The 69,410-nt window shown below is 52.1% G+C and overlaps 2 protein-coding genes and 3 long non-coding RNA genes across 12 annotated transcripts in view; 2 read left to right on the forward strand and 3 right to left on the reverse strand.

Moving 5' to 3' along the window:
• The first annotated feature begins 6,440 nt into the window (after positions 1 to 6,440).
• Positions 6,441 to 25,922, forward strand: LOC134471860 (uncharacterized). The gene is made up of 5 exons (XR_010041568.1): positions 6,441 to 6,809; positions 6,901 to 7,008; positions 15,840 to 22,503; positions 22,597 to 23,478; positions 23,707 to 25,922. It is a non-coding gene; the product is annotated as an uncharacterized LOC134471860 (long non-coding RNA).
• A 2,312-nt stretch (positions 25,923 to 28,234) lies between these two features.
• Rhob (ras homolog family member B) lies at positions 28,235 to 30,472 on the reverse strand. The gene has a single exon (XM_005008523.4). The coding sequence runs from the start codon at positions 30,156 to 30,158 to the stop codon at positions 29,568 to 29,570; it is 591 nt and encodes a 196-aa protein (XP_005008580.2). The 5' UTR covers positions 30,159 to 30,472; the 3' UTR covers positions 28,235 to 29,567.
• Positions 30,473 to 39,133: 8,661 nt separating this feature from the next.
• On the reverse strand, positions 39,134 to 45,231 carry LOC134471861 (uncharacterized). Its single transcript, XR_010041569.1, has 2 exons — positions 45,082 to 45,231; positions 39,134 to 41,445 (listed from the first exon to the last, which is right to left on the reverse strand). It is a non-coding gene; the product is annotated as an uncharacterized LOC134471861 (long non-coding RNA).
• Positions 45,232 to 53,947: 8,716 nt separating this feature from the next.
• On the reverse strand, positions 53,948 to 68,475 carry LOC100724861 (b(0,+)-type amino acid transporter 1-like). Of its 8 annotated transcripts, none has more exons than XM_063232098.1 (9): positions 67,738 to 68,475; positions 65,034 to 65,167; positions 64,762 to 64,891; positions 63,832 to 63,956; positions 62,558 to 62,645; positions 58,497 to 62,083; positions 58,136 to 58,386; positions 55,589 to 55,752; positions 53,948 to 54,916 (listed from the first exon to the last, which is right to left on the reverse strand). In XM_063232098.1, the coding sequence occupies exons 1-6, from the start codon at positions 68,473 to 68,475 to the stop codon at positions 61,856 to 61,858; spliced, it is 1,443 nt and encodes a 480-aa protein (XP_063088168.1). In that variant the 3' UTR covers positions 53,948 to 54,916; positions 55,589 to 55,752; positions 58,136 to 58,386; positions 58,497 to 61,855. The 8 variants fall into 8 exon arrangements, with proteins under 8 accessions (XP_063088168.1, XP_063088176.1, XP_063088187.1 ...); XM_063232106.1 differs by having other exon boundaries at positions 55,577 to 55,848; XM_063232117.1 differs by lacking the exon at positions 55,589 to 55,752 and having other exon boundaries at positions 53,948 to 54,962; positions 65,034 to 65,164.
• The window catches only part of LOC106028356 (uncharacterized), a 7,936-nt gene continuing 475 nt past the window's right edge, over positions 61,950 to 69,410 (forward strand). Inside the window, exons 1-4 of the long non-coding RNA XR_001201962.3 lie at positions 61,950 to 62,075; positions 64,782 to 65,092; positions 66,751 to 66,886; positions 67,021 to 69,410. The exon at positions 67,021 to 69,410 is cut by the window's right edge and continues 475 nt beyond it. This is a non-coding gene — a long non-coding RNA (uncharacterized LOC106028356). The remainder of the gene's footprint in view (positions 62,076 to 64,781; positions 65,093 to 66,750; positions 66,887 to 67,020) is intronic.

The following is a 69,410-nucleotide window of genomic DNA, read 5'->3' on the forward strand; positions in this document are numbered from 1 at the left end:
TTTTGTTTTGTTTTTAGTTTTTTGAGTGGAGGCTAACTATGCAGTTCAAGTCTTGAACTCATAGTGATCCTCCTGCCTCAGCCTCCCGTGCACTGGGATTACAGATGTACACTGCCGTGTCCTGCTACCCACATTAAATGGTCAAGAACAGCAAAGAGTCTTTGATGAGTACAACTCTCTACCCACAGACTAGACCAGAAGCTGATGAGGAAAATCAGCTTGCCGCTTCCAAGACACTAGAAGCTGTGGAAGGGAGGTGACCAGAGTCTGCTGGAAACTGTGACATCAGATACAGAGGTCTGTGGCTCATGTAACTGACAGGACTTGGGTGGCCACTGGGTGTGGCCGCGTGTGTTGTGCCTCTGTGGTGTTGGTTCGGACAGTGCTGTGAGTGGGCAGTCCTATCTAGGGCACCCTCTGTACTGCTCCCAGACTTCCTGGAATAAAGCGCAAAGCCCACAGAGCACAGGAGGTCTTCTTCTGAGTCCCAGGAGTCCACAGGGACACTCTTCCGGTCACTACATTGACCTTTCTAAATAAGCCCTCAACCAGGAGAAAGGAATTGGCCCTCGAGAGAGCCCCATTCAGTAAGGATCAGGGCAGAAGCCAGGAGGCGAGGGACGCGTGGCTTGCTTGGTGTGACTTCCTGCCCATCCACATCTCCTGGGGTTCTCTTGGTCTCTGAGCTTCTCAAACTGCAGCGAGGGTGCAGCCTGAGCTGGAGGAGCTGCTCCTCCACGCTTCCGTGGGTTCTTGCTTCCCGTGAAGTCCTGCGTGACCGGTGGCCTCAACCCAGCTTCAAGCCCTTCGTGACCAGCAGCTAACACTCCTGCCCCTACACAGACCTGGAGGCCCAGCTGCACCCAGGGGAGGAGGCCTGGCAGAGGGACACCTCAGCCACCCCGTCTGCCTCGGGAGAGTTTGCAACCTCAGGCAAATTAATTTACTTTCTCTTTTCTTATCTGTAGTATGAGGATAATAACAGCGTTTTCTTCACAGAGTGGTTATAAAGATTAAATGTCATTTTGTACTTACTTGGATAGCTACAATTTAAAAAAAAATCACAAATACTGCTGAAGTGGTAGTGAAATTAGAGCCTCAGTGTGTTGTTGGCAGATATGGAAAGCGGCTGGGGCACCGTGGAAACCGTCTGGAAGCTTCTCCAAGAAGTTAAACATGGAGTATCGTATGATCCAGTGTCCCCATCTGAGTGCAACCCCGAGAGAACTGAAGACATAAGCTCACCCCAAACCACTGATGTTCATAATACCATCGGCAACAATGGTCCCAAGGAGATGACCCCAACGTGTTTTGATCAATGAGGGATCAACAGGTGTGTATCCGTGCAGGGGAGTATTTTCCAGCCACAAAGAGAACTGAAGTATGATAGTCACTACAAAGGGAATGCATCCCGAAAACACTTTGCTAGCTAAAGTGTAATTGTGTGGAACACAAAGGACTCCATCTCTATGACACTATTTGTATGAAAGACCAGAACAGGCCATTTGAGAGACCCAGGGTAGATCAGTGCTCCCCAGAGGCGGGGGAGGGAGGAATAGGGAGTGACCTCCCGGAGGATGGAAATGTAGTGGGATTAGCTCTTTAAGGAGTGGCTTTTATGGTCGGTGAGTTATATCTTAATAACAACTTTTAAAAAGAACAAACTGTCACAGAGGTCCACAGATCACATGTGCCTTCCCTGATCCAGAGTAAGTGCTCAGGATATGACAGTCAAGATGAGAAAGTTGGACCCCCACACTCAGGCACTGTACTGGGGTTTTTCTTTGAAGGCCCAGCCATCCATGTCAGCCCTTCAAGATTTAAATTGTGTCTTGTAACCTGAGCAAGAAGCAAGAAGTGTATTTGAAAGTGTCTACCCAGCCTCGGGAACGACGGGTCACTTGAATGCTGAGTATTTCCAGCCCCCGCACCTGCTGGCCAAGACCTAAATATGGACAGTGGGCCCTAGAGAGGGGGCAGGAGGACGAAAAGGGGCTCTGGTCCCTGGGGCTCCAGCACCCAGGCCAGTGGCAGTCTGCAGGTGTCACGACTGGGGGCCTTGGAAGGGCCACTGTGGTTGCCTTGGGGACACGATGATCCATGGCTGGAGGGGAGCCGATCTGGTCTTTAGGACCAGGAGACCTCGCTCAGGCTGATGCTCCACCATCCTCTCTTTGGGGAGCCTGAAGGAGGAACCCCTACTTTTCCTTACTCGAGGGATGCACCCCCCAGCCCAGCCCACCCCCACCTCCCTGCTGTGGTAGAACATCACCTGCGTTCTCTGGGCGCAAGGGGGCCCTCTGAGCTCCTGACAGGGGGCTGACCCTCTGTCCAGGCACTGGCTTCACTGTTCACTGTTGTTCCCGCTCCCTGTGGCCCCCAGGGCACCGTGCGCAGCCGCGTTCGGTGCCGCCCTCCCCGGCTCAGCGCTCACTCTCCAGGTCTCCTCAGCACCACTGCCGTGGCTGCTGCACCCCACCCCATTCCAGTGACGTCCCCTTAGCAAGGAGTTCGGCTTAAGTGTGAATGCATCAAAATAACCAGTGTGCCTCCTTTCACTTCCCTGTAACGCCAGGCACAAGGCCACCTCTGTTCCGTCCCTGTGATTCTTCCCATCCTAAGTGACGCTGCTCAAACCTCGCAGCAGGGAGGGCTGAGTGCCCAGCCCCGGCCAGTGACAGCAGGACATTGCGGGAGCAGCAGGAGGCTGCCCGCCCAGCCCAAGGAGGGAAAGAACACACAGGCCCATCCCGGGTCACAGCTGCCACCCTCGCAGCTGTGCGGAGTGCCTGCCGGCCAAGGAATGTCCTCAGAAGCTGGCCCCACCCCGGCCTCCTCCCCGGAGGGTGGCTTCTGGGCACCTGCCACCACCCCACAGACGCTGCCCTGCCGCCAGACGCCTATCCGTCGTACCCTGGTTCACCTTCGGCCAAATTTAGGAATTGCTTGTCTGGAGTTCATGCAGTCCCAGAAGGCCAAGGAAAACATCTTGCTGCAGAAAAAGTGTTCTTTGTGCGGAAACTGACAGACACTATTCCCACTTCTCAGAGCACTCCTGTGCTTTCTGAAGCCTGGGCTCCATCGCAGGGAGAGCAGCACCCGGGTCAGGTGTGAACTCACTCTCACTGAGTCCACACACAAAAGGCGATGACACCAGCTCACGGGTTTGTGAGATGTGGATTCTGGTTCTGCGCCTCTGGGGCTGTGTGGCTTTGTGAATCAGATGCTCTGCACCTCTGTTTTCCCATCTGTAAAAAGGGATGACACTAGTGGTTACTGGATTAGACTCATCAGTGCTTGCAAAGCACTTTGAACAATGCCTGGCACTATTTTAATTATTATTATTATTATTATTATTATTAATTATTATCAGGCAAGTGCCTCTCAATCGTGACCGCCGGAGAGGAGCAATCCTAGGGCTCTCATTTTGCAGACCGGAAGCTGCCATAGCTAAGGATCAGGGGCCAGAGCTGGGCTGGGGCCAGGCCAACAGTGGTTCCGCTGGGCATCCTCACTTTCCCTCTGCTCAGGGCAAAGGCCAGCCAGCCCTCCACAGAACGCTGGCACCCTGAGAAGGGCGACTCGGGCCCTCATCATCCTCATGCAAAGATGGGTTGTGAACCTGACCTTGCCTCCCCCAGCCTGCGGCGTGGGCACCTCTGCACTCCAGCTCTGGGATTCCTGCCACCCCAGTCCAGTGCCAGCACGGGCGGTCAGGTCCCTTTCTCCCTGGCCCTCCCTGGCCTCTTTCACCCTGAAGTTGAGGCCCGGGATGGAAGGCGTACTTCACTTCCTCTCCCTCGCACTAAGGGCTGCAGCCGAGAGCTCACGTGACTAACCTGCAGCTCTGTGAGGCTCAACTCCAGGCCCGTGCTGGGACTCAGGGCATCTGCTGGCGGCGCTGTGGGTTTAGGGTTTTTGTTTATGTTTAACACATGAATGCACACACACATGCTAATAAGAATGCCAACAGCACAGGAGCATTTGAGGAAGAAGTAAAAGTCCTATTTTCCAATCTCTTCTCTCCTCTGTTCCCTCACAGGAACACCACCCTTTCAGGGTATCTGTAAACCCATCCAAACGTTACTCTGTCTCTACGGATCCTACTGTATCTATCATTCGAAGATGTCTTTCTTTTGCTTAACATGTATTCAAGACTTTTTCTCCCCCTCCGTGATATTAGGGATTAAACCCAGAGCTTGACTGCTAAGCTGGATTCTCAGCCTTTTTTTTTTTTCCCTAGTACCGGGGATTAAACTCACGACTGCACACTTGCAAGGCAGGCGCTTATGCTGCTGAGCAATCCCCGGCCCTTCTCAGCCTCTTTTATATTTTTCTGTAAGTCACTAAATTGTTCGTAAGATGGAATTTGTGATCCTCCTGCCTCTGCCTCCCAGAGTGCTGGGATTACAGGTGTGCACCACCATACCTGGCAAAGACCTTTCCTGTTGACACCTGACAAACTGTTGCATTCTTTACAGATTATCCACTTGTACAAATGGACAAACCACTTGCTATCTCTGCCGTTGTTAAGCAATCAAGGTGGTCACAGTTTTCCTCCTCCGAATTCTTTCCTGTGTGTCTATGCACCTATAAATATTTTCTGTAAAAAACATGGGATTTCTACGCCAAAGGATTGCAAGACTCACAACGTACCCTACACTCTATTTCTTTGTTCTGTTTTATTTCTACTCATAGCATTTGTTATAAATTACAGCATACATTTATGGTCTAAAATAAAATTTTTACCAGAGCAGATACCATATCCATTGGAGGCTGTCTCTCTAATACCTACAACAGTGTCTGGTGTGTAGTAACGAGCCAGTGCTTATTGAATGAAAAAAATAATTGAAAAACAGACATCTTGAATAGCGATAATGTTTCCCATTTATTATCCCAAAGTCTGGCTAGTTTGTGCTCTTCCAAGAGAGCAAGACACGGTCTCCTTGCATCCTTGAAAACGTAAGATATTATCACCTTCTGAATTATGTTCCCCACCGACAGAGGGGAAGTCACCTTCTATTTACACCACGCTCGACACTTTCTTCCAGCGCCCGGCCTGAGAGTCAGACTGAGAAGTTCTGTCTGCACGTCTTGTGCCCAGAGCCGCAGGCTGGAAACCAGCTCAGGCAGGGGGCGAGGCTGAAGGGAGAGCAAGGCAGAGCCCCAGCCAGAGCCACAGCCCCTGGGAGCTGGGGAGGGTCGGGGTGCAGAGCCAGCCAAGGACAGCAGCTGTGCTCGGAAGGCAGAACAGGATCCGCCACATGGAGGGGTGGGCCAGCAGCCCATCTGAGGGGCGGTGAGTGGGCAGCCAGCTCCACAGCAGCCAGGCCCAGCTCCCGCAGAGGGAGGAGACCAACCGGACGCCTGACAGCCTCTGAGCATTGACCTTCACCTTCAAAGTCCTCCCCGAGATAAGTGCGAGTCCTTGCTCCCTGAGGGCGCTGCAGCTGCTCTGTGCCACGGTCCCCTCCCTTGCAGAGGGCACTGTGGCTGCCCCAGGGGGCAGCTTCCCAGGAGTGCTGACTCCAAGGGAAACCATGAGTGACCCCACACCTCCTCCGTGTGAGGTCTGCAGAAGACACCACAGCCTGGGAAACACGGAAATGGGGTGCCTCTCCCTGCACCTCACCAGGGAACACTGGGCCCTGCATGATTGGCCTGTACTAGGGCAGACACAAGCAGAAGAACTTTCTAGAATGAAAAAGAGCTGTAACAGCCTGACACAACATGGAGGTCCTATTTGGATTCTGTTTTGAGAAAAACCAGTGACAGAGACTATTTTATAAGAACCAAAGAAACATAACTATAGATGATTAGGTGACGTTAAGGAATAGTGTTGATTTTGGGGGACTGTGTCTTAGATTATATTCATAATAACTCCTCTTCAGAGGTTCACCCTGAAGTATGTAGGATAAAACATATTCAATAATTTGCTTTAAAAGATATACTTAGGTTATTTTTAAAAATAAATGAAGCAAATACAGCAAAATGCTAAAACTGTTGAATCCAGGTAATGGGTATGTGGAGTGATGCCAGTCTCTCAAGGGTTCTGTGTGTTTAACCTTTTCATAATAAAATTTATAAACATGCAAACAAAGCAGTCAAGGAGGACCAACAGAGGTGAGAAAGTGAGGGGCAGGGACGGGCGACCCAGAGATGCCCCCCTCACCAGGCTGCCCAGCCCGGTCACAACTGCCCCGCTCTGAGGCTGCAGCCTCGGCAAGGATGAAATCACAATGCATCGTGGCATCCGGGAGGCGGCTGTGAGCTCAGCTGGGCACAGGCTACAGGAGGCCGTGTCTGCAGACGGAACCCGTCCATTGCAGGCAGCAAAGCCGGGAAAAGCTGAGGCCAGGCCCAGCAGACCCCCCAGGAAGCTGGAGCCCCGCCATCTGCAGTGCAGCCAAGCATGAGCTGGCCTGTCTGTGCTTGCAAAACTTGAGACAGCACAGACCTTCCCAGAAGTCAGAGCTGGCCCGTATGAGGCGGGAGACGCCGTCCACAGCCCCCTGACAGGAGCAGGACAGCTGGCCTTTACTCAACAGCCAGGGTGCTCCTCCACCTCGCCCCCCGCCCTGGGGCTGCCATCGGGCCTGGAACCTACCGAGGGCCAGTGGGGCCAGGAGTTTTCAGGGGTGACAACAAGGCTCTCCTCTTAACGCACATTGACTGACACCTACTTACAGCTCATCAGCCTGGTATCAGGCCGAGGACCCTGCACGCAGCGGCTCACAGCCCATGGAGGATCAGAGCCAGAGCCAGCTTAGCCCGGCTGTACTAGGCAGGGTGCTCCTGGAGCCTGCCAGGTTGGTGTGCCTCTCCAGGTCCGAGTCCTGCTCCTAACCTACTGTCTTCTTTTTGTTTCTGTGGATGTGACAAAATATTTATTTCTGACAGTTCCAGGACCTGGAAGTCCGAGACCAGGTGCCAGGATGGCTGATTCTGGGGAGTCTTCTCTTCCTGTTTGCAACTGCCGATTCCCACTGTGTCCACCCATGGCAGGAGGTGAGGGAGCTCTTGGGAGCCCTGTTTAAGAGGGCACTAATCCCATGGAGGGGGTTCCACCGTCATGACTCCTGATAATATCAAGCTGGGTGTCAGGATTTGAGCATAGGAATTTGGGGACACATGTTTAACACACACTGAGTCAAAAACTGAGGCCAGTGCCCAGCACTGTGTTCACAGCTCTCCAGGTCATGAGGACTGAATTATCAGCCCAAGGGCTGGGGATTTAGCCCAGCAGCATAAGCGCCTGCCTGGCAAGTGGGAGGTCGTGAGTTGGATCCCCGGTTCTGCAAAAAGAAAAAAGAATTATCAGCCCAGAGCAATGTCCCTCTGAACTTCGCCTCCCAGAGTGAGAGGCAGGGAGTGTAAGGAAACAGATGTCTGCAGACAGGCAGGGAAAATGAGCTCTTCACCTACCTGTGCTCAGCAGGCAGCCCAGCAGCCTCCGCCTGGGGGAACGAGGTTCCTACAAATCTGTCCAGGATGGGAACATTCTCCAGACCAGATCAAGTTATGCTGTGATAACAACAAGCCCCTAAGTCCTGACAAGTTGTGGCTCGCCCTCCCTTCCTGTCTGTCTGTCTGTCTTTCTTTCATTTTTGCTTCAGGGATTGAACTCATGACCTCGCATTTGCCTAGTAGGAGTCCTGACAAATTGATCTCTGGTCTTGGGGAGATTCTGTGGCCTGGGGTTCTCCCCAGTGCCCTTTCCTCTCTGCCATGCCCTGTGATCCGAGCTTCACCATCTTGGCAAATTCATGGTGAGGGATTTGTAAGGGATGAGGACACTAGGGAAGGACACTCCAGTCAGGAAGGTGACATGTGTAACTTCTTGTGGTCACAGGCCAGAAATGCTACTCATCCCGTCCTCACTGCCGGAGTATGAGCTGTCAGAGGCCCCGGAGGACAGGAGCAGCCCAGGGAGAGCCCACCACAGGGACTCGATTCCTTTCCTGTGCTGCGTGCTAGGTAGAAGGCAGATAGCTTAGCAAACTTTTCTAAATGTGAGATACTATTTTTCTGTAATTCTCCAGTTCTTGCAATGCTTTATGTTGCCAAGTGATGACGGGTCTCTAAGGAGCTCTGTGGTTCGGTCACCACTTCTGCTACATGCCCTACGGCTCCTGGCCTAGCCTCTGGCAGGCAGAGCCCAAGGCCAAGCAGAGGGATATGCGCTGCCATGGTGGGAGACCAATGCTCAGGCCCCCGGGGGCTGGGAAACCAGGCCTGGCCCAAGTGAGGGCTGCGGTTGTGAGAATCCCAAGTCCAGGAAAAGAATCAGTGCTTCTCCAGGCTGTGTTGAGGAAGAGAAATATGGCCATTTCCTCCAGAAAAAAAGGACGGAAGGAAGGAAGGAAGGAAGGATGGAAGAAAGAAAGAAAGAAAGGAAGAAAGAAAGAAAGAAAGAAAAGTGAGTCCAAGCCACATTCCTGGCCTTGTTTTGGCTCTGATTCAGCTTTTTTGTTTGTCTTGGGCTTTCACTATGCAGTTCAGGCTGGCCTTCAGCTCACTTTGTAGCTCAGGCTGGTCTTGAGCTTGCAACAACCCTCCTGCCTCAGCCTCCCGAGTGCTGGGATTACAGACATGTGCCACTATGCCCGGCTTCTGATTCAGTTTTATAGGGCAGCAACTGCTATGGGGCCAGTTAGTAACCCCAAGAATATGACCTCCCCACCTTTGAGCACCTCCAGGGCAGAGCCTTAGCAGACTCCCCCTGAGCCCAGGAGCATCCTCCCCTGTGTAGTGCCTGGAGTGACTCGAAACAAGTACCAAGACTCTTCGCTGTGCTAAGGCTGCCAGCCCTGCGGCCTCCAGGAAAAGGAGAGGTCACGGGGCCCACCCCTCCTGGCCCCGAGCACTTTGGGCCCCTCCCCTGCTCCATTTCAGTTAAGATGTCACCACCCGGGACTCCAGCAGAGAACACTCTAATGGGGTCAGCGCCCAGGGCACTAACATGGAATGCGGCTGCCTTCTCATGGGACAGATGAGACTAATGGCCATTGTCCTGAGCCCCTTGAATTAAGTCGCCATGCCCTTTGCTGAAAGATAAATTGCGTATCTGCCCCGAGGGAGGATGAATCACTATGGTAATTCCCTTGATTAAAGCCCATTTATTAAGGATCCTGCTGGAGGTTGTTTTTTAAATAGAGTAGGGAAGGGAAAAGGGTGCAGTAATTGGGTTTCCCTTTGGCCTACAAGTTTTATCCTCAGAGAAAGCAGTAAAAAAGACTCAGTTTGCTCAAATTCTTGCCTGGGAATCCTACAGTGGAGAGAGAGAGACAGACAGACTGAGACAGAAAGAGTACTGTCCCAAAGCCTTTAGGCATCCATCTGACCCTTCACCAAGCAAATGGGACATCCTGGGGCTTGGGGGCCACTGAGGAGCCACAGGGCCAAGACCAGCAGAAAGAGGGTAGGGCCTGTCATCCACTTGCGGGGCTCCCCCTGTTGCATTTCAGCAGAAGTATTTTACCTGCTATCTGAGCCCCCATGTGAGAAACTCAACCCTCACTCAACTCTGAGCGTCCGGGGCTGCAGAGTCCATGCCACCTCCACAGCAGGCAGAGGCCTTCCACAAACAGAACTGGGCTGAGAAGCAGCTGTAAATACTGGCCTCTGTCCCACCTACCCAAAGAGCTAGACAGCCAGGCACTGCAGAGGAGCCCCCGAGACAAAATGCCTCACAGCCACAGCCTGCATCCCGCTCAAGAGCCCAGGACCACGGTACACCTGCACCAAGCATCTTAAAATATAGGCGAATCTGCTGAAGTGTCCTAGGAGCTCAGAGGAGCAGCTCTCAGATCTGAATTGCAATCTGGAGAAGGAAATGCACGCTTTGGGGGAGGTTGAACTCACAGCAGAGGCACAGAAGAGAATGCCTAGGCCAAATGCCTGAATTCTTAAATGTCTTTTGTTTCCTAGGGCCTCCAAATTGCCACCCTGGACAGGCAGCCCTGGGTCCAGAGCCCTAGGATTGGGCCGGATCCTTCTCCGGGCCACTACCCTAGTTCAGTGTAACCCACATCCTCCATTACCACCTTCTCTCCCCTTCTCGGTCCCCTTCCCTGCTCCCCACTCAGTGGCTCACAGGCTGGCCGCTCTGAGTGGGCTATTCACACTTCCACAGCCTGCGGAGCAGAAGCTGAAGGTCGTGCAGGCCTCCTTAGAAGAGCAAGCTCAGAAAATAGAGGCCCCGGCTGCACTGTCTGCACTTCGGTCAGAAAGTCCACTGTGTCCTCCCAGGGAGCTCGTTTGCTCCCCTGGCCCTAGGCTCAGCTGCCCACCCAGGAACCTTGCCAGGTGGCCCTGCCACAAAATGCTTCCTGCTATAGCCCCACGGTGGCATCATCTCTTCAGGGAGGGCAGGCCCCTGCATGCCAGGCCAGCCAGGCCAGCGGCCCTGGCCACAGACAGAGCCGAGTGCCAGGCTCCCCGCGGCCCAGCCACCCGCCGTGCGTGCTGTAATTACATAGAGGGAGCTAAACTGCACGTCTGGCCAGAAATCAGCGTGCTTCCCAGGCAGGTTGTCTGTGCCAGTTACCTGTCCCACATAGGCCAGGGAGAGATAGATCAGAGTCGGTGCGCTCTGACTCCTCCTCCAGCGTCAGCTCCTCTGCTTTACACCACCCTCCTCTCCGCGCGCCGTCCGTCCCCTTCCAGCTGGGCTGCTGGGTCCCCAGGATAGCCTCAGGCGCCCCGGGGGTCAGGTTACATGAACGCCACACTGGTGATTCTGCTGCAGGCCCTACCTGGTTTCCTTTCCACCAACCCCACTCAACAGCTGTCCCTGTGTCACGCCAGTCTCTACCTTCCTGCCATGAGTGGAGGCGTGATCCTCATAAATGTCAATGTGTGTTCATCAGAGAGCAGAGGCCTCTGGTCCCTCGGACACTTACCTCTCCAGCCTAGCTCAGTCGGCTACAGAACGGCCTGCATGCTCTGCGTCGTGGCAGTTAGGTGGGAGGGTGCACAGCGCTCAGGCCGCCCTCAGCAGGCCAACTTAGCTCCTACCTCTGGAAGCCCAGCGGTTTGAAAAAAATCTGAGAATCTCCCTGCACCCATCTCTGCCTGCCTGCCCCACAAGACTCAGCTCCGCAGGGCCTGGGACTGGCAGGGGCCAAATGGGGTTTTCCTCAGCCTGAGCAGGGCTTGACAGAGGACACCTCTCAAGCCCAAGTGTCCACAGCTAGCAGGACTGGGGTGCCAAAGTCAGGAAGGCCCCGCAAGTCCCTCTCCCGCTCTGAGCCCTGAGTCATCAGCAGAAGGCTGGTAGGTGTTTTCGGGAGAAAACCCCAGGAGACACTGCGGCGATGGGACAGGGGCTTCCTGTGTTCTGGGAAGGTGAGGAACCAACAGGAGAAGAAAGTGGTGGCCCCAGAAAACAGTGCGCCTCCTTCAGGGTTGAGTGTGCAGACAGAAAGGCAGGAGGCCTTTCCAGAAGGAGCTGGAGCCAGCCTCAGCGTTGGGGCAGCGGTAGGGTTTCCACTTGTGCTGAAGTATCGGGGACCGTGAATTCATTTGGATCAGAGCCCTTCCCGAGGCCGGAGGTGGCCTAGTATGCTGGTCCCCCTGTGCCAGGGCGCACCCTTAATGGTGTGTCTCCATTTCTACAAGAATGAGTTGAGGACCAGACTCAGTGGTGCGTCCCATAATCCAGCTATCTAGGAGCCTCAGGCTAAAGGTCCAAACGTTTGAGGCCAGCCTGGCAACTCAGCGAGACCCTGTCTCAAAATAAAACTGGTGGTTTAGTGGAAGCGAGGCCTGGCTCCAATCCTGAGTACCAACACCCCACCCACCCATGGGGTGCGGCTAAGCCTATGCCACCTAGGAAGTCCCACCCCTCAGGGTCTGCCTCCTTCCTGCAGTGAAGGGCTGGCCTGGGCTTCCCTCAGGATTCAGTGGAACCAGTCCAGAGATGTGGCCAGACACGCAGACACACCCACACACCGGCAAGCACCTTCACGATACACATTGGTAATCACGCACAAAAACACAGAAACCTGTGCCCGGGGCCTACTTCCTTTCAGCTTGAAATCATTTTCTGTCCCCTCTTCGGGCCTGCAGCCGGGTTATGCTCTTCCCAGAGAACCAAGAGGTCACAGAGACTTTTCACCTCCATTTTGATTTACTGCTCTCCGTAAAAAGAAAAAGAAGTTCAATTAATTTATTCTGAACAGTGAAAAAGGCTTTGCAAAGCAGGCAGGCAGATTCTGGGGAAGGTTTGGAGGCATCTTGGTGGACAAAGGAAAGAGAGCTTCTCCCACTCGCTCTACACAGCACACCCTGGAGGCAACCGGGCTGCTCCGCCTGGGACCCGCTGGGTTACCCCTTGGGGACCAAGCTCAGGCTTCTGTGTCCCTCCAGGGACCTGCTAGAGGGGCAGTCCTGTAAGCCTGGGTGACAGAATGAAGGGGGAAGCCTTCAGGGAAGAGCAGGTAGCGCAGACAAAGAGTGGGGCCTGGCCGGAAGGACCAAGCGGGGCGCTGCAAGAAGAGGGACCAGCACAGCCAGAGCAAGGCAGCCCGGATGCCGGGCCGTCTCCCGGGTGGGGCCCAGGGAGTGACCAGCGGGGCCTTCCAGAAGGATGGAAGTGCTTCATTTAGAAGGCAGGGGCATGGCACAGAGGCACCGGGGACATTTTAGTAGGAAAGCACTATAATCAACCACTATGAGACTAGCAATAATTCTTAAACAGTTGACAGAGTGACCTGCAGGGCCCGGGCCCTTCAACCACTGTCACAAGCCTGCTAGAGTGCGCCCCATGGGGACTGTGAGAGCCTGGCACTGGACGGGTACGCTCAGCCGCTGCCTGAGCTGATGAGAAAGCGTAGCCAGCTCCCCGGTCCTGCTCCTCTTCAAGGCAGCACTGGGGGAGGATACTTTTTATTTGCCTGTTCACCACACTGAAATTGGTATGAAACACAAAGCTCATTTTTAAAAATACAATGTTTTCAACCAGAGTCCAGACTCCGAAAACAGTCACCATTATGATGGCTTTACTCTGATGGGTCTCTGCCAACTCTTCCCCTGCACGATGACTCCTCAAAATACAGAAGTGGTTTCTCTCGCCTCTGTCCCTCGAACCTTGCCAGCTGCTCATACAGAGCAAAACTAAACAGATGGGAAACTGGTGAATCCGATGGTGATGCCTTAATCACCACACTGTTTGCTTGAGTCAAATCATTGTGAATTATTTATCATGCTTTGCAGGTTTGACCTTTAAAATGAACTCAGATTTGTAGGCCCTCTCATTCGCATATTTTTCTAAAGACAAGATTAATTCTAGGCTGAAAAAAAAGTTGTTCAGCATGATCCTTGTGAGAGAGAAATCCTTGTAAACAGGTAAGCGCCTGGAGGCCACTAGACCTCCAGCTCCTGTCTGTGCTGGCTGAGGCCACAGCTCTGGGCTGCCGTCCCTCCTGCTGGGGATAGGCACAAGCGGGCACATCTGCAAACTCAGGCGCTTTCCAAAGCGTCTTTGTTCCAGGGGAAGTGTTCCCGAAAGCAGGGTGCGAGGGGCAACAGTGGGTGGGGGTACATGGCAACGGGAGAGGAGAGCGGGTGAAGTATAAAAAGTGTCCTTGGCATAAACCAGCCTTTCACAAGTGGTGCTGGTGACGAGAATGGTCACAGTACCTGGTGCCAGACACTTGAAGGTGGGGGTTGCGGTAAAAAAGCGTCAGGAATATGGACCGCTGGGCCCCACAGGGTCTGTGAGAACAGCTAGCCATTTCCTTAAATCTCAGGCCATACCCTGAGGAGACCAAGGACCTGTCTAGAGACATCTTCGGGAACAAAGGACAACACTGGGAAAGAGGTCTCAGCTGTCCCTGCCAGCAGAGCACAAGGCAGCTTCAATGTGCCAGGCACCGAGTGGGGAGGCCAGGGCTGGCCGAGTCAGTCACCGTGCAGGTGATGGACATCACCAAGGCCACTGGCTTGTCCGAGGAACAGGCCACGTGACAGGGTTGGATTTCACTGTTTCTTTTATCAAATGGTCCCTGAGTCAAGATCATTCGAGCCCCTAGTTAAGATCATTTCTAAACACATGAAAAGCGCAGAGTGTGATGCTACCAGGCAGGCCACCACAAGTGGACATCAGAGCTCTGGTCTCCCCTCCAAGGGGGAGCTTCCCTCCGGTGCTGGAATATCTTAGTGTGGAAACCCCTTTCCATGCCCTTAGATGGGGGGTCCCCGGGGGCGATACACAAGCTCTGGAAAGAGCACCGCTGATTCCTGAGTTTGAATCCTGTCTTCATTCATCCACTGTGGGACCTTGGTGTGGACGAAGGTCAGCACCCTCCGGCAGAGACCACCGAGCACACACATGCAGGAGAACAAGTGAGTTACTGCTCATGGCAGGCAGGGAGGGCAAATGCACACCAGGGGCCGTAGGGAGAAGGAGAGAGGGAAATCTATAGCGGATTCTGGTTGAGTTGAGGGATTTGGGGGAGATAAGAAAGTGGGCGTGCCCTCTAGATTGGATGCCATAAAGAAGCAGGAACAGTTCTGTGACCTGGTGTCTCAGTAATTTTACCTTTAAGGAGCAAAGTTGCCAAAGAGGATAAAACTATGGTTGGTTTAAAAAACGCAGCAGGGACTTACTTTGGCCAGAAGATGCTTGGCATTTTCAGGTGCACAGTGACCTTGCTCTTGTCTGTGCTTACACGTCATTAGAAAGTGGCCTTCTCTCACCTTCCGTGTCCTCTCGTGGTGTCCAGAGTTGCTGGCTGAGGTTGGGTGTGTCCTGAGGAGAAGTCTGGCCAGCTTGTGTGGAAGGCCACTTCCCATGTCAGGGCCTGCACTTCCTTCTTCTGCAGGTTACGATCTCCTCCAAGCACACAGCTCTCCCTCCGGTGGTGTGTACCTCACAGGGTAGTTTTGAAGGAGGGATCGGGTAATGTGGTGCTCACCAGGGTCAGCACAGCCAGGAGCACATCACCCTGAAGCTCTGTTGCCCAGCTCACAGGCGGGAGACTGGGCAGAAAAACCCAGCACGCTCCGTGGAAAATCAGAGATGAAATATCTGTCCCATGTCCAGGAGCCGCCGAGCTTCCCATTTTGAATTACACTTCGGTCTGGCAGGGCTAGCCTTGAACTGAATGTCCTCCAGCCTCAAATCACTGCAAGCAGTCCTGGCAAGGGACCAGGCTCCACTTGCGGAGGCCTGCCCAGGACTTGGGGACGGGGGTGGGGAAGGAGTCATCCCAGGACTGCCATAGCTAAGCAGCTTTCACCCTGCGGACACAGAAAGGTGGCCACAGACACAGAACTTGGGGAGCGTTGCCTTGTCTGTTAGTAGGAAAGCTAATAGCACGTAAGATTACTGGAATAAGACACCCAGGCTGAGTTTCTCAAATGACACCCTCTCCTGGGTAACTGCTGTTTTTCAGGTTCTGCATCTGGCTTATTTCCACAAAGACTAGATTTAGTGCCATCTCTCCTTTGGTGGAACAAAGGCAAAGTAAACATTTTGATGACTACTAGCACTGGGTAGTGCCCACTTTTGGGCACTAGAAAGGTATCGGGGATGGAATTCAGCCAGTTCCTTCTCAGCTGTGTGTATGTAGCACCTTCGGCCTTGACATGCTCAACTGTAAAATGGGAATAAAAATGCAGTGCTCCCCACAAACCCAAAGACAGTGGAAAACCAAGTTATATTCACATGTGAACACAGAAAGAGCTCTGAAAAGACATGTTATTATTTATAATGAGTGCCATTCATCAGCAAATAGAACAGATCTGAGGCAAAATGAAAAAAGGTCATATTATAACCAATATTTTCTACAGTGACCTAACTGATGTTTCTCCATAATGTTTAACAACAACAGGAAACTCCAAGACCTCTGGATGGGCCTGGGTTCTGCTTACGAAGGCAGAGAACTTCACTCATTACGTGTGAATGATCGATCCAGTCAGCAAAGATTTATAGGGAGTCTGCTCTGCGCCAGGCCTGGTTCCCGGAGTCTGGGATAATTATTGGGAAATAAATTCATCAAGAAGCTCTGGAAACCAACTGTGCAGCCTGAAAAGCGGCTGAAAATGTGCTGCCTTGGCCCTGACCATCTGTGGCCTGTGCGAGGCTGGCAGATCTCAGGACCTGCAGCAAGGGCCAGGCCCTTTGTACCCCAGAAGACAATGTCCTTGCAGCCGGTCCTTGTATATAGCTATAGAGATCCCGCCCTGCACTCCAGCCCTGGGCTGACACCAGCAGAACGACAGGAGAGCAGTGCAGGGAACTGGGGTCCTCACTCTGTCCTGTCACACAGATCTCAGCCTCTGGTGCCTGACTCTCCTTTAGGGACTGTACCTGTCACCTCTTCAGTATAAGCATCTTTCTCTGCACTGAGGAAACCCCAGGCCTCTTCTGAGCAAGTGAAAGTCATCAGACCCTAGCAGGATCTTCCCTGCTCCATCAGCTGCCCAGTTCAGTACTCGGGAACCGCCAGCATCCCCAGCGGTTTGTCTCAGAGTCCGATAATGTCATGAGGGTCTAGTCCAAGGCTGTTTCTGGTCTTGGCGCAGGAGAAGCAGGGTGATGGGCAGGATAGCTCAGGACGGGTGCTTTCCTAGGTCTCCTCACCAGGGCACAGGCACATGGCTTCCTGGCTCTTTCAGGGCAGCAAATGTGATGATTCTTCCCCTCACTCCACATGTGCGCGCGCACGCACACACACACACACACACACGCACACGCACTCATTGTCCAAGCACAAGGATTCATTCCCAGCCGGGACTGTATTGGAGGGGTGTAAATTGTTTTTCTCTTTGCACACATCCTGCCCAGCTCTGGGCCCAGGGCAGAGCAGTGGAATCCCCTTTGTTCTTCCTCTGGTAACCCAGACTGTTCCCCTGCCGTGTAAAAAGAACAGGACCCATTAAGACCGCCCACCCACCCTAAGGCCCTTGCCTCATCCCCAGACGGCGCAGAAGCTCCATTATTCTCTCCTCTACATCTCGGGTCAGGTCACATTCTTGGGATCTTTTCTACGCTTGTCTAAACAACCCCTAGGGGCTGTGCTCATCCAGTTAGGCAGGCCGTGAAAGGATCATTTTCCCCGGATTACTCCGCGGAATATAAATGCTGCGAGTAAAGTGAAAGGGAGGCGGTGTGCTGGGCGCTCATTAGGGTACAATCCAGGCAAACGGTGCTCAGACCTCTGGGGGCTATGTCTGGGTCTCCAGGGTCACGCTCTGCCCAGCCGCGATGCAGTCATCCCTGTTGCCCACTGTCTCCCAGCTAGACTCGAACCTGAGGCCCAGCAGTTAACGAGCATGACCTGAGAGTGAGTGGTCTCTGCACGCACTGGGAGATCCCCACTTCATAGCCCAGCCACAGGCCACTGCCTCCAACTGCCCCTGTGTGTGTGTATGTGTGCGCATGCACCACACACGTGCTAACTAGGTCCAACTCTGAACACCCGGAATCAGGGTCAGCCGGCAGCTTGGTGGTTTCAGCTATTTTCAAAATATGTAGAAGATTCTAGTTCCTGGCTAAGATTTATTGTGAGATAGGAGGACTCAAGAAGCTAGGGATATAGCACAATGGCACAGCGCCTGCCTGGCAAGCATGAGGTTATGAGTTCAATTCTTGGTACCAAAAACAAGTAACCCAGAGCCCTCCCTGGGATGGCGCACCAAGCCACTAGGGAGAGATGTTTGTTTTCCTGGAGTATCCCAGGCAACAGGCAGGAAATCCCAAACTTTTCTTAGCTTTCAGGTTCCAGGGTGAAAAGTCCCTGAGGGCAGTTGATAACCACTCCACGGTGCTCTGCTCTAGAGTTGGAGGATCTGGTTTTCCTGTTGGGGAACCTTGTCTTCCAGAAGCATCCCCCGCCCTTTCCAGAGCAGATGAAGCCTGCACCGCCGTGGCTGAGGAAGCAGACTGCACACCGAGACCTCTGTGCGGCTGTCCACAGAAAGCTAATGGGCTGGAGTGTGACCATGCATACAAGAAGGCAGCCTGTCCACACCGGAAATGGTGTCCTGGATTCCGGGAGGGCCTCTTGGCAGAAGTACATTACAAGGGCCTCACAAGGAAAGCTGGGCTCAGCCAGACTCGAGGTCTGGGGGTGTCTGTGTTGCAAACAGAGTGAGGAAGTTAGCAGCATGAAGCCTCAGGCGCCTCGGGGTGGCCTGGAGCTGCTGCCAGGTGTGGGCTTTGAAGGGAGAGCCATAACCATGCTTGTCCTGAAACATAGCGCTGGCAGCCAGGGGCTTTGAACACATCCTCAGGCTCCCGGGGACTCCCCACAGATGCGGGAGAGCAGAGGTCCCCCAGCACGGGGGCTCAGCCCTGCCAGAGGAGCAGCTGGTGTCTGGGAAGGTCTGATTTGTCATGCAGTGCTTGGAGTCATCCATGACATCAGAGGGTCCTGAGGAGAATGCAGCCCCCTCGACACCTCTCCAAGAAGCCGTATCCTAGGACCAGCAACATTTTTGGTGAAAGCACGTCTACCCTTCCCATTTTGCAGTTCCTAAACCAACTAGAAGTCTAAGTGGTTTAAAGAATCCACCAGTCATCAGGATTGAGCAGAGGGTTGCATTGTTCTGCTTCTTAATTTTTTCATATGACAAGTGAGGGTGATATAACTATGTGCTCCTAGGACTGCCTGAGCACAGGCTGTGCACATGTGTGTGTACAGGGGTGCGTGCATGTATGTGTGTGTGCACATGTGTGATTTTACACATGCTGTCATCTGATCTCCATCGGCCACTGAGCCAGTGTGTTTAGGTCCGGCGAATCGGTTGCTGTCTCTGGCTTGAAATTTAGCAAAGTAAAACACTTGCCTGATGAGACACTGGGCCTCTAACCCTCTGGGCTCTCAGGGTCATGGGGCCAGAGCGCTCAGAGCAGTGTCCTAGTGGGAGGTGTTGGAGCTGCAGCTGAGTGACCTCTTGTAAATGACACCTCAGAGCTGCAGAGCAGGCTTCTTGTCTGGGAGGCTCACGTGTGTGTGGTCACACACTCTCTCACACTCAGTGCAAGCTGCCTCAGAGGATGAAGACCCGTGTGAATCTACCTGGAATTCTAGGTTCTGGCCCGGGTTAGCATTGGAGAGTCACTCCACAGGACAAAACCCCACAAAACTCAGCAATACCACACTGCCAATGTCCTGAAAATGTACCAGGCCCGTTCCAGATATTCCTCAGGTCTTTACCCAGGACAGGCAGGTTGGTAACCAAAGGATCTTAAGAACTCGGTGCTGGAGACGAGCAAGGCCGGAGGAGGAAGGCAGCCTTCCTAGCCCTATGTGGCCTCGGGCAGGAACCCTGCCTCTCTGGGCTTCAGTTTTCCGTCTGTGAAATGAAGGAGTGGACTCCATGACTGCAGGAATCCCCGTCACTTTTGGTAGTGGATTAAAAACAAAATCAATGATATCTGACAGACGATAATTCCGAAGGTGACACTTACTTTGAAGTTGTAAAATTCTGCTCCCTAATTACTGGCTTGAACACTGTTATGGATTAAGAACTGGTGGTCAACTTAAAGCCAGCTGGATTACATCAGCATGGCACTGAGAGAAGATGCTCCACCTGAGGAAAGTTGCCAGGATAGGTGGAGAGGAAGGGAGGCGTTGAGCAGGCATTGTGTGTTCTCCTACGAGTTACTGTCTGAGCTGTTGGTTCTCCTGGAGAAGCCTTGGTCCTCACATCAAGCATTGCTTCCTGGCTCCGGAGGGGAAGACATGTGTTGCTTGGTCTCCAGGATGAACTCCTTACACTGCTTCCTGGCACGTACCTGGCTGTGCTTGTCGTCAGAGGAGCTCAGGACCTCCATGTCACTGAGGATGGCTGTGGTGCCTTTCAGGACAGCCCTGGTCTTTGTTGTGAGTTTGACTTCTCGGCTCCAGCGTAGAACCCTCATCCCACCAGCACAGCTCCTTCATCCTGCTGGCATAGACTTTCTGGCTTCCACCGCTGACCCTTGGGTCTTCCCAGCACGGATCCGTAAGAGACTGGTGTGAGTCCTTCTTGTGGGCTCTGGAGCTCTAGTTGGACTTGTGGGAGGCATTGTCCTGAGCTCTGGGTTTTTATCTGGACTCATGTGGGACATTGCTGTGGGATTTAGGCTCTTGACTAAATATTCTATGTCTTTGGCGTGGCAGATAGATTTCCTGCATTTTCCTGTGTTAACTCCCGGTGACCATTACAAAAATAATATTATAAACTCCATGCCTTGATCCTAATTGTTCTCTGTATACAACCCCTGACTACAACAAACACCCATTTTTAGTTTTCTAAAAATCCTTTGCAAAGGCTCAGAGTGACACGGAGCTGCCTTTAAAACTCCAATGTGTGTTGCTTCTCTGAGGGAGCCCTGCCAGGAGAGCTCAGAGGACACAGAGACCTGTGTGTCCCACTCTCCGGACACCTGGAAGCTCTAAGAGGCAGCCTTCCGGGGACGCCCAGCCCCAACAGGCTGACCTGACCCAGTGCCCTCTAACTGAACTATGTACCGGCACCCCACACATGTCCTTTTTTTCCCTTTTTTTCTTTTGATTTTTTGAGACAGGTTCTCACTGTGTAGCCCAGGCAGGCCTTAAAACCACAGAAATTCTCCTGTCTCAACCTCCTGAAGGAAGGCTGGGATTACAAACTTGCTCCACGACACCCAGCCTAACCCTGCCTTACCCTGCCTTCTTGAACTCAAATGGTGTCTTAAGCACTGGCCTAGGGAAGGAGGAGGGGCCTGGCCAATCCTAGCATGATCTGAATAGCAGGAGTCAGAGGCCAGCTCAGAGATCCACCCCAGACACCGGTTTCCAGCTCATGCTCCGCAATCAGACTTGTCTGCTTCCAAACAAGATGCGTGGTCGAACGGCCTTGCCTTCTGCCTTCTGCTGGGGACTGGAGCACAGCACACCTGAGTCTGGAGACTCTCAGGCCACAGGTGCCCCACAGCCAGCTCCAGAGCCTGTTTCCGAGTCACTTGGGAAACCCTGCTGACGGGAACAGGCCTTCACCCAGCCACCAACCCTGGCCACGACACTACCCAGGCCCTGGCAAGGTCCAGGTTACCAGGCGCTCAAGGTCAAGGGCTGCTTTCTGAAAACCGCAATCTTCAGAACAGTGACCACAGAGGGGTTCACCGGTGTGAGAATTTCTACACTGCACCCCCTGTCTGATATGATTTTTTTTGTCAACAGGAAAGTTTAAAAAAAAAAAAAAAAAAAGAGCCAACCTTCAACAATAACCTCCCTTCCAGTCTAACCCCGCAGTCTGATTAGGCTTGGCTGCTACCCCCATGCCAGGAGAACCAGTTTGCCCAGACCTAAGGTGATTACCCAGTCACTTGTGGCAGGGTCGATGAACTCTTGCAGAACTCTTGCAGAAATGCAGCTCTGGGCCATCTTGGGGGAGTGGGGCAGATGACCAAGTCTCCTGTCTCCTTTGCTGAGCTGTGTAAGGGACAGAGACTTCTTCATTGGGTTACAGATTCAGCCACTAAGCACTGAGCCTAACAAGCGCGCACACAGGACTAGGGGTGGGTGGATCCTTTTAAGCACAGGTTTGTTGGCTGCTTAAGGGTGGTCTCCATCCATCTGCGACTGTATCCACCAAGTAAGGCTAGACAGGCCCTCCACGGCTTTGTGCCCTGGCCACCTGCTGCTCAGGAGTCACTGTGCCCCCTCCCAGGGCTGCGGTTTCTGTTACCACCTCCTGTGAGACCTGAATGGGGAGCAGGACTTGCCAATCTAACCTGCCAAATGCATCCCATGTGATTCCCAGAATCTGCAGTTTCTCAAGGGCCCTTTTTTCACTTAAGGCAGGATTCAGGAATCCACCAGTCACTAAGCACCTGCCAGCACTAAGCACTGGGCACCTGCCTGACTTAGCTGCCAGATGCTAGGGGTGCAAAAATTAGTATGACCTGGGACCCCAATGAGCTTGAAAGGCTGAAAAGTCCTTCATAAACAAGAGCTGTTGTTCCTGTCAGGCATGCAACACAATGTTTTCCACTTCTACTCTGTGTCCAAAGCACTGAGATGAATCCACTTGTAGGAAGCTGATCGCAATTTATTGAAGACTTAAAGTAAGCTAGGAACCGCACAGATGCTTGGTTTGATCTCGTTTACTTGTTAGAATTATTTTACCAATAAAGAAGTTGAGAAAGCAGAGCGTACAAGTAATTGGCCCAAGAATGTACAGATAGTAGCAGAGCAGGACTCTTGAATTTCCTGCTGAACCACCCTGTCTGTCCTGCAGCAGGAGATGAATCATGCGATGGGGAGCCTGATGGCGGAGCAAGGGACATCACTTCCTGCTCCCTCTTTCTTGAGGCCCCCAGCAAACCCCGTGAGCTTGGATCTCTCTGTCACAGCTGAGGTAGAAGGGTTACAAGTGTCCGAGGGAGAACTGAGGACCTGGCGTTGCCACGCCTGACCTGCCCTGCACTCACGGTTATGCTGAGTTCTGAGCTCACCTGGTCAGCTGAAGAGACTGCCCACCATCTGATCACCGTTACGGAACGGGCCCCCTTTGTACCAGCCGGTAAGAAATCTCTTGGCATTCCAGCCCAGTTAGTACTTTTCCTCTCTGAGTTGTTTATACATTCATTGAAATAATCTCTATTTATTCTTTCAGATGTGGCAAGCAACCAGCCGTATAATTTATCATTTTTACCCATTACCCATAAAGTGAAAACTTTGAACAATTCTTGCCTGGCACAGCGGAACCTACCTCAGGGAAGCCAAGCTGGCTCACTTATCTTGTGTTACTGAGGGCACTCCGTTTGGGTTCCCATTTAGCCCTCAGTTCTAGACATTCTGGGAGGAAATCTGTAGTCACAAGATTGCTCAGGCTTAAGGCAGGGTGCTGAATGGATCTTCCCATTTGCAGAGTCTACCCGGTTATGCAGCCAAATATCTGACTTCTCCATATTTGGCCACCACTGAATAGTGTATATGTTTTTTTTTTTGTTTGTTTGTTTTTTTTTTTTTTTTTGGCACTCGCATAAGTAATACTTTTTATACTGCAAGTCTCATTTAAAACTTTTCTACCATGAAACAGCAAATGCGTTCCTGCATTCCGTTTAGGTGCCTCTAGAAGTCTTTAAATATTTATCCAAAGGTCAAACAAGCTCTGGAATTAAGTGGAATCAGTCATTAGCAAAGTGAAGAGAGACCTGTTTCTCCCAGCACTCGTTCCTTCCCTTTTCGGGACCGACAGAAGGAACATGACTCTGGTGACAGCTGGAGGACAGAGATAACAGAATCATAAAAGCCCAGGCTGCTTCCCTGTCCCTCACACTACCCTTCCAGGTCACGATTTCCAAAATGAAAAGGGTGAGCCAGCCGCGCCAGGCTTCTGCCCAAGAGTCCTAAACTTTGCCCAGCTTTTGCTGACACCTGAAGCCCAAGCAGCCAGCCAAGTGGCTCTTCCTAGGAGACCTGCAGCCCCGGAACACACGCCTGCCATCTGTTTGCCCAAGGACTGCTGAGACTGCTTCCCCAGGGACCTTTCTGGGTGAGCACCCTGCGCGTTTTGGCTGGGGGGTTCTCAGTCAGTGTCCTCAGTGCCCCGAGTCCCGCCTGCAAGCATAGCTTCCCTACCTCCCCCTGACTGGGGAATCTTCGCGGCTCCAGATGTTAACTCACGGCCTTTCACTGCCCAGAGCAGTCGTCCTGACCCTTTGTCACTTCCTCTCAGAAGCTGGCACTTCCTAAATTTTTGTCATTTAATTCATGTATTCAGACAACTACACTTTCATGGGGTCCTACTATGTCAAGCACTGTACGAGCATGAAGTACACCCCGAAGAAGAAGCAGCCGTGGCGTCTCCTCCTGCCGTGGAGCTGAGGATTCATCTCCTCCCACTTGTTACCCTTCCCAGACTGTCGCTGCCCTTCTCCGAGGCTTCCATTGCCACCTGTCTCCAAGGGCTTCTGCTTTCCTGAGTTAACCTGGAAACCTGTCCAACTGGGCCAGCACCTGAGAGGCATTGTGACTTAGAGCCGAGTCCATATCCACGTAAAGAGGCGGTTTGATACAGAACCTTGACTCCACCCAGAGCGCCTGCGCGCTGCAGGCACTGGGTCCTGTCCCAGATGAGGTCACCACGGTGGGAACCCCCACCACGCCCCTGCCCTTGCTGCCTCTTTCCACGTGGAAAATATTCTTCCCTTCTGTCTCCAAAGCACTGCCAAAGCCAGGTCAGAAAACCTAGCAAGGCTTAATTAAAAGTTTCAAAAGGATAGAGCTGATGATCTAGCAAGTGTAACCTGTGGTTGGGTATGGTTTCCCCGCTAGTCTTGATAGCACTCCTGGGATCTAGCAAGGCGTCACCTTCCCTCCCCTCTCCACACACCATTGCTCCCCAGAAGCACACAGCAAGTGAACTCTCTTTCCCTGCTACTTAAAGTCCACTTTATAATACTACATATGGTTCTAGTCTAGGGCTCATTTCTCAGGAAGATTATTGGTGTGATGCAATCTCCTCCATTCAGGGTGACTGCTCACACCCACCTTTCTGTGTGACCTGAACAGACACACCAGTCTAATGCTGCACAGAAAATATACAGATTATGGTACAGATGGTGATTGAGGATGGAGACCATTTGCAAAGATATTCAGCATTCAATATGTATAAAACCAAACTCAATATGTCTTTCCAGTGCCCTTTGCCCAGATCTGCATGCTTCTTTAATCTTCTTTTGAGTGGCATAAAAGTCATGCAGGCCAGAGTGCCAGCAGTCACCATGGTGTGTCCCCCACTCAAATTTTCATGCCCTCTGTCTCCTAAATGTCCTTTGAGTCTGCTCCATCCCCTCATGTCCAAACCTTGGTCTGGGCTGTCCACCTCTATTCAGTCAGGGCAAAGGCCCCCCCACTGATCTTCCTGCCTCCCCCAAAACATCCCATGCCTGCAAGTCAGGACGATCCTTCTCAAATTATAATCCCAGTACAGATACAGGATCATTGCCGGGACCCAGACTGCCTGCACGTGAATCTGTAGGACTTTTGTGACTGTGAGCTACTATCTTACCTGCCCTGTGTCCCCATCTCTTTATCAGCAAAATGAGGAGGATAAACCTACCCAAGAGTTTCAGCCAGTTTTGATTAGCTGCTCCCCAAGTAGCTTCCAATTACCTACCCCACTCCACCCCAGTATCCTGCCTGTGCATAATCTCTTCCACTGAGTGTGATTGGACCCAAATGCTTGCATCTAATAAATAGAATTCAGCAAAAGTAAGAGGATATCACTCTTTGATTATAAAAGAGTGTTATAAAAGACAGGGGCTTCCATGGCACCCAGCTCCCTCTGGCCCCTATTCCGTGCTGAAGAAGCCAGCTGCCATGGTAGGAGCTGCCCTCTGGAGACATCCACATGGCCTCAGCCAACCCGGAGCTGACTCCTGCCAGCAGCCATGTCAGGTCCTTCCCAGGGACCCTGAGGTGAAACCAACCCAACCAGCCCTCAGCGGCAGCATGGTGAGAAACCCTGAGCCAGAAGATTGGCTCAACTGAGCCTGAATTCCGGGGATCACAGGTGTGTGCCGCCACACCCCGCTCCATCACTAGGATTATCACTGCTGTGTGGCACACTAATGGACTGAAAATTCTAGAGGCAAGAGATGGTGCCTGTGTGTCTGCTGCATCTTCCTGGTAGACTGGGGCCTGAGAGTCTTCTAGTCAGGAATAAACACTGATGACCAAACAGCAGGCTGGTCTCCAACTCCCAATGATCCTCCTGCCTCAGCCTCCTGAGTGCTGGGATTACAGATGTGCAATACCACTCACGGCCTAATTTTTCTTGACTGAAGAACTGCATGCCAGAGGGGACAAAAGTAGAAAGTAGCTCTCACCCCAAAGAGAGGAGGCTCCACAGTAATAAAAGAAACTACACACATCATCAATGTGTCAGTGGTCCGTTTGTCCACCCCTTCGCTCCCCTAAGAGTTCTTCGATCCACACATCACCCATTTAAGACTTAGCTCAAATGCCTCCTCCCCAACATGTCAGGAAAACGAGGCATTTCTGCCTTGGGCACCTGCCTCCCCTCTCCGTGGCAGGGTCCTGGCTGAGGCCTTCCCTGCTGGTGCCTCCCACCAGGCTGTGACCTGGCTCCGGAGGGCAAGGATTGGAACTCACGGCCTCCATATTCCCCTCTCATCAGGGCCGATGGAGTAGGCGCTGATGCCAAGGGAGTTCAGGGCACTGCCGCATTCTGGGTTCAGGGAGGGCAGAAATAGGCCTCTAGAAGGGCACTGAACCCCTTTGTACAAGAATGTGGGAAAGAGAAGTCATGAGTTTATCCCAGAAGGGAAACTGCATTCTCCTGGGATGAGAAAGGTGTGCAGAGCACGCCAGACGCCTGGAGAACTGAACCTCCTTTAATATGGAAGCCGCCTCCCGTGTGTTGACAGAGACCCCCAAAGTGGCTGCATCAGCGTCACTGTAGAACTGCTTCTCCAGTCCAAGCCCAGACCTGCCAGAAACTCTGGGGCTGGACTCACATTCTGTGTTTTAACCAGCCCTCCATATGATTCTGATCACACTTAGGTTAAAAAAAAACCCTTCGAAGTCCACCAAAACACATGTGGAAAAGACTTCAGAAATACAATCCAGACTGACTCTGAAGTAAGATTAAAAAGGAACCCAGAGCGCTGCCACTTACTGTGAAACCCCCAGGATCAAGGACATGCCCACCATTTTCCATGAAACAGTTCAACAGGCAATTAAATGAACTCAACACATTTATTTTAAATGTGTAAAATGAATTTTCGTATCGCAAGAGTAACACCAGATGTTTCACCTCTTTTTCCTAATTGATTTTCCAGTCCACAGCAATTTGCCTATACGTTCCAGTTACATCCCAGTGCAGCAAGAAGAGAGTTCCGGTAGGATTATTAAATGCCATGCATTTTAAAAGGAGCATAACTCGGGCTGTGTGTGCCATCCGGGTAGCTGTCTCCCCAGAATATAAGGAACAGACAGCTCTAGACACCAGCAGATTGGAGTCAGGAAGAAACCCAGAGAGGGCCCTTTGAAGAGATCCTGTCTCCAGGCCTTGGCTGGCAGCAGCCTCGAGGCCCGGGCACTTGGCCCAAGCCTGAGCTCTTCCTGCTGGAGTCCTGCACGCCCTGGTACTAAGGGATTTGCTAGCTCTGAGCCCTGCAAGTAAAAGCTGTTTTCAAGGAGCAGCTTAGTCTCTAAAGGGAAAAAGAAGTGAAGGGAACCAAAGGGCAGGGAAGGATGAGGTAGCCCAGCCCTTCACAGACAATCCCCCTCGGTCAGCAGCCAGGCACGGGCCCAGCTGGGGGCCAGGCCTGTTAATACATGTCTAAGTGGGGGAAAGGTCGCCTTCAACCAGGTTTTCTTCACTCACAAAAGTTCTTCGGGGTGGAGAAGACAGGCAAATAGAAGGCTCAGCTTTGAAGCACGGGACTTCAAAGGAGACCTCCTCTGTCATGGGCCCTGGTTAAGGACGAGGGGAGGGGGGCCACTGAGTGCTAGAAACCCAGAAAGTGCAGATTCATTCATAAGACAAAAACCACACTTCTGGGGCAGGTGAGAGAGGCTTGTACTCCTTTCCCTAGAAGCTTCTGGGAGCCAGCAAGTGAACCGACCACCTGCAGCTGGTTTAATGTGGTTGCCAGGTACATAGCAGCCTGTCTAGGCCTGAGGACCACTCAGGAGACTGCGTGAATCTCTAAACAGGCTCTAAACAGGATCGCTCTAGTTTTTAAATAACTACCACTTAGAGCAGCCACAGTACTGTCCTGTAAGATCCTCCCACATTCAGATGAAAAGTTAATAAAACAATCAGCTTTTTATTTGCGTTCTCCCACTTCTTCCAATCAGCAGCTCCAGTCCCAAAGATAACCACCTGCATCTCAGAGTCAGTGTCTAACCCACCCAGGAATGGATCTGCCTAACAAGGCATCGTCAAATTTAAGATGAAACCCCTAGAAGAGACTTAAATAGTGTTTCTAAGACAGACGAAATACAACCAAGATCTTGGCTTTACCTAATTGGACTGAGTCCCCAATAATTAGAGCTAAGGTTTTTTTGCTCTGAGTGTCCGAATTACCCATTTATCTTCCCCCAGGAATGTGGCAAGACCACCTTGTCTCCAACAGTCACCTGACCCTCGACGCCCAGTTCCAAGCTCGTATTTGCCATAGGAGAAATTTGGATGCTGCCAAGAAAAGGCATCACCTAGAATTTTTCCCTTTTCCCAAACTCATGTTTTTTCAGTTATAGACCACAGGAGCCATGTATAAATGTCATCATCATAGTCTTTTAATATTTTACATAAAAAACTGTATACACAGCTTATAGAACTTTTATGTAAACATCATAAGCTCATCACTTTGTCATTTGTCAGTTTATTTAAAAAATAAAAAAAACAAGACAACAATTTAGTAGAAGTACCACTGGGCTGGGAGAGGGGGAGGATAAAGGAAGCGGGGAGGTCTACTCTCTGAACTAAGATGCAGAGAAAATTTTACAGAGCTGTAGAGACTGCCTTGTGAAAAAAGTTTTAAATAGACCCCAATACTTGTTACCTTCCTTTACCCAGAGGACAATAAAAATTCACAAAACAGTGTTGTCCCTTTTTTTTTTTTTTTTCAAGAAAACAAAGCAAAAATCAGTGGGTTTTTCCCCTTTGTTTTAAAAGTCATCATTAAAAAAAAACATCAGAAGTAGATGAGGTTACAGCATACAAGTGTGGTCAGAATGCGACTGTCTTATGCAAATGACAAGCGCATTAAGTGTCAGACAATGAAACAATTGTGCAAAGAATTCTTTCAACAACAAAAAGTTTTTAGCCTTTAAATAAATCAAGGAACAGTTTCTTAGACCCAACAATTTCCACTTGTAGGACAGGCACGGAAGTTCGCTATGGCAAAAATCAACCCGGCAGCGCCTGCAGGCCACAGGCAAGTGAGGGGTTCGCTGGGGGCTGCTCCCGGGAGCGCGTCCTCAGCCCCAGGGGTCGGAAAGACAGCCAAGTCCGGTTCATGCTTGGATGGGCGCCTGATCCACCCCGGGCCGGGGCTTCTGTGGCGCTCTGCTCACTCCCATCGCCACCACCATTAAACACCACCATCTTACCTCCGAAAATAAAATTATATCTATATTTATGTAACACCCTCCCCTCCTCCCCAGCCCTCCCTCCCGCAGTTCCCTGGGTCTATGTTACAGGCAGGGGACAGCACACGCTCGCTGGTTACAGGCGACATCGGATGGGGCGCGGATGGGGCGCGGCTACGCGTCGGCACCCCTCGCGCCCCTGGGACCAGCGGCGGAGGTGGGGTAAAAACAAATGAGCGGGGGAGTCGAACGCACACGCGGCCACACACTCGAGGCCTGGCTCTTCAGAAAGGATGCTCGGGAACCCCTTGGCACTCGGTGGGTCGCCCGGGCCTGTGCAGCACAGCCGGACGCAGACTCAGGGAAGGGGGCGCCCGACGCCCACGCCAGTCCACCGTGCAACAGCAGATCGCGGCCTGGGCCGCCCACAGACGCCAGGCAGTGCGGTGGGGCCCCAGGGTGTGACTCTCCCCTACCCCGGGCTCGCGGGGGCAGGGCAGGCGGGCAGGCGCGGCCTCATAGCACTTTGCAGCAGTTGATGCAGCCGTTCTGGGAGCCGTAGCGCTTCTGCAGCGCGGCGCGCGTGGCCGTCTCGAAGACCTCGCGCACGCCCTCCTTGGTCTTGGCCGAGCACTCGAGGTAGTCGTAGGCCTGGATGCGCACGGCCATGGCGCGGCCGTCGTCCGTGCGCACGGGCTCCTGCTTCATGCGCGCCAGCTCGGTGCGGACGTGCTCGTCGCTGCGCAGGTCCTTCTTGTTAGCCACCAGGATGATGGGCACGTTGGGGCAGAAGTGCTTCACCTCGGGCACCCACTTCTCGGGGATGTTCTCCAGCGAGTCCGGGCTGTCCACCGAGAAGCACATGAGGATGACGTCGGTGTCGGGGTAGGAGAGTGGCCGCAGGCGGTCATAGTCCTCCTGGCCCGCCGTGTCCCACAGCGCCAGCTCCACCTGCTTGCCGTCCACCTCGATGTCGGCCACATAGTTCTCGAAGACAGTGGGCACGTACACCTCAGGGAACTCGTCCTTGCTGAACACGATCAGCAGGCACGTCTTGCCGCACGCGCCGTCGCCCACCACCACCAGCTTCTTGCGGATGGCCGCCATGGAGCCGCGGGCCCCGGCTCGCCGCTCCGCGATCGCTCGCTCGCTGGCTCTGGCGGGGGTCGCTAGCTGCGCCCGGGCCCCGCGGCGGCGCGCTGGGACGCTGCGCTTGGGATGCCGCGGCGGGGGCGCGGGGGCATAGGGCGCGCCAAGCAGCGGCCACGCAGCCCTGGGGGTGGCCGCTCCCCGCGCGCGGCTTTGTGCACAAGCGGCTCGCGCCGCGGACTCGGCCTCGCTCTGTGCCGGCCGCGCTGGGCCTCTCGTGTAGGAGCGCCGCCGACGCCTGGCGGACTGCGGTGGCAGATGCGGGCTGCGGCCCTAGCGCCCGCTATTTAAAGAATCCGGCCACTTTCTTAATATAGCCGCCCAATGGGAAGCCAGCCGGCTGAGCTCATCTCTGCGGATCTCGGCTCCCATTGGCCGCCCGCCGCGGCCCGGGGGCGGGGCCCGCGAGCGTGATTGACGGCGCAGGCCGCCGGGCTGGGAGCGGCGGCGGCAGCTGCGGAGTCTGCGCGGCGGCCGGGCCTGCGGGGCCGTGTCGCCACCCAGGTCCCCGCCTTCGCGGCGGCTCCGGCGCGCCGGGCCGGCGATCTGGTTGCCTGGAGCCCGCGGGGTCTGGGCGGGCGCCTGCGGCGCGGGCGGGGCTCTGTGGGCGTCGGCGCCTCCCTCCTCCCCCGCAGGGCGGCGCGGCCGGGCCTGCGCGGGAGGGGCGGCCCCTCGCGGGGCTGTTTTCAAGTAAGCAGCCGCACAAGCGCACTTTTGTTTCCAGGCCACAAGGCTTCCTTCTTTCTTTTCCTCCTGGGTGCTGGTGCCCACCCGGTACTCGGTTCTGACCTAAAGGCAGCTCAGACTTTGAACCCGTGCAGTGAGGGCGGACTGTGGAGTGGGTGGGCCTGGTCGCCCCCCAGCTCAGGCCTGCTGCTCGCCGCCGCGTGGCCCCCACTCAGGCCGGGGTTTGAGGGAAGCGGCCAGGGTGGCCGGTTCTGCCTCACGAAGTCTGATCCTGGTCTTTAAATCAGAGAACTGCCTGCGGCAGAGAACCAGAGGGCCTGTGCGGCGCGCGGGCTGAGACAAAAGGAGCGCGGTGCGGGGGTGGGGTGGGGACACGAGGCCAGGTGGTAGGTGCTAGACCTCCGGCCCACAGAGACCCTTCAGGGCTTACCTAGTCCGTCCCGGTGCCCTGCAGGAGGCTCGGCAGCAACCTCTGGCTTACAACCTAGGGCAGCCCCTTGCAGTGGTCAGAAGAGACGGGCAGGGGAGGAGCGGGGAAGGAGGGACAAAGCGGAAAGGTGGGAAGAGCTGGACCTAGGGTGAGCAGGGAACGTCTTGGCGGGGCTGCCGGATGGAGGCTTTAAAATGCCTACTAAGCAGGAAGCTACATCCGGGGTAGGAGACTTGAGATATTTCCCAGTTTGAAAAAGCAAGAGAGAGCTGCACCACTCATGCCTAGGCCATTGCCTCCCATCTTCGTGTTGCTTTCTGGACCGAGTTATTGAGGAGAGGCAGCGTTTTGTCTCCTCTCAGCGTCTAGAAGACCCAGCATAATATTTAGAGCTCTTTGCAAGAATTTGGTAAGTGGCAGGTGTGTTGGCTCTTGCCTGTAACCGAAGGACTGGGGAGGCTGAGCCAGGAGGACCGCTGGAGCCCAGTTTGGGGTCAGCCTGGGCAACATGACAAGACCTTGTCTCAGAAATAAATAAGCAAGCCAATGACTGAGGAGAGTGAACCCAAATGCTCAGTACTCTTCGGTGCTTCCTAAGGGTGCCTGTCCTCAGCCCCGGGTTCTACTTAGCACCCAGCCACCTAACCCACACAGCCAAAAATCCGATCTCATGTAAAATTCGTGTGCCAAGATGGAAACACCAGGCTGGCGGGTGGAGCTGCCCAGGGGCAGCAGACCACCGGCACCAGCTCCCTCTGAGCCCCAGCTTCTTGTTCTGTTCTGTTTCTGTTCCGCAGACCAAAGGATAATTTTGTTTAAGTCACCGTTTAGGTTTCAATCTGAATCTTTTTTTTTTTTTAAGTTAGTCTCCTAGAAAAATCTTATCTTCACCTATTTTTCTTCCTTTTGTCAAAACTTTTTATGACTGCATTGTTCAGACTGCTTCCTTGATCTTAATATAGCTTGAGAACCTTGGCTGCATCCTTAAGCTTCTAAAATTAAGAAAATTTAGAACAATTAAAGCTTTGCACCATGTGTTGAAAAAAAAAAACCTTAAAGAATCAGGATAAAGGATTAAATGTACTCCCTTCCTGATTGCTAGACATGTTATAAAAGATGTTCCAAGTTTGAGTCTCTAGGTCAAAATAACTGCTAAAAATATAGTTGATAAATATGCCAAAATAAACAAATAGAAAAACTTGAATTCTGTGGCAACTTCTTTTCACAATACTCATTTTTTGTTCAGGATACTTTGACAGCCCTGTGGGACTGGCTGCCTCCAAGACCATGACACTGAGGATAAACTTTTCCAAACAGGGTGGCTTATTTGACAATCCCCTCCCTCCCTCACCCTCCACAGTGTGCTTTTCCTGCAAGGCAGCAAGGAAATTCAGTTCTGCAGTTCATTTTAATAATTCACTGTATGAACGTAGATTCAATGTGTAACAGGCAACATTCACATCAGGGAGAGAAATTATCTCTCAAAAGAAGAGAGAGAAATCTGTGCCCCGAGGTCAACTGGATTTGCCCTTTGTTTTTTGCTTTTTTTCCTGGTATTTCCTATAAATTACTCCCCACTCCTCCAAGACCAGAAATTGACATTTTCACTAGATTTTAGTGCCCCCTTGTGGCAACCTCTGTGGGTTCTTTTTCTTGAAAAATTATGGTAAAAAATTAGCTTGAAACAAGTGCTTTTTAATCATTTTTATTTTACAATCTTGCACAGGATTTTGAAAACATAATTATAGAGTCCCTAAAAATTCATATATACACATAATCTCACTAATTTACAAGCCAATGTGCTTTATTCCCTCTAATCATAATTACACAAATGTAAAACTTTAACCTCCAAGTCATCTGATTGTTTCCAAGTTAAGAAAGCCACTGTTAGGTACTCTGATATGGTCCGAAGTAAAAATTAGGTTCCTGGGAAATCTCCTGGGAACCAACAGTGTAGTATTAGTCATTCCTTGAAGCCATTTAGTCATTAATTTTTGTTTGTTTGTTTTCTGATGTAAAGAGTAGCTAATGTCTCTAAGAAAAACTTAGGGCTTCCATCTGGCTGCAGTGAGCTTTAAAAGTGGAAAGGTTTTCCTAGAACTGGCCGTCCTGTTTCATCTGGAGGAGCCTAGTCGTACAGCTGTGGAATCTAGCTCTCTGGGGTTTACAGCTGAGAGTGACAAGGGTGAAAATACCCTTGGTGGGGGGGGCTGCTGTGATCGTCAGGGGAAGGAGGAGGCAGCACCCACCTCACTTATTACACTGCGGATGCGCACAAGGACCCCCAGCTGACCTCCGTGCTTCCCCAGGAACAGGAACAGACCGGTGCTGTGCCAGGAACAGCCAGGAACAGCCAGGAACAGACCGGGCCTGCTCACTGTAAAGCAGGGGTTGCACGTCAGCCGCTGATCACAGAAGGCTGTGCCGTGCTGAAAACGTCACGAGGGACGCAGAGGAACTGGGTTTCTAATGTTATTTGATTTTAATTAGTTTTGAAAACTGATGTTCAATTCAGTTATTGGCAAACATACGTGTGTTTCAAACAACTTACATTTTTAGCTGGAAATTTTATGAAATCTAAATATAGATCATTTTATGAAAATTTAGCAACCAGAGATACGCTGTAACCATCAAATAAACATCAGAATTCAGAGACTTAGATGGAAAAGCATGCAAAATAGTTCACTGACGGTTTTTACATTGATTACAAGTCCAAATGGTAAGATTCTGAATCTAGTGGCTAGCTTCTTAAATGTGTTAGGTACATTTGGATATTGGTCGCAAATTATTTTCACATTTTTATATTTTTGTCTGGTTGGGTTTTTTTGAAACAGGCTCTCACTATGTAATTCAGGCTGGTCTTGAACTCACTGTGTATCCGGGCTGGGCTCAAACTCACAGCAATCCTCCTGCCTCAGCCTCCCAAGTGCAGGGGATTAGAAATGTGCACCACCACGCCCAGCTCCTTTTTACACTTTTAACGTGAGAACTAGAACATGTCAAAGCACACCCGGGCTTCATGTTATGTGTTCATTGGTCAGCACTGCTCCAGAATGCCCCTGGCTTGTCCTCCAGAAGCCCACACCTCAGGAGAGTCGCCCCAGGGCGCCCTCGGGAGTGTGCTGGTCTTCCCATCTCTGCCTGTGGGATTTCCTTTTGTCTTAAACTCACCGCTAGACTCCACTAGGCTCAGACCCCTGGAGGAACGAAGCCTGGGGAAGTTCAGACTCTGGCCTCCTCCCACTTCCCCTCCAGCCCTACCCCTGGGCCAGCTCTTACCCCAACACTAGGCAGCGTGGCCCTGCACAGAAGAGGCTGCGCTGCAGACTTTTGTGCAGACTTGGAGACTTGATCTATTTTCCTTTTTTAAAAAAATCAAAACCTAGGTCTCCCTCCAATTTTTGTAACAAAGTGGTGGCTATTGATTCTACTCAGGAAGTATCACGAGAGCCTCAGTGCTCTCTGCTCAGTTGAGTGAGCAGGGTTGAGGGAGAGAGCAGGGAAACAAAGGCACGCTGCCCGGGTGAACTCGAGAGCAGATGTGCACGCTGCCGGCTGCGGTGAGGCTGTGACCCGAGGACGACGCAGCTGCACGCCTGAGGTGGCGGCTCAGCGGGAGCTTCAGTAGCAAGCAGAACCTTTCTAGAAGACAGACCCGCTCGTCCCGTCTGGAACAGCTCCTGTGTGGGTTAAGGTTCCAACGGGCCACTCGATGGGAAGAAAGAAGTGGCCATAGGTAGACGCCCAAAAGTGCAAGAGGCTTTGCACTGGGGTTTGCCAGGTGACAGCACCAGGTGACGTTTGCCCAGAGGAATGGGAGGGCAGAGAGAAAGGGAGGTCAGGCCCACTCACGGTTACGTAAGTGCTGCCACTTACAAAATCCACCCCAGCGAAGGCTTGCCAGCTCCAGGGCATATGCAGAAATCACGTGTACATTTATTAAGTCAGCCAGAGCGCAGGGAGGCGGGGTGTGAGGCTCAGGCTGGGGCCAGAGGAGCCGCTGTCCAGCCTTCCCACCTCCTAGGTCCGTGGTCTCGAGCAAATCACCCTGTCCGGGCTCGGTTTCCCCACTGGTTAAATGAGAGGCAGAATCAGCGTCACAGAGGCCCGCAGGTGCGTGACCTTGTAAGACGTTAGGTAGTGGCAGCGCCTGCAAGGACATGGAGATTGCGCCATCCTCATGAGCCATTGGAGGTCAGGACTTGAAAAGAAGCCGCCGTACTGTCCAGCACCAGCGCAGAGGGGCGGCTGCATTTGGCCTGCAGCCCTTGAGCCGGGTGGATTTCATTTCAGTGGACTAGGGGAGAATTTACCTGTTGAAAATAATACTCCGCTCTTCCTGTAAAATGGAAAACATCTTTCTATTTAGTTTTACTATTCAAGCTGTTCTTCTATGTGAGTTGCTTACACTAAGATCTGAGGATTGAGTGGAGAAGGGGCGACCCAGGGAAGGTCCAGCGGCTGTGGGGAGCCGGTCAGCACCCCGGTGGCCTGTCTAGTGGGGCCGCAAGCTGAGGTTTCTCTCTCCCTTTTTTAGCCTTCCAAGCCAATGATCTAATCAGAATGCTTACCCCACGGATCGTTTACTTCCATTTCCCGTATGATGTCAGAATTTTGCAATAGGGAGGAGCCCATCCACAGTGGATTTCCATACGGTCACACTTACCACTGAACTGCATCTGTGGCTATTTATAGAACAAGACAGAGCCTCTATTATGAAACAAAGCTCAGAAACCAGGAGCGTGGGGAGCAGAGGACACATTCTTGGGGAGCGCCTTGGTTCTGGCCCAGGCACACCTGGCTGCGGAGCATTCCTAGGCCAGAAGAAGTGCTCTTCCTAAGAACATGGTCCAGCCCGGCCTAACCAGAGAGACAGCACACCTCCCTGGACAGCTCTGAAGAGACTGCTTCATCTGGAGTGGGTGCGGGCTTCTGAGCTAGCTGCTCAGCTTGGTCACAAGGAGTAAGACAGACCTGCTGCATTCCTAGCTTGGAGATCTCGGTGCTCACCGGCACATTCTCTCCTGCACCGCTTCAGGCCTTCATTCTTTGCGCTGATGTTTGTTAGGTGCTTCCTGCCTGCCAGGGGCCTCCCTCTAGGTCCTCACTGGCCAGCCTGAGAGAAGTTAAGAATAGAGCATGCTTACCTCGCCACAGCCAGATGGAACTTTTTTTCCATCTGGTGGTACTTAGGACTGAACTCAGGACTTTGACTCTATCTACATCCCCACCCTTTGTCATCCTGAGACAGGGCGTCACTAAGTTCCCCCAGGTGGGGGAACTTGGGACCCTCCTACCTCAGTCTCCCAGAGTGCTGGAATCCAGGTGTGCTCACCATGCCCAGAGGAACTACATGGCACAGGGACAGGCCCGAACCTGGCAGGGACCCTGATTGTTGCTTTCATTGTGTCACTCACCCTGCAAATGCACTCTGGGCCAGGCGTGAGCACAGGGAGGCCCCGGCCAGCACAGCGGGTAGTTGGTCCAGTGTGGCTAGTGCTGCGGTGGCTGAGCCCGGTCCTGGCCCAAAGAGGCTGAGGAGCACAAGTGGTGAACTACACGCAGTGGTCCCAGTGAAGGATACCCGCAGGGTTCCCCTGCTTGCAGTCTCCTCCTGGGATGGCTGAGCTGGACCCCGGCACTGGCTATGTCACCAGGCCATCAACATGACATGGGTGATACACACCGCGGCTTGGTGAGGACTTGTAAACTGGGACTTGCCCTCTGGAGTAGTTTTTCCTAGCAACTAGCTGCCATTCTTTCCGAGTATCAACCAGCCCTGTGGAGAAGCTTGCACAGAAGGAAACTGCACCCCAGCCGTTTGCCTCGGCTAAGCTCGAGTTTGTGGCCACCTGCCCTGCTCCTGTGTGGGAGGGTCCATCAGAACCTTCACCCACACGGCTTGGCCAACCCGAGGGAGGGAGGACTGTCTGACACAACTTCCAAAATTATTACTGTCTCAAGCCACTGTGGTTTGGTGTGGCTTGTTCCATGGAACGGGCAACCCAACCACCTGAGCCTGAATGGTTGCCTAGGAGTTAGCCAGGACAGGAGGAAAGAAGGAGGGCATTCCAGACGTGGAGACGGGGCGGCACAGCATACTCAGGTGTGTGGTAGGTAGGTATGGGGCAATGCAGGACTGAGAGGCTGGCCAGGTCCAGATCTGAGCATCTGATGGTGTCAGGGGCTTGCGAGACCACTCCAAGTTTTGATGGCCATGGGGAGGACTGACAGGACCAAATAGGTGTGTTTTGTTACAGCGGAAAAACTCCAGCACAGACTCATTAAAGGCAAAGCTTCGTGGGACCAATCTGGAAAGAGCCAGATGCAAGAGAAACTGCTCTTCCCGAGACTCCAGTGAGAGTCCTCTCCCGATGGGGCGCAAGGACACCGTTCTCCGCCAGTGTTGCCAGCGTTTCACTTGCAGCAATGCATGTGAACTGCTGCCAGGCAAGGAAGCACTCAGCAGACTCGGTGCCCCTGACTCTTACTGGGGACTGGTGGCTAGCCCTGCGTTTGCACTTAGCTAGGCTGTAATGCCCAAATGTTTGGTCAAAACCCAATCTAAATATTGTCGTGGGTTTCTGTTATTTTTGTTTTGTTTTATTTTTTCCCAGATGTGACTACTTAAATCATTAGGCTTGGTGTAAAGCAAATTACCCCCTATACTGTGGGTAGGCCTTGTCTGATCAGTTAATGGCCTGAAGAGCTGTTAAGAGTACGGTGGTGCCACAGAGAAGCAAAAAGTACAAAATGAACAGGTTTACTGAGTTGAAGATGTGGGAAGAAGCACACAACCCATGTGGCTGGGCTGTCTCCTTCGACCAGACACAGAGAGGCAGAGGGTTCTATGACCTCGGATCGGGAGTGGTGCACGGGGCAGATATTATGAAGTGTGAGGAACCAGTTAGAATTCTATGTGCACAAAAACAGGAAGGGGAGATGCAATTAGGCCTGAGGAAGAAGCAGGAAGTGGTAGGCTTCATGCTTTGGCCTCCGCCATGTAGACCACCGCCATAACAGTACAGTAATTTATACTAGGGCAAGAACCTTTCAGAGCAAAGATTGAGGTTCTCCTAAAAAGAAGTGGGGATTCTTCTCGAGACTGCAACGTAGAACCCTGGCCTGCCATTCTGCAGGATCTGATCTCTAAGCTGCAAGGACAGTTCTGAATTTGCAGCTTGCCAGTCTGCCCTCCTGATCTTTACCGAAAGCCTGCTCCAGCCTCATCACGGTCTGGAGGGGGTTGTGTTTGTAATCATAGGGAAAAGTTACTGGAATTCTCATAAGTAATTGCAATCTACCAATCACTGCAACTCAGGGATCGAATAAAGAGACAAAGACATCCCTGCAGTTGTGGGGAGCCAAGGGGTCCTAAGACCAGTGGGCGTGGTGGCCAACTGGAAAGAAGGTCCCTGGCCGAAGCCAAGCCGGGTTTTATTGGTTTGTGAAGAGGGAGTGGTCTGAGGTTGAGTGTGAGAGTGGCAGGAAGCCCAGGAGGGCTCAGTAGGAGGCACACAGCAGTTCTGCAATCTGCGAGAGAGGAATACAGAAGTAGTTACCGGATTCTGGCAGCAGATAGCCCCTAAGTGTGGAGGAATCTGCATAACTCAGTTCGAGGAAGTAGCTTGTGTTTTCAGTTGGTTATCTCAGCTTTGATATCTGGCCCTTTTGCTCCGAGATCCAGCCTCAGTCTCAGCTGACAGTGGGGGTCTCTCAGCCTAGCTCAGGCTCGGTGGTAGGGGCCTACCAGCAGGGCAGCACTGACCTGTTGCATTGCTTCAAAGGATACAGATCAGCACCTCCCCTAGACCCATTTGCATTACGTGAAGCCAGTTGACTGGGTAAAGGATTAACCTAGCCAGCTCTGTACACAGCAATACACAGAGTTAGGGCAGAGTTAGCCAAAATGGGCTTCTGCCACTCAGAGTTCTGTCTGCGGACCAGTCTGTGGCGCCCAGCCCCTTGTGTTCCCAGCCTCTCTCCTCTGAATATGCTCACATGTCCAGGGCATATGCGTATAAGAATGTCTGGTTGTTTTGCGTGTTTTTAATTGCTACATGAATAGTGTCACACTGTATATAACTTCTGCAACTTGGTGTTTTTGCAATGACCATTATTTTGGGATTTAATTAACACATTGAAAAGTTTTTGCCCTAGTGTAAATTACTGTACAATCATGGCGGTGGTCTAACGTGGTGGAGGCCAGAGCGGAATGTTGACCACTTCCTGCTTCTTCCTCAGCCCTAATAGCATCTCTCCTTCCTGTTTGCACGCACAGAGAATTCCAATCGGCTCCTCTCACATCATCAATATCTGCCCCATGTGCCACTTCAATCAGAGGTCATAGAATCCTCTGCCACTCTGTATCCAGTCAAGGGAGCCAGCCCAGCCGCCACGGGTTGTATGCTCCTTTCCTCGTCCTCAGTTCAGTAAACCTGCTCATTCTGTACTCTTCGCTTCTCTATTGCAGCAGGGTATGCAGACACACATGTAGGGCTTGCTGCTTCATTTTAGTTCTGTAGGATTCCACTTGGTTAAATTCCTATCTTTTTCCTGTTGCTAAACATCTGCGATTTTACAAGGAATTTTTTTTTTTTTTTGGTGATATTGTTTTGCTCTTAACCTCCTGTGTTCCTAAAATTCATTCTTCGATTTTAGAGAACTTGAACTTGTACCTCACATAGTAGGTCAGGAGTTTCATTCCCCTGTATCAATATAATGTTGCACTGAGGCTGGAGAGTGGGACATGATGTGTCAGTTAGATAATCCACTGCGGCTTCTCAGTCACCAAGAGCTGTCAAGTCACATCCAGGATGCGCGCAAAAAGCAGCTTCAAGCCCTGAGTGGGATGGCCCAGATCGGATGTAAAAAAAGATCTAAAAACTGATCTTGTGGCCACCGCTTTCTCATTTTTGCAGTGGCCTGCTCTGCATGCGGGGGTGCATGTTCTTGGTTTCTCCCCAACACGATGCCTTGATCATTTCTTTAGCACTTTTTTCCCCTTATTTTACTGTCTATATACAATTAAACTTTTGCACTTCTGGGCTGTCCCGTCCAGTTCTTTGACCAAGGTAACAGGAGCCTGGAAGGGACCCTGGGCACCTCACTGTGTGGTGACGCAATCACCAGCACAGTGATTGGAGAAGCCACTACAGGTCCCCATCACGAGCTTCTGTGACTGTGGCACAGGATGGAGCTCTGTACCGGAACGAATCCTGGGCTGACTTCGTGTTTGGAAGCGGCGGGCAGCACAGGAGTTGAGGTGAACACAGCGGGGTCTGCCTTCAGCCTCCGCCCCGGGGAGCCTCACGTCTCAGGCGAGCAGAGGCGGCCACCTCCAGACTCCATCACAGCCGCACACACAGTTCTTGCTGAGAACCGTGACTCTGTCTGCTTTGGATCTATGGCAGAAACCGCAGTAATTTGGAGGATTCTGATGAGTCACCATGAGTATGGCAGCGAGGAAATCGGGAAGAAAGGGATGCTGCGGAGAGAAGGAGGAAGCCAGGAGAACCGACGCTCCGCCCGCCTTCTGGGGACCAGCACTCAGAAGGGCCCCTTTCCCACTCCTGGCAACTTCTCCACTGGTCTCCCCTAGGCTCTCTTCTGTGACTAGCTTTGGCTGGAGAGTTGCTGGACAGGGAGGACGGGGCGGGTCTCACGCTCACGTCTGGAAGCCAGTGCTGGCCTTTCTCCTCCACGGGCTGATCAGCTCTCTTAGGCAGCGCTCTTGTATTCCCAGAGTGCAAGAGGTGCTACCAGGACTTTTGAGGGACAGGGCACCAGGGCACAGATCTCAACTAACATCACTTCCAGTAAACTATTGTCTCTGTCTCTGTCTCTGTCTCTGTCTCTCTCTCTCTCTTTCCAGTACCAGGGATTAAACCCAGGGCCTTTGCACTAAGCGACATTCCTGGCTCCTTATTTTGTTTTTATTTTGAGGCAAGTTCTCTGTAACTTGTTCAGGTTAGGCTCAAACTTGCATCCCTCATACTCAGACTCCTGGACTGCTGGGATTGCAGGCATGTGCCACCACATCTGTGTCCACCATGCCCCAATTCTGCTGGCCAAAGCAGGTCACAAGGTTAGTTCAGCTGAAGAGGAAATAGCAGAAGAGTCTCCTGGCTGGAAGAAGAATAAAAAACCAGCTGTAAAGAAGCAGGGGATGGATCGCTTCAGCCACTTTTGAAAACAATTTCCCACGATTGAGCAATTTGGGAAGTGATGGAACTTTACCATTCACCCCTGAAATTTCAGCTAGAGTCGTTTGTACAATTTCCAAGAGGGGGCAAGATAATATGCTGGGTACCAGCCTGACTTCCCTGTTAGAAATGGTCACAGAAAGACGGATGTTACATTATCGGTAACTACTGGTTCTTTTCTTAGTATGTGGAATCTACCTTCAACTTCTGTGAATGCCTTTAAACAACTGTTTTCACAGCAACCAGTATGTAAACTCTATCGTGCTAGGTGCCAGAGGGCCAGCAGTGCATGTTATAAGTATGGTTCCTATTGTCTTGCTGATTTCATCCAGGGAGGGAGAGAAGAATTAAGCAATTAATTATACAGTTGAAGATTTCATGGCAAGGCTGTTGCTATGGTACCCCCAAAGCCTCACATGCTCGTAGGTAAGGGACTGGATCATGGCTGTGTGTGTTGGATGTGTGGAACTGGATGAGTTCACGGGCTGGTTTATCACACAGTTCTGGGTGTGGGTGATGGATTTCTGAAGATGGATTTACGGAGTCTAGGTGGCATCAACTACTGTAATCCAAATATTGTAACCCTCCCCCATCCTCCTGCATCCAGGAAGATTATGTTTGTAAACTCATTGAAAAGGTATTGGAATCCTGACGAGTTAATTCCAATCTACCATCTCCAGGGCCACCCATGGTGAGAATAAGACCCTAAGACATATTTATAGTTATGGGCAGCCAAAGCATCCTACATCCAGTCTGGGTGAGGATTCAGGAACAAAAGGCCTGATCCAGGGCCTCTCCCAGAACTTGTGAAGTCATGAAGACAGAAGTGGCTCAAGGGTGGGTGACAGTGAGGATGGTGGCAATTGCTTGAGAGGCGAGCTGGGCTTAGCTAGGGGACCAGAAAGCAGCTCTGCAATATGCAGAGACGGGAAGGCAGAGCGAGCAGCCTGTATAACTCAGCTGGGGTAGCGTTTAAATGTTAGGAAGTTATTACTTCAGCTTCTGATATATGAACTTCTCTGCCCTGGGAGCTCGTGGCCGCTCATCTTGAGGCTGAAACCCACTTGACATACCTGGAAATATGCGTCTCTGCCGACCTGCTGTGCTCAACCATTTATAGGGAAAATGGCCCATTGGCTTCAAAGATCACACAGTGGCACCTCAGTTAGTCCTGTTTACATTGCTCAGAGCCAGTGGGAGAGAGAAAAGCAGCTGAGCCAGCCCTGTGCACATCACTGCATGGAGGCCTGGTTGGTTTAACTGATGCTGAAGCAATTGTCCGGCACTCAGTGAGAGCTGTCAAGCCGTCTTCTGCAGCCAGCCAATAGGCTTGTAGCCAGGATAGAATAAAAAAAGAAAAGCAGGTCTAGGGGCTGGGGATTTAGCTCAGCAGCATAAGCGCCTGCCTTGCAAGGAGGCAGTCATGAGTTCGATCCCTGGTACCCATAAAAACGAAAAAGACCAAAAAAAAAAAAAAAAAAAAGGAAAAAGAAAGAAAAGAAAAGCAGGTCTAACTGCTTCCTGCCTGCCGTGTGGCGGGCTGTCTCTCCTCCACGTGTCCCTCTGCCCTGGAACCAGCCAACAGTGAACTGAAACCTCTATAAACTGTGAGACAAAACAAACCTTTTCTCCTTTAACTTGTGAGTGTTGGGCACCTGGTCCCAGCAATGGGAAAGAAACCAAGACAGCTGTTACACAGCAGAGAGGAAGGGAGGCACGCGCAGAGGAAATCTTAGTGCGGCTGTGATTTGGAGCTGGCCTCCAGGGACACTCGGCAATGAAGGTGTGAGCTGTCCTCTGAGGAACGAGTGGGCACTTTGCAGGCTGAGGGAGTGGGCTGAAAGGAAAGGCAGAACACGGAGTGTTCAGGTGGAAAACACAGCAGCATGCACTGAGGGCCCAGAACAGAGAGCCTGCGTGTGTGAGGTGTGGGAAGCAAGAAACGTGGGGAGACGGGACCAGGGAACCGCCAGGAGTGCTTGTGCGGGGAGTGTCAGCCACGCGGAAGATTCTGTTCTGTCCTGTCCTGAGAGTGACAGCAGACTGAACTGGGCCCCTCGGAACTCAGACGCTGAGCCCTGGCTGCCTAATACATGACTGTATTAGGAGATGGGTCCTGGGAGGTGATTACGGCCGAGGGTGGGGCCCTAACGCAGTGGGACTGGTGTTACTGAGAAGGAGGAGGAGGTACCAGGAAAGCACCTGTGCAGGGAAAGGCCACGGGAGGACACCAAGAGACAGCAGCCAACCACAAGCCAGAGGGAGGCCTCCCCAGAGCCGGCACTGGGGCACCTCGAACTCCCAGGGCTGCTGGGAGAATGAGTTTCTGTTGTTTAAGCTGCTCTGTCAGTGTATTTTGTCACTAGCTCTTGGAGACAATACAGTGTAAGATCCTGAGATTTGTGTCCTAAAAAATCATTCTGGTTTTTGGGTGGGAGATGGATGAGGCGATGCTGTGGGAGAGAGTGGCCTGCAGCAGGCCAGTGGCCGTGGGGATGGGGAGATGGGATTGTGACGGCTTTGTGGGAGCCAGGGACAGACCTGGGACTCGCTGAGGAGTGCTGGGCATTTTACACGGCGAAACAGGGGTCCTTAGAAAGACTTGAATAGCAACACCAGGTCCTATTCAAGGAAGCAGGAGGATCAGGTCCACACCACATGTGCCAAGGGGAAGGGGCGTGGCAGTGCACACCTGTGATCCCAGCACTCAGGAGGCTGGGGCAGAGGACTGCTGGGAGTCCAAGACCAGCCTGAACTCCTAGCTGCAGTGAGACACAATCCCAAAAGCCAAAACCCAACCAAATAAAAACCTAAGTAACAAAAATCCGCATTGCTTTATGAAGGTGAGAGATTGGATGAAAGCAGTACAGAAATGGGGCGGGGGAAGCCACCGTGTCCTGGGCAGCACGCGGCTGCCGTCCGCCAGGTCGCGGCCACATGCGGAGTGAGCCCATGGCTAGGCTGGTGGGCTCAGACGGGGTGACAGAAACTTTTAGGAACAAAATACCTGGCACAGAGGAGAACAGAGTGCCGTAGTGAGAGCCCCAGCAGATTAAAAGCCAGCCCCAGCTGCATGACTGGAGGATGCTCCGGTGTCCCAACGCTGCCTGATGAAGCCTGGCCAGCCCCTAGCACGTAGAGGAGCATGGTGTGGCCAGGGAAGCCTGGAGACCGTGTCTGCCTTCATCTGTCACTCACACACTCACGCAAGCTATACAGAGAAGCACGTTTTCATCGCCCGCTTATATACTGGTCACACCAAATTGGGTGCTCAATGAAACTTGATGAGAAAACTCAGTTAAGGGCTTCAGGCTTCCTCAGCCAACACCGATGTTCACTGTTAGAGCTGCACGTCTCACTCAGCCTCTAGTGAGCAGCAGAGGCACCGGCAGGGTTTGCTCGGATGCAGGTTGCTGGTTCTAGCCCAGAGCTTCCGACCCAGTCGGTCCGACGAGGGCCCAAGAAAATGCATTTGCCATAAGGCCCAGGGAACTGCATTAGTCAGCGTTCCCGAGAAACAGAACCAATAGGGTGTGTGTATCATAAGGAAGTGACTCACATGATCGTGGAGGCCGACCAGACCCAAGATCTGCAGTCATCAAGACACACAGGAAGGCTGCTGGCTTGTTCCAGTCCAAAAGCCAGCAGACTTAAGACTTGGGGAGAGCCAACGCTTTAGCCCAAGTCTGACAGCAGAGGGAAGACAGCTGTCGTGTGGCTTGGAAGCAGCCGGACAGCAGAGGATCAGCTTTTGTCCTTGGGGCCACCCACACTGGAAAGCCATCTGCTTCTCTCAGTCGGCAGATTCAAATTTTAATCTCAGCCCCAAACACACTCATGGCTACCCCATGACCAGATACCTGGGGATCCTGTGCCCACACAGGCTAACCCAGTTCGACCCACCCCAGACACGGCTGCCCCAGGGTGTGCACAGAGGCAGGCTACTGCAGGGCGACTCCTCTTGCTTTTCTGGTGGGACAAATCCTTCCCTTCCCTCCTCCTGCACCATTTACACCCGAAAGCAGCCGTGCGTGACCCCACACCATGGCTGGAAGGTTGTGAGGTGCAGGGAGTCCTTGGCCGGAATCCTGTGTCACCTGTCATGGGGTCACCTCCCCTCCCTGGACTTCAGGATTTGCAGATAAAATACAAAATACACTGACACACAGAAAATTATTCATCATTTATCTGAAATTCAAATTTAACACATATTATCTTATGTGTGCATGTACCTATATATGTGTTCCCTACTTGGAACTCTGGCATCTTTTTGGGGAAATGAGACATCTCTGAACTTGCAGTCATAAGATCAGACAAGCTGTACCCACAGGGCAGACCATAGAACTACTAATTGATATTTTGTAAATAGCTATACTTATTACTGAAAGCAATATACCAATTCATTGCAACCTCCATCTAAATTCCAGTGACACTCTGCACAGAACTAGAAAAAAGACCCTGCAATTCATACAGAAGAATAAGTAGCCAAGGCAATCCTGAGCAAAACAAGGCTGGAGGCGTCAGGATGCCAAATTTTAGTTACTACTAAGCCGCAGTAGCTGGCATGGAAACAGAGGGGAGTCCAGGGGACTAGAGGAGGGGACACAGGACGAATCTCACGCAACCGTGACCATCTGATCCTTGACAGAGAGCACGGAAGCGCACACTGGAGAGAAGACGGCCCCCCTGACAGCTGGTACTGGGGAACTGGATACCCACATTCAGACAGGGAAACGAGATACCTATCTCTTACCCAGTATAAACAGCAGTCAAAAATGGATCAAAGAACCAGGACTGAAAACTTCAAAACCGCTAGAAGAAAGCAGAGGTCACTCAAAGTCACGGGCACAGCCAAAGACTTCCTGAGTCGGATTCCAACAGCATAGGAAACCAGCAAAACTCCAGAGATGGGACGCCATCAGATGAAAACCTTCTGCACAGCAGAGGAAATCATTAACATGAAGAGACAGAATGGAAGGAATCCTGTGCCAGCTATTCTGCCAACAGAGACTTCATATTAAAGTATACAAAGAATGCAAAAATCCTAACCTAAGAACTCCCACCAATCACCCCTCATAAATAGCCAAAGGGACTGAACGGACTCTTCTCAAAAGGAGAAGTGCAGAGCTGGCGGGGAGGCTCACACGGTGATACCAGCACCCGAGAGGCTGAGGCAGGAGAACCACAAGCTTGAGTCCAGTCTGGACAGCTGAGGAGGGATTTGGTGCGAACGTCTGAAAAAATATTCTAAAGAGGGGTGGGATGTGGTTCTCAGTGTAAAGGCCCTAAGTTCAGTCCCACTTCTGGGGGCGGCAGTGGTTAACATCTTTAAGTCATTCGGGAAATGCAACTCAAAACTGCAGAAATTTCCTGCCACCAGAGTGGCGATCATGAAGAATATAAACAGTAAAAACTGCTGCTGTGGAAGTGACCATAAAGGACTCTCTACCCTGCCGGGGATGTAAGTGAACACAGGCTCAGCGGAAATCAGGATAGAGGTGCCTCAAAGTGCTAAAAGTAGGGAAACCGCTAGATCCAAACCGCCCAGATGCCCCTCAACGGATGAATGGGTGAAGGAGACGTGTATGCCCATGGGGGAATATTACTGGGCCATAAAGAAAGAAGAACGGAATCACGTCATCTATAGGAAATGGAGTGTTCATACGAAGCAAAGTTAGCCCAGAAGGTCACATGTTGCTTGTTTTCTCTCATGTAGAATCTGAAAGATTTTTTAAAAAGAAGACTGGAAGGTATCAAGAGAGGAGAATACTGGAAAAAAGGAAAGGATGCGGGAAGGGGCAACGGAGGGGTGAAAATAATCGAAGCAGGCCATGTGCCTGTGTGCGCTACCGTGAGACCCCTGCCTCTGGGTAACTACCACCGAATTTTACAAAGAGAAGGAAGGGCCACTTTCAGCACGGGCCAGGCAAGGAGGAGGGCCAAGGCGGAGCGTGGGGCGCAGGGAACCGGTGGTGCAGCGGGAACCCCAGGACCGGGGCCCCTGCTCGAGCCTGTGTCCCCTCTGGCGGCTCTGCTCCCTTCGGGCTGCACAACGCAGCGGGGACCTGAGCAGGGGCTGGGGCTCTCAGCTCAGCGTGAGATGCCAGGCGGGTGCGGTGCAGGGAGCTCCCGAGTCCAGGGCGCCAGGTCCTCTCGGAGCTCAGGGTGCATCCAGGGCTGGACACTGACCTCAGGCCTGGCCGGCTGCCCCGAGTGGGGCGGGATCCGCCCTGGCCTGCGTCTCTCTCTAGGGCTCCCACTGCGCAGGCCGCGTTGGGTGGAGGACGCAGCCAGGACACAGCACGGCCACTGCGCGCACCCGGCCTCCAACGGCCCCCCAGGACCTGGGGCCCAGCAAGGCTGAGGCACTAGGCGCAGGGGACTGACCCAGGGCTCTGGACATCTAGGCATTGCTCGTGACCTCGTGCTTGCCAGGCAGGCACCGCGCCGCTGAACTGTATCCCCCGCTCTGTAATTTTAGTTTTTTTAAGAACCATTTCCAAACCGATTTCCAGAGTGGTTGCACTAGCTTACACTCCCACACAGGGAGAGGGGGCTGCTTTCCTCCCACAGGCCCGCCAGCGTTTGTTATTTGATTCTTGATGACAGCCAGTCTTTCCCAGTGAGAGAGACTCTCAGCACTGGTTTAATTTGCATTTCTTTAATGAGCAACAATGTTGAACGCTTTTTCCTGTACTTACTGGCCTTTTTGTACTTAATGGGTGCATCTAGAGACCATAAGGTTGAGTGAAATAAATCAGATACGCAAACTTAAATATCGTGTGATTCCCTTCTATGAGATACCGGACGTGTAAGCGCTGACCACTGTAAAGGACCCCCGTGATACAGGGATACAGGGAATGAAACCCCGACCTGCTCTATGTCCGGGATGAGTTCCTGCTCTCTAAAATCAAAGAGTGAATTTTAGGAACAACGGAGGTTAAGAGCAGAAATACTTATTGAGCGAAAGAAAGCTAACATCTGAGAGAGACGGAAGGGTCCGAGTGGGTTGCCAGGGTCTGTCTTTTCTAGGGGTTCTGGCAGTAAAGCCATGAGGTGAGCCGGGTCTGAAGTTGGGGAGAACCGGAGCTCACAAGGCAGAGGGGCTTGAGGTGAGACAAAGCTATGTTTAGCCAGTAAGATTAATAGCTCAGGTAAAATTGATTAAATTGGGAACAAAGGGGGAAGCAAGTCACATAAAAGGAGACATTTTCGCAGTGACTCTCCCTATAGGGGCCTGGGACGTGACTCCTGCCTCTCAAGGTGATCCAGACCTAATCCCTAAGGATTACACTGCAGGGTGTGGCTGCATTTGTTTTGCCCTCTGTCTGGAGATCTGACCCACAGCAGGAGGTGTCTGTCCCCTCCAAGGTCACCAGACATCTGGTCCTCTGTGCCGGCTTCTTTGAGGGCCCAGCCCTGCTGACGGCCTATAATATTTCTAACTGGCTCAGCTGCCTGTAACACTAGGAAGGAAGGAGACAGAGCTTTCTCCAAGGGAAGGGGATTAGGAGATGAAGGGGGACGGAAAGAGGATGACGGGAAGGAGGATGTGTTACCTGTGTGCCCAGCTCTCCGCCATGAACGGCGTCACCCTGTACTGCAAAGCTGGAGTAAGAAATATAAACACTGAAGAAACAGTGTCTGGATCAAAACCTAAACTCTGCCCCCAAAACAGAGGTCTCCTAAGGGAGTATGTTCACAGGTGGTTTACTAATGCATGCATTTATTCACTTACTTATTTATTTTAAAGACAGGTCTCACTGCACAGTTGAGGCTGGCCTCAAACTCATTGTGGAGCCCAGGCTGGCCTCAAATTTGTGGCAATCCTGCCTCAGCCTCCTGAGTTCTGGGATTACAGGTGTGCACCACCATGTCCAGCACAAAGTACTATTTTTTACTCAGTTTACTTGGCATTTAGGCTCCCGCAAGCTTTATGTACACTCCCAATACCCCTCGTCATAGGATAGATTCTAAAGTTAGTTAAAAGGTATTTTTTTTAAGTTATGAGAGTCTTCATTTCATAAAAAATGCTTCTACTCAGTATTTTAATAAATGGAACAGTCAATAGTGATTTAAGTGTGTCAGTGTTCTGCTGGGTGTGATTGCACACACCTGTGATCCCAGCACTCTGGAGGCTGATGCAGGCAGCTCACTCTGAGTTCAAGGTCAGCCTATACTACACAGCAAGACCTGGCATCAAAAACAAACAAGCAAAGTGATAGGCCCTCACACAAAGCATCAGTGTTCTGTAGGTTAATCAGTAGTCAACAAACCTACGGTCTGTCTCAGAGACTATATAGTTTAAGTGAATTTCACATATTTAAAACACGAATGGGAAAATTTATAGGAAAAAATCATGGCAAACACTAATTCCAGAGGAAGCCCAGAACTTAAGGTGAACACGATGGGTCAGGAAGATCCCTTTCCTGTCACCAAAATGGGGCCTGCAGCTCTGTTTATAATAAACTGGAAGCTGAGCATGGTAGCACCCCTGTAATCCCAGCACCCTAGGAGGCTGAGGCAGGAGAACTGCGTGTTCAAACCCACCTTGCACAATTCAGTGACTTGGTGAGATCCTTCTCAGAAAACTGAAAAAAGGACTGAGGATGTAGCTCAGTACAAAGTCTCTCGGTTCAGTAAAACCACGTAAGTGGAGACAAGCGAATGTTCAGAAGAACAGGTCAGTGACTGCAGGAGTGATTTAAAAGGCCTGTGCTGGTAATGGTTAATTGTAGGCATCAACTTCCTGGACTAAGGAAGCCTAGGAATTTGGAAGAGCACAGCTTGGTGGTGCCTGTGAGGGTGATTCCAAAGAAGTCTGAAAGCGGGGCTGGGGATTTAGCTCAGTGGCATAAGCACCTCCCTTACAAGCAGGCGGTCATGAGTTCGATCCACGGTACCGATTAAAAAAAAAAAAAAAAAAGAAGTCTAAAAGGGATGAGATGGGGAAGACCGGCTTCCATCCAGGCAGGCACTGTCCCCTCAGAGAATGAATATGACAGGACTTGGACGGACTGCCTGCCTGCCCTCCCGCAGTGGGCCACGCTGACCCTCAGGCAGCACTCAGGCAGCAGGGGCCTGGATCCGGCCCTCACACGCCAGGATGCCCCGAGAGCCCCCTCCCTGGGTTCTCTGGGTTCTTCAGCTTCGAGCCACCACACACAGGTGACACCATTGGCTTCCCCAGTTCTCAGAGCCCTCGGGCTTGGTCTGAGCAATGCTGCTGGCACCCCAGGATCTGCAGCTTGCAGGCATGCAGTCCGTCCAAGGATGTCTCGGCTGCCATAACTGCAAACCAATTCTCCAATAGGCCCCCATAATTAACTGTACACATATTGCATTGATTCAGTCCCTCTAGAGCACCCCGACTGATACAACCTGACATAAAAGGTGGCATATGAGAAGCCTCCCCAGGTAAATTATTAAGCGTTTCTTAGATGCGTCCCTGTCTAGTTAGAAGGGGAGGCTGTGTTCAGCTCACTCCCCGGGGCCTCCGTCTGCTGGTTCCCTCTGTGCATCTCCTTCCTCACACACTCTCGGCCCCAGGGCTGGCCTGGGTCACTTCTTCTTCAGCCCAAGAAAGAACAAAGAGCTAAAGTCCTCTGGAGACCAAGTTCTTCCACGTGTATGCGCAGGTCCAGTCTCTGCTCCCAGCTGTCAGATAAGATGGTGCCTGTGGGAAGGAAAGCAGAGGGGAAGGCAGGGAAGTCTGTGGAGCAGGACGCAGAGGACAGGCGAGGCTCCGCACGTGACAGGAGATGAGCTCCTGGGGCAGCTCCTGCACCACCGGCTCCGCTGTCCACCGACACCAGCCAGGGGCCCGCAGCCCTGCCCCGTCCTGACGCTCTCCACCAGCCTGAGCCCAGCCTCACCAGAAGGGCTCTGTCACTCAGCCCCCATGGCAGATGCCACTTGCAAGACCTCGGCCTCTGCTCCTTTGGACTAAGTGGGTACACATTGGGGTCCTCTGGATGTCCTCCTCATGCTTCACGAACTGCTATAATGCTCAGGAAAACACTCGTGCATACTGGTTTATCAGAAAGGGTACAGAGGGACGCTGGACGCAGAGGGTCACTGGACGCAGTGCAGGAGCGTGCCTTGTACTTTCCTGACATGCAGCTTCCTGGCCCTGTGCAGGCTGAGAAGCTCTCCAAGCCCTCCACATAGGGCTCCCATGGAGCACCCATCAGGGAGGTACTCGTCTTTGGTGATTTAAAAATTTTTAATTAGCACATGTTTGCATCCATGAGGTTGACATGTATGTTGGGGAACCGGAATCGCCATCCTTTCCACCCCTCTTTACCCTCCTGTTTCCCCTCCTCCCTCCATCTCTAGGCCCCTTTCCCATCTGCAGAAGCTCTGTCTCCCTGTCTCTCTATTTCCTGTCATCGATCTTTCATTTTGCTCTTTATTTATACTTTGGGTTTCTCCTATAACAAATGACAGGTGACATTTAAGCTTGTGTGTCTGATTTATTTCACTACTACGGTCTCAAGGTGCCTCCATTTACCTAAAAACGACTCGAGTTTATCATTCTTTATGGCAAAGTAGTACTCCACTGAGTATAAACACCACGTTTTGATTATCCATTCATCGGTTGATGGACACAGGCTGCTCCCCAGGTTCAGCTATTATGTGTTGTGCTGCTGTAAACATGGGCATGCATGTGTCATGTGGTATGATGTTTCTAATGCTTTTGGGAAGACAGCTAGAAGCTGAGTAGCTGGGTTACTTGAGGCATCTCCACAACAATTTCCATAGTGTTGTAGCAGTGCACGGCCCTGTCAGCAGCCCCCAGCTTCGCCAGCACTTGTTATTGTTGGCCTTTTTGGTGATAGCCGTTCTTTCAGGAATAAGAAGGAACCTCAATTCTGTTTTAACTGTCATTGCTGTGATGGCCAGAGGCGTCGAATGTTTGTTAATTAAACTCCATCTACAATCCTTTCTACCACGAAGGTCAGGGAGGTCCCATCCCTGGGTGACACGGTTGGGTCTCCTGGTAAACAGCTCCTCCCCCAGTCACTGCATTAACATATACTCTAGTGTGGAGGAAAGGGTTTTTATGGGCTAAAAGGATTCCTCTAAATTTTATCACTGAGAAAGTGACAAGGGTTTTAGAAGCTCTGTGGTCACAACTAGAGGCAGAGACCAAAAACATGCTTCTTACTACATGACAGTATCACAAAAGTCACTTCTGCTTACAGTACATTCCTATCTGGATTTGCTGGGTATGTCACGCTCACCCAGCCTTCCTCTCTGCCATTCCCACCGGCCAACAGAAGCAGAGGGAAATAAATGGTCCTTGGAGTGTCGGCCTAGACTTACTACATTTCACCTCACTGATGGAACAGGTCATGGCTAACTCCACGGGAACCAGCAAATCCAACCCTGCCATGTGTTCAGAAGAAAGTTAGCAACACACGGTGACCAGCACTAATAACTGCCCCTGAAGGGAACTCAGACCCCGGGTCTGGGGATGACGGCAAGAAAGGAAACTGACTTCCCCTTCTCAGGTGGAGCTGAGCAGGTCATGATGTCCCCTAGGAGCAGGGCGGAGATGCACTCTGCACCGCGGCTCACCTGTCTGTATACAGCCTGTCCCAGAAGGAAGCGAATCCTCGGCCTCTATGCTGGAGAGTGTGGGGAAAGTTTAACTTTTACTCCATACACTTTGCAATGTTGAAAAACTTAACCATGATGTTAATTCGTGTGGATGGATCTGTAAGACCAAGGTCCTTACTCTGTTTAGAAAAAGACGGTATAATCGACCAAAGGAAAGCCAAGAAATCGAGCACGCGTGACTGAGAATAACCAGACTTCACCCAAAACCAGCATGTAGATGCCAACAGGCCACAGCCAGGATGAGCAAACACCTCTCTGCTGCCAACAGCTGCCCCAGGAATCTCCTGGCATCAATTGCTTCTCTAAAGGGAGCAGAGAGGACACCAGGTCCTTGTCCTCAAACTCAGAATGTTTTTTCTTGTACAAAGGCTGAGTGTGCTCTGTATGTCACATCTGGCTTCACAGAAGAGCAATAACCAGAGAGATCACGACCCTGGACCTGAGCAAGAACGTCCCACAAACTGACTCCCTCAAAAGTCTCAGGTTCTCATCGGCACTGTCCTGGGCCGATGAGGGAAGCTGAGGCAGGATAGGGCTCGGGGTAGGTGTCCTGGGTAACAGCAAGGGATGGGAAGCTGCCGTACAGAGCCTTCCTGAGGTCTGTCCTTCCCTGCCTTAGCAGGACTGGGAACCAACAGTCAGTGGGTTTGGGGAAGGACAGGAGGACTGAGTCACAAAATGAGACCTCACTGAGACAGGGGACACTGATCCGGCCTGCAGATCAACAAGTTCAGAACTCCTGGAGGAGAAACGGGGATTAAACAAAAGACATGGGGGAGACAAAAAGAGACGAAGGCAAGTTGATGTTAACCCAATCAAGCCTCCGGTTTATTGAGAAAATAATCACACCTTTTATAGGCTAAGGGCGGGAGCTGGGACAGGAAGAGGTTAAACAGATGAATACAACAGGGTTACCATCACATCCGGATAAGTGACGTAAGCAGAAGAGGATTATGGTTAATGTAGGCAGACGCAGTGCCCATAGGAGAGAGAGAGAGAGACATCTAGGCAGCAATGCCTGTCACTCGGCTCCCTACATCTCCTCCCTTTTTATATTATTTAATTAAGAGTATGGCAGGCCCTGTGAGGACAGCGTCTGTCTTAGGTCAAGGACCTCATTGCATGAACCCAACCAGGCCTTACCCGTCATGGGCTTGCAGAACAGCAGTTGGTCCTGTGCCTGTCTTAGGTGGCCGTTGGAATTAACATGCATGTCCTAGTTGCCCGTCTCTGACTGCCTGTCCATTGCCCCAGGGCAGTCAGGCCGCATCATCATATGGGCCACTCGTGGGAATTCCTTCCCTGTAGGTTTGTTGATCTGTCATCTCCAGCTGATGGTAGTGTACCTGAATGGGCTTTGCCATAAATGCGTCTATCCGGTTATTAATGAACATCATAATCCTCTGAAAAATACAAGACTCACAGAAATGAGAAACAATAGGTCAGCTAGGGGACCCAAAAGTGGGACTAGGTAAGGGAAAAACTCCCCCCCCCCAAATCAAGGAGAAGGGGTTGGCAGCCATTTGTTGGTGTCTCTGTATGAAGTCATTCTCCTGTGTCTTGGAGCATGCCTTGTATAACACTGGATGCAGTCTATTTGGCTGGCGTATGTTCCTCCAGACCGAGAAGAGCCTCTTCCGCAGTCATGGGGTTCTGTGCATGGCTGTCAGCAGTTGCAGTCTGTTTGGCAGGGGTCAAAATCCACCATGGGTGTGGTGTGGCTCAAGAAGGCTGGTTAAGCAGCATAAGGCTCCAGGGAGATGTGTCACCTGTAAGAGAACACAGGGGATTGTGCCTCAGGAAATAACATTATTCCTGGGCGTTACATGGGGTCTTTGAAGAACTGTCTACTTGCTTTACGAGGCGTTTAGGTAGCCATCTAGCTTTTCTATCTTGTTGAGAGTAAACACACACTGAACCGCGTCCCCAGATAAGGACTGGGTCGGGGCCATTCCACACATTGGTTAGTGGGTCTCTCCATAAAACAGACGCAAACCGTGTTTGAATTTGAGAATGCCAAAATCGAGATGCTGTGGAGCAGCCTGAAGCATCCAGGGTCAGAAAATTTAAAATAAAAAGAGCATGTGAAAGGACATTTCTAGGGGACCCCTGGGTGGGGTACCATGTCTCCCTTTTTATTTTATCTATGGTGAATTTAAGAGAACGATGAGCACGTTCAACAATGCCTTGTCCCTGAGGGTTATAAGGTATACTGTTGGGAGCCGCAGCCCCGAGCCCGGTCGCCTCACTTGGCGGACGTGAGGCCTGTAGTAAAGAGTGAAGCCTGAGGTAGATTGCCCCTCCCATCAAATATGTTAGTTTCCTGCTTACCGCGTAAACAACCCGCTCAACAATATAGTCTGCCTGGCAACTGATGATGTTAGCCAATCAGCTTGCCTTGCTTACTTTAACATGATTGGACACTGTACCCGTATATATACCGGTGCCACCCCTGGGCGGAAGAAGAAGCCAGGTAGAAGCCCGGAAGTAGAAGCCCAGAAGGAGCCGCGGAGAGCGGACCGGTAGAGGCTTCGGAGCGAAGCCCGGAAGGAGCCGCGGGGAGCGGACCAGAGGAGGCTTCGGCTGGGAGCGATCCCAGGGCAGGCTGTACGGAGAAGGAAAATAAAAAGAAAAGGTTGTCCACTACCAGACTTTGTCGTGTGTCCTTCCTGCCGGCCGGGAGCGGACATCGACAGTATACCTGTAGTGTGAAGGATATTAAGGCTTTTACAAAATTGAGCAAAGGAGGTGCTGGTATAGCCAGGGCCATTATCGGTCTTGAGCTGTTGAGGACATCCCAGAACTGAGAAGGCTGACAGCATATGGGCTATAATGTGTTTAGCAGCTTCTCCAGTCTGGAGAGTGGCAAAAATGAAGCCACTATAAGTGTCAATAATGATATGTACATATTTTAGATTGCCAAACTCATTGAAATGGGTAACATCCATTTGCCATAAGGCGTTAGGAATTAAACCTCTAGGGTTGACTCCTAGGTGTTGAACAGGTAAGTGGATAGCACAAGATGGGCAATTTTTTACAATTTGTCTGGCTTGCTCACGGGTAATTTTGTAGAGAAGGCGGAGGGTGTGAGCATTGAGGTGGTGTAGCTGATGGGCTTGTTGGGCCTCAGACACCTTGGAGTCCTGAGCCATAAAAACCTGTGCTCGTACAGCAACATCAGCCAAATGATTTCCTTGGGCAAGAGGCCCTGGGAGGTTGGAATGAACTCGCAGATGACCAATAAAGAACTTATGACGGTGAAGCCGTATGAAGCATTGTAATTGTTTGAACAGATTTGCAGCTGGGGAAGCATGACATATAGTAGCAACAGTCTCTAATAATGGAACAGACTGAGCAAGGTAAGCACTGTCAGTATACAAATTAAATGGTTGGTTAGAGTAAGCAGCAAAGGCTGCAAGAATAGCTTCTAACTCTGCTAATTGTGCAGAGGAAGTATCTGCCTGGAGGGTAGAAACATTGTCTTGAGATACATAAGCAGCCCTTCCGGAGGATGAGCCATCAGTGAATAACACCAGGGCACCTGGAAGGGGTTGTGAAGCTGTGACTTTAGGGAATATAAATGAGTGACGATTAGCAAAGTCAACTAGCTTATTTGGAGGGTAATGATTGTCAATAGTCCCTGAATAGGAAGCTAAGGCAATAGGCCACACTTCAGTACTCTGAAGTAGCCAATCTATTTGGTCTTTTGTAAAAGGTTGAATGATAATATCTGGTTCTTTGCCAAAGTAACATTTTCCTGCTTTCTACCCTGGATTATTAGGTCTGAGACAGCTTGGAAATAAGGCAAAAGTGTTCTTTTTGGAGAGACTGGTAAATGGACCCACATGAGGGGAGCTTGTTGCCAGAACACTGCTGTAGGGCAAAGCTTTGTATTAAAAATGAGAAACTGTAAAGGCTCATTGTAGTCCATAAAGGAAACGGTTTGTTGAGCAATAGCCTCTTCTACTTTACTGAGTGCTCTCCTGGCATCAGGTGTAAGCTCTCGGGGGGAAGTTGGATCTATGTCTCCCCGAAGCAGCGCATAAAGGGGCTGTAAATCATGTTTAGTTAGTTTTAAAAATGGTATGAGCCAATTAATATCTCCCAATAGTTTTTGGAAGTCATGAAGTATAAAGGAATAGAGAAAAAGCAATCTTTAAGATCTATGACAATTTTAAAAAATCCTAAAGGAATGGCACTGAGTGAGGGGAGGCCTGGCTGTAGAGGCCCCATTAAGACCATTGTCTTATTTATCGCCCTAAGGTCTTGTAGCAGCCTCCACTTTCCTGACCTTTTCCGGATAACAAAGATAGGTGTGTTCCAAGGGGAATTACTAGGAACAATGTGGCCTGCATCTAATTGGTCCTGCACCAGCTGCCTTGCGGCTGCAAGCTTTTCAGAGTTAAGGTTGTTTCTAAAGGCTTATATGAATCCCCAATTGGCCATGGAGGCACAGGGAGTGGCGGGCTGCCATCCTGGGACCTGCTGATCACGTCAACAGGTGGAAGTGGTGGCAGATCACCATGTATGAGGACCTCTAACAGGCCATCATTCTCTGCATCTGAGAAATCAGAGGCTTCAGATTTTTCTGAGGACGGTTTTGAGGTAGATTTAATGGAGTCGCGCGAGGCAGCCTCACCCAGTGCAACTGTCTCCTCAACCTGAGGGTCTGCATGCCTCTGGGCAAGCAGCTCAGAAATTAAATTCCAATATGTAAAGGTGGTCACAGGAACCTTTTCTGGACCGAAAACTCTATAATAATCTTTTAAAACATCTCTTACTGTATTTCACCTCTTGGTATCTATAGAACCCTCTAGGGGGAACCAAGGGCAAACCTTATGAATAAACTGAAAATACTGCAATAATTTTTGTTCTAACCCTTATCTCTCTTGTCTTTAATGCCTTTATAAGGCCTCCGACGAACACTTCATGTTCGCTCAATACTTGACCCATGTCGGGAAAGGGAAATGGGGTTGCCGTTCACTCACCGTGACTCGGGCAGGACGTCGGGTAGTCGTCTGCGCAGGTCTCGGCACTTGATTTAATGTCCTGTTGCTTTAAACTTTAATCCTTGATTCAGTTTACTCATTCCTCGGCCGAGGTCTCTGGTTCAATTTGCTTTCACTTTCGGTTTAAGCCGGCTGTCTCTCGAACGGCTCCCTCGTTAACTTCTCCGTGCCAGGGGCTCCCACGCTGAGCGCCACTTGATCCGGCCTGCAGATCAACAAGTTCAGAACTCCTGGAGGAGAAACGGGGATTAAACAAAAGACATGGGGGAGACAAAAAGAGACAAAGGCAAGTTGATGTTAACCCAATCAAGCCTCCGGTTTATTGAGAAAATAATCACACCTTTTATAGGCTAAGGGCGGGAGCTGGGACAGGAAGAGGTTAAACAGATGAATACAACAGGGTTACCATCACATCCGGATAAGTGACGTAAGCAGAAGAGGATTATGGTTAATGTAGGCAGACGCAGTGCCCATAGGAGAGAGAGAGAGAGACATCTAGGCAGCAATGCCTGTCACTCGGCTCCCTACAGGACACGGCCCAGGCTGGTGCCCGCTTCAGCAGTGTGTCCTGCTTCTCACCTGCAGGAACACAGCTGAGCCTGGAGCGCTGCCAGGCAAGGCCGCCCTGCGGGGACCAACTCCTGCTGTGGGGCCAGGTGTTCCTCACGGACTTTCAGCCTAATTACTGGTCTTTCAGTGAGCAGCTAGACAGGACCAGGCCCTCTTGTAATTTTTTCTCTAAAGCAGGCATCCTGCTGGGAAAGAGGGGACACGAGGGTTCCCCTAGACTTTCACCAGCAGCAGGGACTCTGGGAACAGGGCCGGTCACACGCACACAATTCAAACGGGGCATGTGGTGCATGTGTGCGGTGCCAGCATCCTGGGAGGACTGAGCCCAAAGGCAGGAGGGTCACACATTTGAGCCCAGATGGGGCAACTTAGCAAGACCATGAAAAATGAAAAGGACCAGATATGTAGCTCAGTACAAAGGTCCCAAGTTCAATTCCCAGCAACACACACACACACACACACACACACACACACACACACACACACAGGAGTTCATAATTTAATGTGCTATAATAGTGTTATAGATTAAAAACTGATGGTCAACTTAACACCAGCAGAATAAAATCAGCATGGTGCTGAGTGTAGACGTTCCAGCTGAGGAAAGTTGGGAGGCACTGAGGTGTTGAGGCACTGTGGGTTCTCCTATGAGCTGCTGTTTGAGCCGTTGGTTCTCCTGGAGAAGCTCTGGTCCTCACACTGAGCATCGCTTCCTGGCTCCGGAGAGGAAGACGTGTGCTGCTTCGTCTTTAGGATGAACTCATCACGCTGGCTTCCTGGCATGTCCCCGACTGTGCTTGTCTTTGTCGGAGCTCGGGGCCTCCGTGTCGCTGAGGATGGCTGTGGTGCTTTTCAGGACACCCCTAGTCTTTATTATGAGCATAACTTCTCAGCTCCAGCGTAGAACCCTCATCCCACCAGCACAGCTCCTTCACCTCACTGGCAGAGACTTTCTAGCTTCCACCGCAGACTTTGGGCCTTCCCAGCGTGGATCCGTAAAACAAACTGGCATGAGTCCTTCTCGTGGGCTCTAGACCTCTAGCTGGACTTGTAGGAGGCATTGACACAGGTCATTTTTATCTGGACTCACATAGGACATTGCTGTGGGATTCAGGCCCTTGGCTGAATATTTTATATCTTTGGTGCTGTGGACAGATTTCCTGCACTAACCCTTTTTCTTGTGTTAACTCTGGGTGACCGTCATAAAACAACATGATAAATTCCATGTCCTGATTTGATGGTTCTCCTTATAACCCCTGACCGCAACAAATAGAAAGCAATTTTTTTTCTTGTTCCCAGTTGCTGGCACGCATCTCCTAAAACCCCTGAGACCCCTGGCATGCGATGCCTTTGTGTGCCGATGGCCAGTGGCTGCAGCCCTAGATAGCTTCACAGTAGACAGCTCCACAGCCGGGGCTCCTGCAAGTCCAGGGCATGGTTGGAGGAACTACTGGCCTTACCCTTGGCCTCTAGGGAGGGAGAGAATCTGGGGACTGAGTTCACTCACAATGGTAACCATTTCTTCATTCATCATGCCTCTCGGAGGAAACTTCCACAAAATCCCTAAACAGGGACTGCAGAGCTCCCAGGTTAGTGAATAGACCACAGTGCCAGGAGGGCAGCGCCCCAGGAGGGGACATGGCAGCTCTAACTACCCCGTAGCACACCCACATGCCGCACTTACACCCGACTGCTCCTTTGTAAAACACTTTGAATCCCAAACACAGAGGACTCAATGACCCGTTAGTCATTCTCATGAACAGCCAAGTCTGAAGAAGGCTGTGCAAACCTGCACATTCTCCTCAAACAGGAGGGGGGTAGCTGGAGCCCCAACCCTTACGCCCACGGTCGGCAAGAAGGACAATCTTCTGGATGTGGCTCCTAACCGTGGATTCTGGGCAACCACACAGGGTGTCAGAACTGAATAACTGAACTAAACTGAACTGAAAGATTAGACTTCTGGTTGGTGTCAGAGAAATGGAGATTTGACTGATGTGAGCAAAAGAATCTGCTGGAAAGCAGACTCAGGCAAGATGCCCCAAATCTGTTGTGGCCTTTTCTCTAGCAGTACCAATGCCATGCACAGGTTATCGAGGTCCGTTTTTTAAAAGCAGAGAAGCTGACCAGAGCTCTCCGGCCCATTTTGTGAGTCACCTCCCCAGATACACCCTGGCACTGCCCTCCAGCCTCGTTCTAGACAACTTGCCATTACATCCTCACCTGCACTGTCCCCTGGTCCCTTATCTCCATTCAGTCCTATAAGCACCCTAATGTTCTGAGAACTGTTCTAGAGATCTTTTCTTTTGGAAATTTAATTATCATTCTTTTCCCCAAAGTTAATAACCTCTTTCCCAGGGATATTATCTCTTGCTTCTTCTCCTGTTCAGGCAAGTAAGCAGCTCCCATCACGGCTGAGTTCCCTGTCTTGCTGACGAAAAGGATTGGCAGAGTCAAATATTTTCTGGTTGCAAGGAACAAATACCTAACCAAGCTCACTGGAGTCAAACCAGGAAGTTTATTATAAGTTATCAGATGCCCTGAGGCCCTGGGTGCCCTCACCAGTACAACTTTTTAAAGAGGCAGGAAGGACCATCAGAGGAACCTCAGGGCAGAGATAAAAACCAGAGAGCAGTCAGAGGCCAGCTACTGCCACTCTGTCAGACCCACCTCACCCCACCCCAAATCTCTGCTGCCCATAATTTCTCAAAACCCCTCTTTGCTTGTCCTCTTTATTCTTCTCACCACAGTAGGTTTTTCTGCTTCTCTGCCCACATGATGAAAGATGACCTCACATAGACCCCAGGATGCATAACCCTTTAGCTCAAGCAATCACTTGAAACCAAATAAGCCCACAGATTCATCATTCCAAAGTCCAAACCAAGGACACTTATTCCACAGTACCACCTGTGTCGCAAACAGCAATCCACGGTCGTTTGTCCTCAGAGAGACAGTCACGCAACACCGGCATGGCTGCGCTGAAGAGACAGTTCTTCGACAAGAGGGTGGAGGAATACGGTCCTAGCGGATAAACCGAAACCTAAGAGCTTCCTAGAATTACGCAGTCAACCTACAGAGAAGCTGGCAGGATCATCTGCGCGGGCACGGAGGGGTCTTCAGCAAGTCTGTCCTTAGTCAGTGCTTGGTGGTGGGAGCCACCTGCAGGAGCAGCTGGAGGTGCAGGGTGGCGGCCTGCAAGCACGCGGGTTGGCACCGGAAGTAGACGAAGAGGAAGTAGGCCAGGAAGCCGCTGAGCAGGAACAGCAGGACGTACAGGAGCTCCACCTGCGGGCGGTCAACGACGGGCGCCAGCACCAGGCAGAGCGCGGCCACGACCATGACGGCAGGAACGAAGGTGGGCACCTGCGGGGCACATGGGCGTTAGGTCGCGGGCGCCGGATGATGCGGCGGGGCGGGCAGTGGTCCTCACACTCCGGCCCTCTTGCCTGCCGTCCTGTCGCTCCCTTGCGCCCCCTGCTGTCGCCTCTGTCACTGCAGGAATCCTCAGATGAGCTCGGAGAGCCACCTGCTGGGCGCCGGGGCGACATGGGCAGCAGAGCCTCTGCACTAGGAAAACCCGAGTGTGCACTCGCACCCTCTGCATTTGTCTCTGCTGGTTTCCCTTCATGGCCGAAACAAGTTTTCAACCAGCAGTTAATGCCTTGTGACTCAGCTGTCCCTCAGCCCCTGGAAATACGGAAATTCTCTACCAAGGATAATTACAGTGATGACCCCTTACGTCCTACACCCTCTGGGCCTTGAAGGAAGTCACAGCCACACACCTGCCTCGTGGGCCATTGGTGGGTCACGAAAGCGGAACCACTTTCCCTAAGCTACCTTGTAAAATCGGGGAAGATGCTTGGTCTTCATCCGCAAGTACAGGAGACAGCTGATGGTGATCCCGTAGGTGATCCAGGACAGGGAGCTGCGAGGAGAAGGCTGGGTCAGGGCTCCTCTGGTGGTCCCAGCTGGACCGGGAGTCCAGCTTTGAGGCAAGGGGAGAGTCTGTGGGGCATGGGCGAACCCTGGACTCTGCAGGAACAGAGACTTGTTGCAGGGTCCTGGCCCTGCACCTGCCTTTTCCCTTCCTGGAGACATGACAACGGGACCTGACAGGAGGGTGGCCCCTTCCCAGCCCCAGGTCTGTGGCTCAGCAATGATCTCAGTGTGGTAAAAATTCCCTGCGCCCTTGGGGTGAGGCCCGGGCCAACTCTCCAGAAGGTCAAGGCCGAAAGGTGCTGAGTCCTGACTGGGCTGGACGGTCCTCAGCTTTGCACTCCACTGGGGGCGTTCTCAGCCACGTGTCCTGCTGTCCACCCGAAAACCCCTGCTGTCTCCGTGGATTTTACTTTATCCTCACCATCTAATTTTATCCTTTCTCATGGGAAAAAGATAAAAGGAAAAAGCCATATCCGTTACTTCTTGTTCCTCAGAGAGTCACATCACCGCACTCTATGTCCTGTTTCCAGATTCATTGGACAGCAGGGAAGCACAGAGCGCCTTAAAATCACCGAGAACCCTGTGCACCCAGGTTGGGGCTCACCCGCCAGGCTGAAGCTCTGCCTATTGACCCCGCTTCAAATGAACTCATAAAATCACAGCTGGCCACAGCAGCAGCTCGATGTCTATCTCAAGGAAAGCAGTAAAATGGGGTCAGAACCTCGCGCTTGGTGCAATCAGTAACTGGGCCAAGACAGATTAGCGTGGGTTTACTCTTAGTCTGATCAGGATTCTGTCGGGTCAGAGTCCAGATTCCAGACCCAGATTGCAAAGGGAAACTCACACCACGTCCAAGAGCACCCCACACAATGCCTGAATGCCCTTTCACTTTACCTTAGCAACTGAGCAAAGGAACGAGAGAAAAAGCACTGACAGAGACAGCCCCAATTGTCTGGATCTTGGTGAGACAATTGTCTTAATTGTCAGGAGTAACCCAGTCCAAGAGAGGAGAGAGCCACACTGGATTTTGGACACATGATCAGGAGAGAAAGGCTGAAACACAGCTGTGAGGCCCCTGAGGCTGGTTCCCAGAAGCATGCGTGACACAAACATGTGTGAGTGTGTACATGCAGGGGATTTGGATCCCCAGCCTGGGAGACAGTTTCACCTGCCTGGAGAGGTTCACGATGGTCCTGAAGTCCCCTATGATGACCAGAACCAAAGCCAGGGCTGCAGAGAACATCAGGGCCGGAGCTGGGGTCAGGCGATTCACGTGGATCATGGACAGAAGTTGGGGCTGGGAGACAAAGCCGGGTATTAGGCTGACCCTCCCGAGATCCACATGGGGTCCCTCCCCCCCCCCCCCCCGACAAACGCCCTGAGCACACCAGTGTGCTGGCCGATGGGTCAGCACAACTTTCAGGCTCACATCTGTCCTTCACCCGGGTGAGCAGGCCCAGGAGGAGGCGACAGGGAGGTTTGGAGGGTCACGGAGAAGGACAGGTATCTGAGCTCCACCTCGGCAGCAGGAGCTCAGTTGATGTGGGCTGGGCCAGCGCGCTTCTTTGTCAACAAAATGTGAGCAGGAGTAACAAGCAGAGGTGCTAGTGTGACTCCCCTGAGCCCCACTCAAGGCACACACACATGCCAGGGTTGCTATGACTTTGTCCCAGGTCCCTGAGACAGGAGTGAGCTTGGTGCAGTGGAAGCACTCTGAAGGGGCCAAGGCGGACACAGTGAGAAGCGGCTGTGATGTTCAGTATTATCCTTACAGGAAAGTTCCTGCAGGGACAGAGAGTCTCTGGCGAAGTGGCCGTCGTGTGCTCTCTGGGCCCTCTGCACCCTTGTCACGCACAAATGTCCTGACTGGCCATGGCTTCCACTCTGTGTCACCCCAAAACGTGGATGTAAGGGGGTTAGAGTTAAAACCGAGAGCTGTGCAGTGTTCCAGGGCTGCTCTCAGGAGAAAAGAGGGCCACGTCTTATGGGGAAGCGCGTACTCAAGCTAAACGCTGAGCTTCGGGCAGGAGAAAGCACAGCGGGCAGGCCTCCACGTGCATCTCCTGCAGCCCCCCGGGGTGGGCCCAGACCCCATCTCTCACCATGTGGCCCTCTCTTGCAGCTGCGTAGCACACACGGCTGCCACTGAAGAACACCACATTGGCGGAACCAAATGCCGAGAGTGAGGCCGACACAGGCATCAGCCAGGCCCAGGACCCCAGGACCTGGTTCCTAGGACAACAGAGCAATCAAAGGAAGGCATTCTGGCTGCAACCCAGAGCACATCAGAGGCAAGGTCCAACACACGCAAAGCGTATCCATCCCACCTCGGGTCATCTATCTGACATCCAAGGACACAGCGTTGATCACTCACCCCCAGCTCACAGCCACAGCCTCGGAGGAAACGATCTCTTGGGGCGACAGCACCAGGAGGTAACTGATGTTGACCAGGATGTATAGGCTGGTGACCAGAGGGATGGCGATTGTCAGTGCCAACATCAGGTTCTGCTGCATGGTAGGGAAGGGAAGGTGCATGTTAGCCAGCAAGGTCTTTCTAGGTCCCAGGACAAGGTCAGCAGCGCAGTGCTGAGACCCTCCTACACAGGGCACTGTGAAAGGCCCTGGGACTGGGGACCATGTGCCCTCCTCCATGAGCTCGGGATGTGCACAGCCCGGACACACATCCCTGCAGATGGGCTGGGAGCCCTTGAGGGGCTCTTGCCAGAACCAGAGCAGCAGGAGTACAGAGGGGATGCCAGGGTGAGGCAGGGAGAGAAGTGATCACCAAAGCCTCCAGCATGAGGAGGCCTTTAAGCAGGGCTCTCCCTGAAGGGCCGGAGAGACTCAGGCACACGGGAAGGAGGAGAATTCCAGCATAGGGAAGAGAAGAAAACTTAGACCTCATTAGTTTGTTATTCCCTCCCCTCAGTTAAGCATCCCTCTTTGGGTGGCACCCGGCTTCTGCTCCTCAGTACTACAGAAGAAGCAATCCCGCCCTCAGTGTCCACCGGCTTCACTGCAGGTCCCCAAGTCGTGCCCAGCAATGATGCTGCCTCATTCCCCTTCTTTCCTGGGGATACATTGTCCTTCGTGGCACCCAGGTTTGAGGACTTGCTGTTTCTACAGGGCTGTTTCCACACACGGTATCACCTACCAGGCCAGCTCCAGGCCCTGCCCAGCAGGAAGCCTCGTTGGAGGGCTCGGCTCTGTTCTTACCCACCCCAGCCCCCAAGCAGGCCGTGTGCAAATCAGTGGACATGAAGCAAACAGAACAGCCACAGGCTCTTCCGTGAGCGGGAACTCTCAGGTCCCTTCCAGAACTAAAACCCAGGGTGGCTGATTCTTCGCCAGCCCAGCCCTGGAATCTGCCTCTGCCGAGGTCCCAGTGAGGCCACCCGAAGCCAAGGTAGACAGTGTTCTTCCCCTCATGGGCTGCGCTGGGGGACATCCTCAGCAAGGTGAGCTCCGGCACGCATGACCCAGCCCTGAGGCTTGGGATGTTTCCACACTTGACCTCTCTCTGGACAGCCCTCCCACCTCCCATGATACGTGACAATGGCAGAGCCTGAGTCCTGTTATGGACAGGTCCCTGGCCAAGACACCCCAAGAGCAGTGACATTTTCTGATTTCATTCCCAGGGTCCTAATTCTATACTCCGATTTTAGGGAGTCTGAGCATAAGTCTGGACCTGGTTTGGAACAAGTATTTCTGTTTCTGGAAACAAAGTATGAAGTAGAGATAAACTAATGCATGCTTTAGAGGACCGAGTTAGAACAGAATCTCAAGTGCCAGCATTCGAGGACTGGAGTAGGCCTTACTTAGAGACCCACATTCATCGGAAGTGCTCTGGATAATAAACCACAGCTGGGGACCAAACCCAGCCTGGTAAAGTTGTCCTGGGGCACGGCCACACTCCTTTGTTGATTTAGGGCTGTTTCCACGCTTCGGCAGAGTTAAACTAACGTGGCAGGGACCAGTGACCTAACATGGCCACCCTCTGAGCCCTCACAGAAAAGCTCCGTGGAGGGCTAGGGTAGGCGTGGACATGCGTCCCCCACAACCATAGGCTCCTGCTCCTCCCCCAACCCTAGGGACCCGGAGGCAGGCTGAGGACGTGCTCTCCATCACCTGGAGCAACCACAGTACAGCTGCTCTCAGCACTCTAACCCAACCCGCCTGCTGTGAGTCGGTGCACACTGACACTGCAGAGCCCAGAGGCGCCTCACGGTAAGACCAGTCCCATCTTACGGCAGAGAGCTGAGCAATGACAAATTACGTGCAAAACTAAAACTAGGTCACAGGCCTCTTGACTCTTGTCCCAACTCACACTCTCTCTTTTTCTCTCTCTCTCCTTCTCCCAGATCCCCCTCCAGGGCGCCTCTGCCAAGACTCAGAGAGCTGAAATATCCTTAAGTCAGTCTTGGGGCTGTTTTTATTCTAAAAGAACTGAAAACTCCTGCAGGGAAAATGCAAAAACAAAACAACTGACATCCTGAGCAAATACATTTATAGTGAAGGGTTAGTATCCTAACTCATCAAAGATCCATGTGCCCCAGCTGAGCCCCAAGCTGCCCAGCACACCTGTCTCCCACCTCGGCAATGACAAGTCTGCCCCAGGTTCACAGGTGGAATGGGCCTGCAGGACTGGCTTATTGTCCTGTCCCAAAGTACACCACGTCCAGTAGCCGCCCCCCAGGCTCTGGCAACTGCAAGTTAAGTGTCTACTACAAAGATCTGGATAGAACAAGCCAGGAGTATCAAGCAGAGTCACCAAGCCTCTTCTGAGCGGTACAAAGTAAAGCTAATTTCCCTGCCCTATGCCTCAGTTACCCACATGAGGAAATGGAATAATGGAGACCTTCCTCACAGGGCAGAGACACAAGATTGTGGTTGGGATACGATAAAGTACTCTGCTTTCTCGAGAATCTGTGTCCTACACAGCTGGTCACAGCAGACTGGGGCCCAGTGCCCAGGTCCTGTGTGCACAGCACAGGAGCCCGTCCCCGTGGCCTCAGTCACCCCAGACGTGGCACTGCTCGTGTCCAAGATTCACCCCTGGCGCAGCACTGAGGACTCACCTTTGGCTTCTTGAGCTCCTCCACCACGCTGTGAATGGTATTCCAGCCATCGAAAGACCACAGCCCCTGGTAGAACGCCATGCCAACCTGGCCCACCTGGCGTGTGGTGTTGTGGAAGGCGAACTGAAACGCTTCTGTGCGGCCTCGGCCCTGGCCCAGCACCACAGCCCCACCCGCCACGATGACCAGCAGTGAAAACAGCTTAGCGGCCGAGCACACGTTGGTCAGCATGGTGGCCAGCCACGCGCTCCACACATTGGCCAGCATCAGCACCAGGATGCAGGAGGCGGCCATACTCTTGATCCCCGCCGGGGGCACTGAGAGGCAGCCCGGGTAGAAGGGAGCCAGCGCGTACTCAGCCAGGCTCAGAGAGACAGCAGCAATCCCGGCTGGTTTCCTCACCAGCTCCAGGAGGTAAATTACCAGGAAGGCTGGCAAGGAGCCGAAGGTTCGCAGGATGTAGGCGTACTCCCCTCCTGCTTCAGGAAACAGAGCGCCCAGCTCAGCGTAGCACAGGGCTCCAAGCAGGGACAGGAGGCCACACACTGCCCAGACCACCAGACTGGCCCCGGGACTGCCCATGTAGACCAAGACCCCCTGCGGTGACATGAAAATGCCAGAGCCGATCATGCAGCCAGTAACCATGGACACGGCACTCCACAGCCCGATCTGCCTCCGCAGGGTCAGCCCTGGGCCAGCCGCCTGGCCACCGTCACCTCTGCTGTCCATTCTTTGCATCTCAGAACTTCAACAGATACTGCCTCCGGGTGGCAAGAGGCAGGGGCTCTGGTACCTCTTTCGGGCTTCCTGAAGGAGTTAATGATTACAGCATGACACTCTGAGCGGACGGTCAAAGAGCCAGGGTGTGGTTGAGAAGCGCTGACCTGGAGCGCACCTGTCCAGCCCGTCTCTGCCAGCGAGCTGTCTGCACGGGCTGCGGTCAGCACAGCAAATGTCGACGTTAAGTATGCTTCTGTTGTGTTTTTTATTTTGCAGTGGCCTGGGTTTGAGGCCAGGGTCTCACACGTGCTAGGCAAGCACTCTACCGCTGAGAAAACTCCTGGCCCTTTCTGTGCCGAGACAGGCTCCTGTGACATTGCTGACTTCAAAATTAGCCAGGCTCCCTCTCAGCCTCCTGAATAACTGGGATGACAGGCATTCATCCTCGGGGCCAACAAGAGTTTCAATAGAATTTAACGCTGTGGTTTGACTGGTAGGGTAATTGGTTCACATGCACAAGACCCTAGGTTTGATGCTTAGGACTAACACAAACAGACGGACAGACAGAAAGGTGGAAGGAGGAAAGCAGGGAGGGGGGGAAAAGAAAGCCCGTGTGGATTCCACAGCAGCATTGCCCGGGATGACAGACGAGAGCTCCATGCCACGAGCACCGAGCAGCTGCGCCTGGGCACCTAAGACACCTCGGCAACATCTTCCCAGCCAGTCGATCAGAAAACAGGGATTGCAAAGCAGATGGCGGATGAACTCTGCCTGAAAGAAGAGCCCGGAAGATCACAGCAGCGGGTCCCAGTAGAGAGACCCGAGTACCCCAGCAGGGATGGGAGTACACAGCCCTCCAAGGGAGGAGGTGGCTGAGGGCACACAGCCTCTGGAGTGAGACTGTTCGGCTCAGGTGCCGGCTCTGGGGCCTCAGAGTCGAGTGACCTAGACAA

Source organism: Cavia porcellus, unplaced genomic scaffold, assembly GCF_034190915.1.
Source record: "Cavia porcellus strain 051 isolate PalLab524CR breed Dunkin Hartley unplaced genomic scaffold, mCavPor4.1 scaffold_1, whole genome shotgun sequence".
In the NCBI taxonomy this organism is placed as follows: Eukaryota; Metazoa; Chordata; class Mammalia; order Rodentia; family Caviidae; genus Cavia; species Cavia porcellus.

What these genes read in the sequence shown, in the direction of transcription:
- Rhob (XM_005008523.4), bottom strand. Translation starts at nt 30,158, where the DNA reads ATGGCGGCCATCCGCAAGAAGCTGGTGGTGGTGGGCGACGGCGCGTGC.
- LOC100724861 (XM_003473156.4), bottom strand. Translation starts at nt 68,475, where the DNA reads ATGCAAAGAATGGACAGCAGAGGTGACGGTGGCCAGGCGGCTGGCCCA. An exon ending in AGGAGCTCAAGAAGCCAAAG is followed by an intron (nt 65,168 to 67,737) that starts GTGAGTCCTCAG and finishes CCTACCATGCAG; the next exon opens with CAGAACCTGATGTTGGCACT. An exon ending in ACCATCGTGAACCTCTCCAG is followed by an intron (nt 62,646 to 63,831) that starts GCAGGTGAAACT and finishes TTCTCCTCGCAG; the next exon opens with CTCCCTGTCCTGGATCACCT.